The 72089-nt window shown below is 39.8% G+C and overlaps 1 pseudogene; it reads right to left on the bottom strand.

Annotated features, from left to right (window-relative positions):
- Nucleotides 1-17005: 17005 nt before the first annotated feature.
- LOC124974455 (phosphatidylinositol 3,4,5-trisphosphate-dependent Rac exchanger 1 protein-like) lies at nucleotides 17006-49978 on the bottom strand (annotated as a pseudogene).
- Between the last annotated feature and the right edge of the window lie 22111 nt (nucleotides 49979-72089).

Below are 72089 nucleotides of genomic sequence, written 5' to 3' on the forward strand. Positions count from 1 at the left end.
GTGGAGAATCCCACCAAACCAATCAGTCAATGCAGAAAAGAAGGACCATGTGCCATGCATGTTGGTAAAGTTCAGTGCTGATCTGACACTGAGACCTCACCACTGCTTAGGAACATCACACAGAGGAAGTTACACCCCAAAAGGAACCACACCTAAGAGGGGATCCTTCTAAATGCATGCAAAATTTCAACCTATTAACACACACAACATGAGAAAACAATAAGAACCCTCCAACATTTTTATAGTTCCCCAAAAACTGCATCCAAGGACCATTTTTTTTTATAACATCCACTAAGGAAATGAACTTGAAGATTACTGATTATACCCTAAGCACAAAGGTCCCATTCTAGATGGTTGCTATTTGGTTAAAAGTTAGATGTGAGATCATTTGAGACTATTATCTGCCTCAACATAGACAATGATTTCAAGGGATGATGGAAGGTTTAACCTTGGCATTAATGACTGGTCCTGTGAAATTAAAATTTTGCACCATTGGGAATAACCATTTTTGGACATAAATGAGATCAGTGGCAATCACAATTATGTATGTTCATAATTTTAACTCTTTATTCATAAATCTTATAGTTAATATTTCATCAGTGAGGTTTTACCAAGGAAAACACAAAAAATATTCAGAAAAAATGTTTCAATTACTAGAATAAAACTCACGTTTAGGTTGCCATGATTTCCAATGTTATTTTTATACTCATTAGATTGCATTAGATCTAAATATTAATTTATGACATTTAGATTCCTAAAGAGTTTTGCAAAAGGTCATTTCATTTGAACTAATTTACATTCTGGATGTGAGAAAAACAGGATGAAACCATGAATTCAAATTCCCATGTTTACATACCTGTGACTGCTTATTTTCAGTGCCAATATAAGCCTTTCCTCCTCTTCCTCTAATGTTACATCTAACAGTAGTCTGTTGACAAATGGATAGTTTACTTAAGTTCCTTAATACTCCTGGAAAGAGTAACAGTCTATCAAATTAAAAACTAGTAATAGGCTTTATACTAGATCATCATTTACTTTAGAAACTATCTTATTGTGCTGTGTGGGTTTTGTGTGTTCTTGTGTGTGTATATATGTGTGTGTGTGTGTGTGTGTGTGTGTGTGTGTATTCATGTTTTATGATTTTATCAGGGACTTGTGTAACCTTAGCAATTACTCTATCAATGAGTGGTATTGCCAAACCTATTGTACTTTGAGACAGAGCCATTCTAAATTGTTCAGGGTGTCATCAATCATGTCATTCACCCATCTCAGCCTCCTAAGAAGCTATGTTTATGTGTGACCAACTATACCCAGCAAATATTTACTACTCTATGTATGCTTTTCCGTTTGAGAACTTCAAAACTCAACAGGAAAAAACTACATGTCAACAGGTTTAATGCATAAAAATAACTCAAAGAATTATCCCTCTATAAAAATTGAGTTCCCAGTAATAAATTTTTAAAAATACCTACAAAATATCCAAATTCACAGTTTGCTATTCTCTCTTCATAATAATAACTTTTCAACATGCTCTGTTCATCAATATTGTTTTCCTAATGTCTGACACTTCTTACTCCTTTGTCAATGAATACCTTCATATCTAAAATGGTTTTTTTTACTATTATGACAAATTGATTTTCTTCTTTGAGAAGGCAAACTATTTGTTCAGTCCTTCAGGACTATGATTATCCTTCCTGATATAGTATTTTCCTCCCTTGGGGATACCTTAGTAATAAAGCAACTATTCTACTTAAGACCTAACACATTGACCTGTAAAAATCTTCTGTACAAGTCTAATCCCTTTGCTCCCAGATTGCTGGGGATATATATATATATATATATATATATATATATATATATATCACTAAGGTTATATATATATAACCATAGTGTCAACAGTTCTAATTATTTGAACCAATAACTGAATAAGTTTTTGGTAAGAAGTAGTTGAGAAAAAAGGTGTCTTTTCTGGAGGTTGGTATGAAGAGAGGCTTAAGGAGTGAGATTATCAGCCAGATTATCAGAGGATTAAGGAGTGAGGCAGAAAATGGTAACAACAGGGAAGGCTGTAGCATGACACAGAGAAAAGCGCCAAATGGACCTGTATTTGTATGACCATATAGGGATGGGTGAGGAGTAATGACAGAGAAAGGCACAGGCAGGAAAAGGGATAGAGGCTGATGGATGCATATGCAGTGTAGCTAGACCAACATCAATGCTGTGGGTGGTAGACATGAAGGACCTTTGTGAGAATACAGATAAACAATGAGAAGGCAACAGCCCATTGTGACATTCATGAAGGCCTGAATGAAAGGAGTGTTTCCATAAATACAGAGGATAGACAATTTTCAGTGACCTGTATAGAATGAAGTTTAATTAAATGAATAAAGTTTAAGAACCTGGGCCAGCTGAAATGCTTCCTCTTTTTTCCTTTCAATCCTTTCCAGAGTTACCTAGCTCATTTCCCCTTCCTGTTACCTATTCAAAAGCAATTTCAAGAGCTTTGGTCTTGGATCATTCCTACTACAATTTCTTCCTATTCAGTAGTTGTATCTTAAAATACATGTAATTGGTACCAGATATATAACCCAGGAGACCTATATGACTGATCCTCATCCTCAGCTTCATTTACTTACTTACTTTCTGACTTATTTATTTATTTATTTATTTATGAGATAACTTCTTGCTAAATTGCTATGGCTTCACTCTTGCTGAGTCTGGCCTAGAACCTGTGATCCTCCTGTACCAGTCTCTGGGTTCACTGTGATTTCAGTTGTGTCATTGTACTTGGTTGGCTAGGAATATAATTTTTGTATCTTCCTTGTTTTCATCATTTTCCTTTCCCCAGAGATATGCTCAGAATAAAAAAAAATTGTGCTTTCACTGGATCTGGTTATAGCTACTCTTCTACCAGTTCCTCTAACATAACTTGCCTATTTGAAATCCTCATATTTTGTTCCCCAAATTGTAGGTGTATTAGTATTCATAATCTTTCAGTGAATATTTTATCAGGGTATACTTTACTGATCCTTTCATAATAGTCCTACCTTTTTTTCATTTTCAGATTATATTATTCTGCACCATATTTACTTTTCTAGGAAGAAACTTTCATTTAGCAATAAATTACATACATCTATGGTGGATCATATGTGTTTATATTTATTTGTAGCAAACAAAATATAGCACTGTATGATGTGGCATGCATTTCTTAATTACTTTCCAAAGTTGATAAATAAAAGAATTGTTGGAAAATTTTACTCTGTCTCTCAGACCAGTGTTGTTACTGGAAACTCAAAATTTTTTCTAAAGCTGTGCTCTTCCACTTTCTAATGTTTGAGTTTACCTCCCTTCACAATGTACACCCACTTCTTTTGCTTTATTTTGTTGTCTGTAATATTTAATTTTCTTAATCTTTGTTCTCTCTTCTTCTCTCCCCTTTTTTATTTATGAACTTTCCTCTGATATAAGCTATGGGAAACCATCTTTATTTAGCAGAATCAGACTAGACTGAGCCATGGAATGCAGAAACATGATTTCTAGAAACTAACAGGCACAAAGGTTTGTCCCAGATTGCCAGGAATCATGTGGTGCTGCATGCCAGTGGTTCCCTGACTCCTTCTGGAATATCTCCCCAAAGAGAATGGATTACCTAGCTCCACTCTATCCTGATGATCACAGAACAAGCTCCTCCATGTCTTAACCCCCTTTACCTGTGTATTAAAAATAAAAGAGAGTTGGGTGAGTAGTTGTTGTTGTTAGAGGCCAGAGATGGAATGGCCAGACCTGTCATGCCCCTCTCATTTAAAAAGAGTATTGGCTCTTGTGTGTTTCTTGAGTACATAAGTTTTTGGGAAATAGACTGAAAAATAGCCAACATCCTCCTCCAGCAGTTAACTCTTTCCTCATCCATGTGGGACATGACAGAGAGGATCTTCACACTAAGCAGATCCTGAAATGGAATTCAATTCCTTTGTTGACATTCTCAATTTAATCTGTTACTGAAACTTAATAAGATATTCCACCTACTACCATTTCACTCTTTTTCCTTTCTATATATTTATTGTATTTAATTCTTTAACTACTAGAATCTACTAGTACCCATGTTTTAAATAAACATTATAGCCAATGTTATTTTATAACATGTGGTACTTACCTTCTGTAGGTCCTGTTATGCCATGTTTTTTTCTTTGATATGCATCACCAGATAAATGGTCAATGCATTTCTGAGGAAGACTCAGAGAGATGCCCTGGCAAAATTAATATCAATAATGAGGTGCATAAGTGTTTATTAATCACTAAGGTGACACCCAATTTTCCAGTTTTGAAATAAATTAAACTTAAAAACTAGAGAATTACACATTGATAGCTGACACATTTATATCATAAGCTTGCATATTCTCTGCAAATAAAGTAAATTTTACCTTCTCTTCTTCAGCTGGTAAGGGTTCCATAACACTTCCTGGTAGGCAAAGATGAAAGTTTTTCACATTAAAGTCTCCAGATGAAGCATTGGCCTGTTTGGGATAGAATGGAGAAGAAACAAGTAGAAATATAGTTGCTACACAGAAACCTCCCCAAGCTGGCATATTGTACAACTAGAAGTTGTGGAAACAAGTGTCGACATTTTAATGACATCAGGAAGGAGAAAACCATATACTCCTCTTGGTCAAGCATTTTTAAGTGTCTTCCATGTTTTTGCTTATCATTTATGTTTTTATCTTTCTATTTCATAGCTCTTTTTATTGTTTTATTGGTTTTCTTTGCACTTGCTTTCTTGTATCTCATCTGTATCTGCTCAATATTCCATTTGTAATATTCATCCTCATTCTGCATCTTTTTCCCCTCCACCACTTACTTTTCAGTACCAGGGATTGAACTAAAGGGTGCTCAACCACTGAGCCACATCCCCAGCCCTTTTACATTTTATTTACAGAGTCTCACTGATTGTTTATGGCCTCACTAAGTTGCTGAGGTGGTTTTAGACTCATGGTTGTTCTGTCCCAGCATTTGGAGCCTTTGTGATAACAGGTGTGCACCACAATTTCCAGCCCACATTTGCCTATATATTTTAATATTAATTTTGGAATCACTAGTAGCTAAAGTGTTGTTCATTGTACATTATCACTCATCACTTCTCATTGTTATTAACATTACAGAGATCATTTTAATGTTTTATAAGTTAAACATGTGCTTTGCTTCTAAGATTTTGCTAATACTGGTATTTATTCTTTATTCTTAAAGAAGTTTGGATGAGTGAGTGATCCTGGAACTTTTGTCACACTGAGTTAGGACTTTGACAATGAAATATAAACCATGATCAGGTTATATCAAAAGAGAAATTGGTTCAATAATATGACCACAACTAAGAAGGGAAAAGAACTCTATTTAAATTCATGCAGAAATTTATGCATATTAACACAGAAAACATGAGAGAGCAAGGCAATAAGAAACCACCAAAAGCTACTAGTTCCCTGAAAACTTAATCCACAGACATTTTTGTGGAAGATATGCTATACAAAAATTCAAATATTTGGTTGCAAATAATTGAGGAACTAAGAGAAATAAGAAATAAGTTAAAGAACTCAATACAGATTTTGAAAGAACATTCCAACAAGGAAATTGAGTTCCTGAAGAAACTCCAAAAATGATAAATTCACTAACTCAAATAAATATCTGAATGGGAAGTATCATCAAAATACTGTATCAAGCAGAAGGAAGAATGTTAAATCTTGATGATGTGGATGAAGTAGACTTTCATATAATAATAAAAGTGAAAGACATTAAACAAAAATATACAAGGGTACTGAGACAAGTTTAAAAGATCCAATGTAAGACTCATATCTTGAGGAAGGAATGGAGATACAGTCCAATTTCATAGAAAACTTATTCAGTGAGCATATAACTAAAGAGTTCCTTACTTGTGTGAACAATGTACATCCAGGCACAGGATGCATTTTGAAGCCCAAATAAATGTGGCCTATACAGAATCTGTCCATGTTATACTTCAGTGAAAATGCCAAAAATTAAGATAAAATCATTGTTTGTATAAATTCAGGAAAGAAGCATCAAGTCACTTATAAAGAATGATATATCTGCATAACACTAAAGGCCTGCAGCACATTTCAAGTGATAAAACAGAATTATGGCCAACCTTGCTTGCTATCTGTGCCAATGTTATTTTTTAGAATCAAAGCATAAATAAAGACCAAGACAAGTATAAACTGAAATAGTTTATGACAAGTAAGTAAACATTGTGGAAGATACACAGAGAAATCTGATGTGAAAAAAAGAAACACAAAATTAATGATGATGAGAGCATAGGAAGTAATACATTTTACTAGAATAATAGATAAGCAGTTGAGAATTAATAGTGAATTCAATATTAGAAAGCAACACACACCTCACTATTTTAACACTGCATGCAAAATGTCTTAATTCTTAATTCTCCACTTAAAACATATAGCCTAAAATACACCCAAATGTATATTGTCAGCAAGAAACACTGCTGACTTCCAACAATGTTCACATACTAGTACTGGAAGGATGAAAAACAATATTCCATGCAAATGAAAGCCAAAGGAAAGAAAGGGTTTTTATTCTCATACTTGATGAATTCAAGCAACAATTATCCACAGGTGACAAAGAAGGTAACTACATATTGATAATGGGAAAAACCAAAAAAGAAAATAAATGGCTGTAAATAATTATGCTTGAATGATAGTGCACCCAGTTTTATATAATAAACACTACTCATCCTCAGGGACAGATAGGCTCCAATGATGTAAGAGCAGGTGACTTTAATACAACATAATTACTGAGAAGGTCACCTGAATAAAATATCAATAAAGTTTCTCAAATTTAACTCAGAATGACTTAACAGTTGTCTACAGAACATTTCATCTGATAACAGAAGAATACACCTAGTTTTCAGTAGCACAAGGAACTTTATATCAAGTGTTAGAATACAAAATAAGGTTTAGTAAATGAAGAAACAAAATAAAGACAAGCAAAATCAATCATGAGACTCATAACATTACAATGGAAGGATATTAGAAAACAACACACAACACATGGTCCTGGGAAAACCATGTATCCATATGAAGATGAATAAAATTTGATCCCTATCTCTTACCCTTTACATAGGTCAACTGAAAGTGGATCAAAGACCTAGGAATTATTCTAGTAATGCTGCAACTGCTACAAGAAAATTAAAGTTGAATATTTCAACATGTTTGCATGGGCATCATTTTCCTTAAAAAGACTCCTAAAGCATGATAAATAAAACCAAGAATCAGGAGTTGGGATGGCATCAAATTAAAAAGCTTCTACACACCAATGGAAACAATTAATAATGTAAGAAGTCAGCCTACAGAATGGGGGAAGATTGTTGCCACTTTATTCTCAAATATGGGATTAACATCCAGAATAAGTAAAAATTTTACAACACTTATCTCCAAGAAACAAATGACCCAAGAAATAAATGGACAAAAGAACTACAGAGATATTTCTTTAAAAAAGAAATGCAAATGACAATAAGTATATGAAAAAAATGTTCAACATGTCTAGCAGAAAGGGAAATACAAATCAAAAGTACATTGAAACTTTACTTCAGTTTGAGTGTCAACTATTAATAAATGTTAACAGGGATGCAAGGAAAAGGTTCACTCATCTGTTGTTGATGAAACTGCAAATTAGCACCATCACCCTGGAAAGCATTATAGAGAAACTTCAAAACAATGGTAATGGGACCACTGTATGATCCAGTTATCTCAGTTACTGATACATAGTCAAAAGATCTAAAATAAACATATATATTGGAAGAAACATAATGTATATAGCAGCACAATTCAACAAGACAGGCAATGTAATCAGTCTAGGTACCAATCAGCAGATTAATAAACAAACTATATATATATATATATATATACATATATATATATATATACACACATACACACACACATATACATATATGTATATAAGGCACATATATGTGTGTGTGTGTATATATATATATTAATTTTTAAAAATATTTTTATTTGGTTTTTTGTTTTTTTTAATTGTAAACAAATGGGATACATGTTGTTTCTCTGTTTGTACATGGCATAAAGGCATACCATTTGTGTAATCATACATTTACATAGGGTAATGTTGTTTGATTCATTCTGTTATTTTTTCCCTTCCCCCCACCCCTCCCACCCCTCTTTTCCCTCTCTACAGTCCTTCCTTCCTCCATTCTTGACCCCCCCAACCCTAACTCTAACCCTAACACTAACTCCTTCCACCTCCCATTATGTGTCATCATCCACTTATTAGCGAGATCATTCTTCCTTTGGTTTTTTGAGATTGGCTTATCTCACTTAGCATGATATTCTCCAATTTCATCCATTTGCCTGCAAATGCCATAATTTTATCATTCTTTATGGCTGAGTAATATTCCATTTTTATTTGTAGATGAACACAATATCTTATTTTTTTAATGTGGTGCTGAGGATCAAACCTAGTTTCTCACAAGTGCCAGGCAATACTCTATAACCAAGCTACTATCCCAGCCCCTAAAATAATGTTTTGCTAGGTCACAAATGAGAATGAAATCATGACATTTGCTGGTAAATGAATGAAACAGGAAAATATATCATGCTAAGTAAAATAGACAAGAGACTTAGAAAGTAAAATGTTTCCATAATTTGAAGAATATTTTCTGTCATTTGAAGAAGCTAGACAAAAATAAAGAGTAAAAATGGGAAATTTATGAATAATAAAAGAGAACAGATGAGTAGAGGGAATGAATTAAGGCTGGATAGAGGAGGGAATGCAAAGAGAGCAAAGGTAGAATGAATCTGAACAAACTTTCCTGTGTACACATGTGAGAATACCACTGTGACTTGGACCTTTCTGTATATCCATAAAGCACAAATTAAGACAACTATAAACAAACAGAAGAATGATTTGTAGAGTAGAGGAAGGTAACTTCAGGAGGGAGGATGGAAGGAAATGGGAAAGTATTGGGTACTTAATTGGAGAAAGTTTTATTTCATGCTTTATAATAATGTCAAAATAAACCCTGATCTTATGTACAAAAATAATGAAGTAAGAAAAAGAATAAACTGCAATAAAAATCTACAAAAACTGTATGAGCACTTGGAAAATGAACAATACATTTGCATGTTCAATGGATCACTGATGAAGTTGGGGTAAATTTTTAAAAACCTCTGAATGAAATCAGAATAGAAATACAGCATCCCAGAATCTATGGGATACAATAAAAATAGTTCTTTCTTTCCAGCATTTTATTTTCTATTCTGATTTCATTCAGAAGTTCATAAAAATGACTCTCTACATTTAAAAATCAGAGAGATTTCAAATAGAAAACCTAACGTTGCAACCCAAGGTATTAGAAAAATAATAAATCTATTTGAACAAGTTGAATAAAAGAAATATTAATTATCAGTTTAAACTATAAAATAGATGGGCTGGGGAGATAGCTTAACTGGTAGAGTGCTCGCCTCGCAAGCACAAGACCCTGGGATCAATCCCCAGTACCTCAAAAAAACAAAATAAAACAAACAAACAAACAAAAAAACTATAAAATAGAAAATAAAGAAAAAATACAAAGTATTAAAGGATCAGATTTTGTTTGTGAAAAGAGAATCAAAATTGATAAACCCCTAACCAAGGTAATTAAAGGAAAGAAAAAGAAGAAACAAATAAATAAACCTAGAAACCAAAAGAGAAATATTACAACAAACATCACTGGAATCTAGCACACTACTAGGAATTATATGGAAAACTTATTTTTCAATAAATGGGAACATCTAGAAAAACATTATGAAGACAAACATGGTAAAAAATGGAAATCCTACAATATATGTATGAAATAGTTGATATGAATCTAACCAACTCAAAATATGAATCAAAGGAATGCAAAAATTCAACCTAATAACAGGCAATTATAGTGAAGCAGTAATAAAAAGCCTCCAGGACCAGAGGTGAACACAAGGCTGAATTTTATCAAATATTCAAAGAAGAACTGATACCAGTGACCTGCCATTATATGTAAGAGAGAAGGAAAGACACTTCTAAAGTAATTCTACAAAGTCAGTGTTACCCGGAATGAAAAGGAAAATAAGAACACTACAAGGAAAGAAAACTACAGTCCAATATCATTGAGGGTGGCAGTCTAAAAATCTTTATAAAATACTTGAAAAATATACTGAACATCACATTAAAAACAACAAACACTTGGGGCTGGGGAGATAGCTCAGTCGGTAGAGTGCTTGCCTTGTAAGCACAAGGCCCTGGGTTTGATCCCCAGCACCCCCCCAAAAAAAAAAAAAAAAAAAACACTGCCGGAAAAGTGGTGTATTTTACACTCCCAGAAATTCAGGAGGTTGTGTCAGGTGATTTGTAGTTTCAGTCAACCTGGACAATTTAGAGACTTGGGCTCAAAATGAACAACAAAAGGAACTGGAGGTGTGACCAGTTATAGAGTACACCTTGGATAAGTCTCTTGGGTCACACACACACACACACACACACACACATACACCATACACCCTGAGCCAGCTGGTTTTATTCAAGGAATGCAAGAATAGTTTAATATATGAAAACTAATAAAACTAATACACCAGATAAAGAATCAAGGACAAAATCATAAGATAATTTCAATACCTGGAGGAAAAGTCTTTGACAATATTCAATGACCCTTCATTACAAAGCCCTGAGGAACTAGAAAGAGGAGGAACTTACCATAACATACCAAAGACTAAGTATAACTTTCCCTTCATAAATGAATTCTTTCTATTTATATTAATCAAGTCATACTTTTGGATCGCATTTTGATTCTTTTTTTATATGATGACTTGCCACAGAATTGACTACTCCCACCATATTCTACAAATGTTGCTTTCCTTCTTATTAGGACTGCGATACCTTAAACTTATATCTAGGTTGTTTGGCATCATTATGTGCAGATGAGAGATAATATGTAAGAACAATAAAGAAAATATATTTTTTTAATTTTACCTTTGGATCAACTAATGTGAAGAGAAAATGTGGATTGCTCTTTATGCTGCAACATTCTACAAGAGTGGTTTCAACCACCTTTTTCTTTTTATGATAGCTTTACAGTTGTTTTTGTCAGGTAATGTTCTGATTTCTGGTTCCCTAGTGTCAGTGTCTGCTTCTGTAATAATAAAAGCAAAGTAGAGAGTATTTGCAAATGCTCCATAATTTCAAATCAATGAGCAACTCAGCAGTAGGTATTCTTCATAGTTTACTGTCTTTCCTTGATTCATTGGAAGTTTGATGTGATTCTCCTTCTTCTGTGGGGACATTCTAAGAAGAAAAAAATATTTATATTTAGATGTAAATGCACCAAATATGAAAAATTATTATAATAGTTTCCTTTACTGCAGGATACAAGTGAAAGAGAACACATTTCTTAGCCTTTCCAATATCAAATCAAACTTCAATTCTTCAACTTACTAAGCTATATCTTCTTAAGGGGGTGAGAATGATTAGAGATAAGAGGGAGATCTGAAATGTTGCTCCCCTTACCTCTAAGATAATTGCACAAACACTGATATTCATAAAACTATTTTATTAATCCAAATTACCTAGGATGAATTATAGTCATCTGTAGTTATAGTGCTTTTAAAAAATTAGAAATTTAAATGGGATTTTTTGAATGAGCTTTTGTGACTTACATTGGCACAAATTATCTCATGAGGTGAAAGCATGAGACCTGAGCTTTAAGAGTACCTTATAAATAAAATCAGTTGAAATCACAAAGATTCTACACTCTGTCCATTCTATCTGTCAAATAGCTAATGATAAATGTAAATATAAATGTTGATTCATCCAAGAAAGAGAAAAAGAATGCCACAATCTTGTGAGGGCAGTGAATGGAAACCACACACAGTTACTAAAATAAAAGATTTACAAAATAATCAAGGAATGGTAACTTAGATGACCATGGATGAATGGTAACTTAGATGAACTTAGAACAGACATTGGAGAGATGTTTTCTGCAAGAAAATATTGAGTTTTGGAGTAAATCATTTAAAAAAATAAGCAAATATTTATTTTAAGTCCAAATATATTCTTCATGATTAGAGGATGATTAGAGAATATTCTGGTTCCTACTTTCTTATTTATGACATATCTCTAACTTGATTGCTTCTTTTAATGGCACCAATTCAAGATAACTCACCTAAATTTATATATCCCAGACATCAAAAGTGAATACAAATTTAAAGCATAATATTTAGAATTCAGTAGAATTAACTGGTGGTCATTTCATGCATGTTATTTAGAACACTTCATTATATAGCAAACTTTTTCTACAAATTTATTCATGTTCAAAAAATTAAGAAGTTTTTACATTTGAAACCTTACTGTAGCTGCTCCAGAAAATATGGAAATATATTTATTAACTTTGAAAATCTCATTAAAAATTGAAAGGTATAAAGTGAATAGTTACATAACTAAGCAAGTAACTTTTAAAATTTGGGCTCTCACAAAGTGACATAAGGGCTTGGACACTTTTAGACACTATGATACAAAAAACTATGAAACTAACATCATCATATGGTTATTGAGAGTCTCTGCTTCTAGAACTGGTTGTTATTTTGCACAAGACATCAGTATTCAATTAAATGAAGAGTTTTAAATATACTGTTAGTGGAAAGAGCTAGAAACCATGGTCAAATCCTTTATAAATGCAAATATTTAATAATTTTATTATATTTTTATACCTTTATTTATTTATTTAGTTTTATGTTACAGTGAAGATTGAACCCAGTGCCTCACATAGACTAGGCAAGTGCTGTACAATTGAGTTACAACTGCAGCCCCTAATCCATAAATTAATATACATACTCTAATTTTCTATGTTTCTACAATTTCTAATATTACTTTAATGTAAAAATGGGGCCAAGAATAGAAATAATGAAAAAGTTCTCCTAGAAATGTATGGTAGTAAAATATAAAGGGTCCAAAAAAAAAAAAAAACTGCAATGTGCTTTACTTATTTCAAATTAAAGGCATGAGGGAAATCCCATGATTCTACAGAAAATAACTTGAGCATGAATGTTAAAAATCATGTAAGTATGATTTAAATTTCACACTAATGTAAACCTAACAAAAAATCCTTGAACAAAAAAATTCGTATTACTTCCACAATGAGAAATGTTTTCCTAATACAGTTTTACTGTCATATGTACTTTCCAGTCCAGTTTCCTCCAGTCCCCCATGCTAAAATACTCAATGTAACACTGGCATTTATACATGTTAAAAAATATCAATGTAATTCTCTTAAATTTTTTTTCTGAGCCAATTTGCAAAAAGTATATCAGGGAAACCATTGCTAAGTTTCAAGTATTAACACCTCAAAACTCAATATTAACAGCAAGAAAATTAATTGCATAAAAGATCACTTTAACTTTAAATGAGATTGATAGTAGAGCTCATCCAATATAAAACAGGCACCATCAGGATCAGATTCAGTGGGATGACTTTAGAGCAAAAATGTATAATAAAGTGGGTAGGTAGCTTTTTCTCAATAAACTGGCAAAAATTAGAATTCACCTATATGAAATGCTATTTCTTGACTGATTTGATTAAAATATAAGCTGTTTTATAAAACTCTTCCTCAACTTTTTCAAACTCTAAAATAGTTAATGAACATACCCATTTTGTTGGTAGACCTTTAAATAATTAATTTATTTCTCTATGTGTGAAGCTGAGAATCTAAATCAGTGCCTCACATGTCAGGCAAGTGCTGCACACTGAGCCACAACCCAGCCCCTCAATGAACACACTCTTAATGCCATTTCAGAATGACAGTCACTATATTGGCAGAACTTGAGAACAGTTAATTCTTAGAAACTGTCTGTCTTGAAGGCTGAACTTGAAATCCAATTAATAGCAATATCAGAACTTAAATTATACTCCAGAGCTCCAGACATGTTATTGGCACCAAAACATATAGAAAGACAAATGGTACGGAATAGAAGATGTATAGACAAAGCCACATAAATACAGTCATCTCATACTTGACAAAGTCACCATAAACACACATTGAAGAAAAGATAGCATTTTCAACAAATGGTGCTAGAAAACAGGAAATCTATATGCAGTAGGTTGAAATCTATCCCCTATATCTCACCCTGAACAAAATTCAACTCAAATTGGCATTAGACCAGAAATATTGCATCTACTAGAAGAAAATGTAGGACAAACTCTCCATCACGTCAGATTAGAAACCAATTTTCTCAACAGGACTTCTAAGGTACAGGAAATAAAATCATGAATCAATAAATGGGATGGTATCAAACTGAAAACCTTCATTACAGCAAAGGAAACAATCAAGAACAAGAAGAGACAGCCCACAGAGGGGAGGAAATCTTTTACATCTGCATCTCAGATACAGCATTAATCTCCAGGATATACAAAGAACTCAAAACACTTAACACCAAACAACCCCAAATAACCCAAACAGTAAATGGGCCTCATAACTGAACAGACACTTCACAGAAGAAATGTGATCAGTAAATATATGGAAAAATGTCCAATATCACTAGAAATTAGAGAAATGAAATTAATACTACACTGAAATTTCCTCTCACTGCAGTCAGAAAGGCAATTATAAAGCCTACAGTAACAACAGATGTTGGTAAGGATGTGGGGGAAAAGTTACACTCATACATTACTGGTGGGCCTGAAAATTGGTGTAGCCCATTAGCAGAATGGAGATTCCTCAAAAAACTAGGAATGGATCCATCATTTGACACAATTATCCCACTCTCAGCATATACACAGAATACTTAAAATGGGCTTACTACAGTGATATGGCCACATTAATTTTACAGCAGTTCACTTCATAATACCTAAGCTATGAAACTAACCTCAATGCCTTTCAACAGATGCATTGATAAAGAAAATGTGGTACATATATACAATGGACTATTATTCAGTCAAAAAGAAGAAACAAATTATGGCATTTGCCAGTAAATGGATGGAACTGGAGACTATCTTGCTAAGTGAAATAAGCCAATTCCCCGAATCCTAAAGCTACATGTTCTAATAGTGGATGCTGACTCAATAAAGGCAGAGTGACGGAGGAGAGTAGGTTCACTAGATTAGACAGAGTGGAGTGAGGGAAAGGAGGGAGAATAGGGATGGGAATGACCATAGAGTGAATCAGACCTAATTTTTCTATGTTCATATATGAAAGCAAAACCAGTCTAACTCCACATCATGTACAACCACAAATATAGAAAGAGATAGTCTATGAATGTATGATATGTGAAAATGCATTCTACTCTCATGATAGCTAAGAACAACCAAAAATAGGCATATGACCACAATATAATCCAAATATTTCACTCCTTCTTTTTCTCCTGAAAGATCTAAAATTTCCATATTATGGCAACACTGCCACAACAATATCTACAGTAACAAATTCATGATAGCTCAGTCTCAGATCACGCTCCCTCCACCCCAGGACACATGAACCTGAGACCCCTCAGAGGACAAAGGACTTCCCCAAGGGAGGCGGACTTCCCCTTGGGCAGCTATGTTACCCAGGGAGCCTTACCTGAGGGTGGTTGTAGGCTGCATTACCCCAGGGGCAGCGGTGTTAGTGGAAGGCAGCTACCTTTCCCAGAGGGCAGCCTTTCCTGAGGGCAGGGTGGCGGTCTGACAACAGCAGCACGTGTCCAGGCAATATGTCTCTGCCAGCACTGAAGCAGCCAGACACCTACACAGGACACGATGAAGAGGCTTCCAGAACAATGGCACACGTGGAGTAGGCAGGTCTGGACCTGTGCTGTGCATCTGACTGTCCAGCCCTGCCTGTCTCAGCTGCGGGAGAGCTGGGCATGTGAATAAATCACAGGCAGTCGGGGCATGCCCCCAAGTGGCTCCACCCACTTTGGACTCCCTGCATGTGTCTGAGTCCTAAACCACACAAGGTCTGCCTTAGGGACCTGAGACGCCCATGGGGAAGAGATCCCTCGAGAGCAAAGTGCTGACTCCAGCCCTCCTGCCTTTTCTGGGCACTGAGGAGCACATGGTCATGGCGTGGTCCAGTGAGAGTCACTGCAGAGTTCCTGGGGTTGCAGACACCTCCAATTCCCCACTGCACCCCAGAGATGGGATCTCACTGCTGGGTCTGCAGCAGGACAGGTAGCCAGCAGCACAAGAGGGGTCATGATGGTAGAGGCAGGAGTGCCAGGCATAGGTAACCACCCAGGGGAAACCGAGCCTCCAGGTGACTCAGGTTGGAGCTGGGCCTGGTTTCAAAACCCAGCTCTGCCATCTCCTAGCTGTGTGACCTTGAACAAGATACTTAACTACCCTGGGCCTGAGCACCCTCACCTGACAACTGGGGATAACAGCAGGACCTTGCTCACAGCACTCCTGTTTGGGTCAAATGGGGCCCCAGGGGTTAACAGATGGACCCAGGGTCTGGGGCAGGGAAACCACACAAAAAAATTAGAAAAAGAGGCTAAGAGAGCACTTGTGGAGACTCTCAAGGTACAAATGAGGTTTGCAAGGGGGTCTGCAAGGGCAGCCTTGTCCTGACCACATGCTGGTGCTACAGGAGACATGGCCACTGGGGAAGCGGACAAAGCGTGTGTAGGAATAACCCACTACTTTTGCATACTTGGACTACTTCAAAACAAAATGTTACTTAAAGCTTGTGGGCAGATTTTGATGAAGAACTGGGCATGGGTGGAAAGTGGAGACTGGCTGAAATGAGCCCAGGTCCCAGGGATGCAGAGCAGATGAACACAACAGGGAGATGCCCCAAGACTCACCTCAGGGTCTGCCAGTGCCCTTTTCAGGCCTCCCCTGAAGGGGGCCCTTGTGAGGGTACAGACTGGGCCAGGTTTTGTGCTCCCAAAGCAGAGTCCTCAAAAGCAGAGCAGGGCCTGATGCAGCACTAGTGATCTGCCAGGGTCGTTGGTCCCCTGGAGGAGGAAGAGCAGGGGGGCACTCACTGTGGTGCACCCTGGGACATCTGATCCTTGACTCAGAGGTTTTTGGCCAGAATCTCCACTCTGGGGCCCTGGAAGGAAAGAGCCGTCAGGCCTGGGGTCCCTGGAGGGGCTCGGGACACACAGGGACACCTGGCTGGGTGTTGCAGTGCTCCAGAAGCTGAAACCCTTGACCCCCAGGCAGGCCAGGTCTGGGCTGAGGGTGTCCGGTCCCAGGTGGCCTCACCTTACAAAGAGCGCATGCAACTGCCCTCAGCCCAGCCTGATGAGCTGTATCATGCACTTGGGCAGCAGCCTATGGCTCCATGCCAGGATAGCTGCCTGCTTCAGGGACATGCTCAAGGTGCTCCTGTGGAGGGGTGGAGAGGGTATGGGACAGCAGCCACCCCCGCCAGGCCTCATCTCCCCTTCTATGGCTGTGTGGGCCACCCACCCTGTGTCCTCTCTGGGCTCACATTCCCCACCTCCCTGCTCCTCCCCACCAGCCCCTCCTGGCAGCCTCCACCCCTGGGCCTGTCCCTGCAGGAGTCTGCACCCAGGACAGCAGCACCTCCAAGCAGGGCCCTGCTTTCTGTCAGCTGAGTTGGGTGACTCCTGAGGCCTGGCCCCTGCTCAGCAGCCTGGGCACAGTCCCATGACTCAGGCTGTTAGAACCCAGCTCTGCACCAGTCCTTGGACTCCAAGCCACCCTGCACCCTTCTCCCTGCAGCTCTGACAGATGAGTTGACTTCTGGACACCCCAGTCTCCCTGACTAGAGTCAGGAGTGGAGCAGCATTGACAGGGGACCAGAAAGAGGCTGTCCTGTGCACTGTGAGATGTCGAGCACCAGCCCCCACCAACTAGATGTCACAGTCCCTGGCTGTGATGACCACAAATGTCTCCAGACATGGCCAACATCCCCTGGGGAGCAAAACTGCCCCTGGCTGAGGACTCTTCTGCACCAGTCCACAGCAGGGGACACAATGCTGGAGGCATAGACACCAGAGTCCCCGGCATGCAGGAGTGCACCCCCCACTCAAGAAGACATGACTGGATGTCTGTTCATCAGACCCATCGATGCCAGGTACCAGTCCACTGGGCACAGCAGAGAAGAGTGTCCCCACCCTCACAGATGGCCCACGCCAGGGTGGCAGAGCCTGTTGGAGCAAGTGGCATAAGTGGCAGGCATAAGGACACTTGGCTGAGCAGGGCTCCCAGAAAAGGAGCTGTCTTTCTCTGGGGCCAGCAGCTGGGCAGAGGACAGAGGAGGAGTGTCCAGGGAGGCTGGAGGCAGTTCTGCCCTGCAGGTGAGCCATCCCACTTGCAGCAGGGTTGGAGGCTCAGAGCTCAATCTCCCTCACACCCTCTGGCCCAGGACCCAGGAAGTCCACAGCCCTCATGCCCACAGACTGCCACAGATGGTCCAGATTAAAGATGACCTGGGGTCCAGAGCAGGGAGGCCCTGCCCAGGCCCAGCAAGCCAGGAGGTCTAGGACATGGATGCAGCCTTCCCACATCCTGTCCCTGCTCCCCAGACCCTGGCACGGCCCACCTCTGTATGCCCATGCTGCACATGGTGATCTGGCCAGCCCCCAGGTGGTAGCAGAACTTGGAGGAGACGGGGATGAGGCCAGCACCCAAGCTCCTGCTGGTGCCAGGCTTGGGGTGCACAAAGGATGAGTGGCAGAGCTCATCCAGGGCATTTATAGGGTAGATAAGCTGCAAGCATGGGACAGACACCCGGGATGCTTGGGTGCAGCCAAGGGCAAGTGCCATTCCATACACCTGCTCAAGAACAATCTGTGGCTCCCTATTACCCTGCAGTTGGCACTCGATGTTCACCATGTATTTCAGGTGTCACCTTCCAGCCTGCTCTATTCACCTGCCAGTGTGTCCCTGACTAAGCACCAACAGGCCATGCCCTTCAAACCCTTAGGAGGAGGAGTCTTCCCCATCCCTGCTTCCCCAACCATGTGTGGTGGTAAAGGTGGTGGCTCCTCCTTCCTGTGCCCTGTGAGATCCTGCTGGCCACATTAGAGTCCCAAAGCACATTCCCACCACCTCTCTCACAGCAGCCAAAGCACCAAGGTCAGCACGCCAGCCCAGGGTGAGACCTGCCTCAACCCTGGAAGACCACAATGCACTGAGCAGGAGGAGCCAAGGTCAGTTGGACCCAAGGGGCAGCCACACCCAGTGCAGGCCAAGCACAGTGAGTGGGAAGAAGCCCCAAAGCAGATCTCACATCTCTCTACTTCTCAAAAAAGCTGGAAGTCTCCATTTCTTTAAGACCTTTCAATTTCTAAGGGCTAGAAAAAAATGAGAGGGAAGAAACCAGAGCAGGGCCTGACCATGCCTGCCATCGGGTCTGTGGCTGCCTGCAGGGGTCCCAGCCCCAGAGAAACTTGCAATGACCATGGTGCATAGAAGAGAAAGAGGCCACAGTGAGCATGAACCAGTTTGGGAACTCCCAGGACCATAGGACATGGCCAGCAGGGTGTCTGGAGGAAATCCCACCAGTAGAGTCCTGACCATGGCAGTCCTCCAGGTCAAGCTTGGAGCTGGGAACACACCTGGTTGATCTTCTTGGCAGTGGTGCTGGCATCTGTGGGCAGGTTCGATGGCTCCAGGTAAAATGTCCAGAGTGAGAAAGACGGGTTGAAGGGGGCCCCATCCCCAGCTCCCAGCTGGGCAGACTGGCCTCCCCACTCCAGGTAGAATCAGAAGCAGCCTGACAGCCCCACCCAGCCCTCCACCTGGCCTGCTTCTCCTCTCCTCTTGGAGCCCTGTCCGTACCTGGTGCTGGATGCTGCTCTGTACTCACTGGCTCCAAGTCTGTCCCCCTCTACCACAGGGGTTGTCCGACTGTAAAGCCCCAGGCTCTGGGAACCAGGTGGTCTCAAGGACACTTCTCAGCTGGGCTGTGGAATGCAGTACAAGCCACAGACAGAAAACAGCAGCGAGCCACCCCCGTGCGGATAGGTCTTTATTCACAGCATGGGTGGGCTGGTCTCGGCAGTTCCTGCCCCAGAAGAGAACAGACTCCCACGCATGGGGACAGTGTGTGTCCCACATAAGGTCATGATGAACCTGACCTGGGCAAACAAGTGAATGACCAGAATCCATGTTTAAAACATTCCACAAACAGCACAGAAGAGACTAATGGCCTTGTCCATCCAGAAGGGCGCTAAGATGTTCTTGTCCAGCAAATGGATAGAAGCCTCTCTCTCCCATTTCCAAATGACAAAACCAGCCCTGGAGAGGATAAAGTCCCTCCAACCATCCTTTGTCATCTAGGCAGGACTCAGGAGGGGCCATGGGCAAGCTGCTGGGGACATGGGAGTTACTCCCACAGACCTGTGCTCCCTCCTGACAAAATCTGTTCCCTCCACTTTTCACTGTGGGGATTGTGAATGGGATGAGGCCAAGGGTACTATTCCCCTCTCTCAAGGCCCAAGAAGCCCAGGGCCCCATCTCTGCTCCTGCCCCCATGCAGAGTGGACCAGCAGCTTGACTCAGCAGAGAGGACCTGCTTTGAAGCCAGACTATTGGCCGTGTGACCTTGGGCATGTTGTGTATGCTCCTGGGCCACAGCCTCCCCATCTGTAGAATGGGTTAGCATGACCTACAGTGCACACTGCCATCAGACTCTCATGCAGACAAGGTGCTCCAGAAAAAGTGTCTGGCCTGCTCCTCACACTGAGGGTCTGCCTGCCACCTGTTGTGATGGCTTTCTGAATCCTGCCCCCAACATAGGCCCAAGGAAACAGCTGATCTTGTGGTAATACTGCTGGACATTCTCCAGGGACTGGGTGTTGATCTCCTGCAGCAAATCCTCTGCTGACTGTCTGCCTGGAGGAGGAGGCCCTTCCACATTCTCCAGAGCTGTGGAGGAGAGAGGGAGGACAGGGCTGGGTCCCAAGGGCTCGGTGGCCTTGGCTTGGTCCCCATGGTCCCCCACAGCCTGCAACTCACCTTTCATGAAAAGCACAACATGCATTCGGAGGCTGGCCCTGCTCTCCAGGCAGGAGGGCAGCTTGGAGAAGTGGTAGCTGTTGAGGTAGAAGACCACCTTCAGTGCCTGCTGGCTGCCCTCTATGTGGTAGATGTTGGTGTCTCAAGGGGCCTCAGAGCCCCACACCCTCTGTCACAGCAGCTTTAGATCTCCCTTCCTCTGTTGCAAGAGTGGCACCCTGGCACCTCCCTGCCCTCCCCACTCCAGAGGGATAGCCTCAGACCTCCCTGCCCTTTGACCCTGCTCCAGAGGGATAGCCTCAGAACCCCTCTTCCAAGCCTCAGGATGGCACCCTGGTACTCCCATGTACACTAATGCCAGAGTAGCATCCTGTGACCACATGTTCCCTCCTGCCTAGAGGGGCAGTCTCAGACTTCCCATTCCACAGGGTAGCCTCAGACAGCCTCACACTCTGCAGCAGCCTGTGACCTCCCTCTTGGACAACTTCAACAGATGTTGTTCTTGGCCCTGACACTGACTGCCCAGCAGAGGGCCAGCAGTATGTCATCAGAGCCCTCCATGGTGCTCTGGTCACCCCTTGTCTGGTAGCTCAGGGTCCTACCTGGCAAAAGTTGCCCTCAAACAGCACCTGCATCTTATTCACCATATGAGGAAGAGCTTAAGGCAGGGAGGATAAAATGAAGTGGTTGGAGCCCCTACTGCATCACTAGTTGATTGGGGTTCTCCTGAGCCCAGCCCAGCCCCAGACAGGCAGGCACTGCAGTCAGCTCAAACTGGCCCCCAGAAGCTGACTCCCATGCAGCAGTCTGCATTTCTGGCAGGGCCACACTGCCCCAAGGAGGCAAAAGTGGGTCCTTGAGGGAGGGCAGACCTCACAGAGCCAGACACAGAACACATGGACACACAGGCTGCAGCAGTGCAGCAATTTCAAGGGGGTGTGATAGTGAGGAAAAATGTCTCAGGGGCTTTTCATAGAGTGAAATGAAAGGAAGGGGAATTGCTGATCTAGAGCGTGGCCCTCTGTCTCATGAGCACTGCAGTCCTGGAGATGGCTTGTGACATAGACACCCCAGTTCCACTCCAGAGTTTCTGAGGTAGGAGGTCTGGGGTGTATTCTGAGAATCAGTCTTTCTGGAAAGTTCCCAGGACCCAAGCACAGCAGCAGAGCTCTGGAAGCAAGCACAGGGTTCTCAGCCTTGGCTGGAGTTCACCTGGACAGCTCCCCAGGGACCCCAGAACATAGGGACCCTCTGCCCAGGCCCCATGCCACAGCAGCCAGCAACTGGGATCTGCATCTGGGATGCCACCAGCTGACTCCAGGTTAGACCCATGGGGAGTGTGGGACCATGGCTGTGCTGCCTCCAATGTGGCCCAAATCCTGTCCCTGAGTACTGAGTGCTCACTGCTATGAACATGTGCATGGTGGGTGTTGGGTAATGGGTGGTCAGATGGATTGGGGGGACAGAACAATGGGACAAAGGACTAAGGAACATCAGTCAATTATGCCATTAGTCCTTAATCTGAATTCTTCAGTATAAAGAAGGAAGACTCCAGGGTGGAATTTTAATGAGAAGTGCTGTGGACCTCTTATAAGACCTGGTGAAGACAGCTAGGTTGATGAGAGAGAACCCCTCTTTTTCCACTCAATTTGGAGCATGAGGTTTGATGTGTTGGATTCACGTTTGCCTTGGGCAGCTGATCTGCACACAGGAGACCAGGGCAACAAGCAGCCCCTTCAGCCTCAGTGTAGCAACTCCTACTGTGGGGGTGGGAGAAGTCACTCACTGGTCACACAGTTCTTGTCCAGCTGCTTAAAGTAGAAGGTGACACTCTTCAGCTTTGACAGGGTCACCCAGATGTCCTCCAGCATGGCCCGTTCCTCCTCCTGCAAGAAGATACAGTGAAGGGACGTCAGGTACCAGGCTTTCACCTCACAGTGCTGGGATCTGAATCTAGGCATTGGGCTACACTGGGGCCTCCTGAGCACCAGGCCCAGGTGTGCTCTGGCTCACCCCACAGCTTTTCCTGTGGCCCCTATGGGTCAGAACTTGCCTCTGCTCTGATTTGCTGAGTGACCTGGTAAAGCCACCTCCTCCCTACCCAGACAATGGTTACTGACTTAACCATTCCCATCAACCTTCTGTACTACTCCAGGAGATTATAACACCTGATTTCTCTTTCCTCTCATCTGTAGTCACAACCAGGGCCAAGTCCTGACAGGTAGACCATGCTCCACATACCACCCAACTTCCCAGCCCCCACCCCACAGGGGCACTGTCCACATCCCAGAAGAACACCACAGCTCCCCCTCATCCTCCCCCAAACAACCCATCTCTCCCTGGACTGTTACCTTTTTAAATTGAACCCAAATCCCATTTCTCACCTGCCCCCAAGTCTGTAAACTTCCTCTGCCTCATAATAAAGCCCCAGTCCTACAGACAGGGCCTGCGAACCTCTTCTCCCAACTGCCTCACTGCTCCGGAGGCATGCTGCCTTTGCTGGGGACCTGAGCACATGCCGCTCCCTCTACCCTGTGCTGTACCTCTGATCATCCACCTGACTAGCTCAAATGTCACCTCTTCAACACAACCAGCTCTGACCCTCAGTCCCCAAGCAACTCCATGCACAGTCTTCCACTCTTCCTGCCATTTTCCCTCCTTCCTCCATCCATTCTTCTCAGTTTCCCCAGTTGGAAGGTGAGCTGCAGACCCCAGCAGGCAGCACCCGGCACCCCCCGACATCAAAGACCAAATGGATGGGGCAGTCTCTGGCTCTGAGAAGACATTGAGGACTGGTGTCCCTGCTACCTTTTGTGTTCAGTGAGTGCAGACCTCTTGCCAGCAGAGCGCCTGTGTGTGGCTTCGGCCAGCAGAGGGCGTTCTGAGGGCACACTTCCCACACAACAGCCAGTGGCTGGGCCTAGCTAGCACAGAGCCAACCTGCAAGACAGGTATTTGTCCTGGGGACTGTGGTAGGACACTAAGGAGTGTCCCTGGCCTCTGCACACCAGGTGCCAGTAACACTACTCCCAGATCCCTCAGCTGCCATGACTAAAAATGTCTCCAGATGCAGCCAGTGTCCCCTGCCTAGCTTGATCACCACTGATCTATGGCTCGTGGTCTGTTTCTCTCCCACCAGGAGATAAGATCCCCAAGTACAGGGGCTGCTTTGATCACTGGTAGACCTCAGTTCCCTAACAGCGGTACACAGTAGGTGCTCAATTAATAAATGTTGTGTAAACACACTAGGTAATAGGGACACTGGCAAAGGGACCTCCCACCTGCCTGGCTCACTGACCACTGCAAGCAGGGACTGGGAGTGCAGCAGGACCCCAGTGGCAGCCACCTACTCCAGCCACTTGTTGGCTCGTTGCTGCTCTCCACATATTCGCCATTGTCATTGTAGCAGTAACTGAGGGCTGCCAGCAGCTGCTTGGAGAAGGTGCACAAGGTGGCCACCAGGGCCTGTGCAGCTGCAGCTTGGTGTCTGTGGTGGGGACAGGCCGCCGGGCAACACTGGTTGCAGGCTGCCAGATTTGGGCCCTGGCCCCCCACAGAGCCCATAGGGCAAACAGGCCAAAATTCACTTGGGGTCAAAAACCAGGTCCACAAAACTCCCCTCCACCAGCAAGCCAGGTGGCCCCAAACCCAGACCCAAGCATCTGTCCAAGGGTCAGACCTGTGGGTTCCCCACAGCACCCCTAGACCCCTGGTACTCTCTGGGGCACAGCACTTCTCTGCCTGGTGGGCTATATGCCCATGGTGCTGCTCTACCACTGAGCACCACCCATGAACAACTGCCTGTCCACCCTCAGAACTGTGCCCTCCTCTTGCCTCCCCACCCTCACTGGTCCTGCCTCTTTGCCCTGCCCACTTGAGGCACCTAGGTAACAGGGACTCATCTGCTGAGAGGAATTGCTCTCAACTTCTGGCCACTGAGTGTAGGGGTCTATTTTGACCTGGACCCTCACTTGACTGAAAATTTCTGGGAAGACGGGAGGTCTTCTCCCAGGGTTCCCCACCCCATCTGCAGCCCTGGCTCCACTATCTGCTGGGGCTACAGTCATACTGACAAAGAGCCTCCCCACCCTTCATCCTCTATCCTGCATCCTTGTCAACAGTCACCCAGGTAGCAGGTGGCTCAAAACAGGGCTCCCAGTTCCAGGGTCCTGAGACTTGTCCCTTGGACATGAGGGTAGAGTCATTCCTGGAGGGGTAGGAGGCCAAAATATTGCTTTCCCCAGTGCAGATCCTGATGGGCCAAGGAAAATTCATCTTGGCCACAGAAGAGGCCTCAGGGGCTGTCCTCATGGACACCCAGAACCAGGAGGGCCTTGCTGGTACACCATGGCATGTGCACTCACCTGTGCATTTCAGCAAGGCCAGGAGCAGCTGGATCTTCCCATCTGGAAAAGGGGGACAAGAGGGAGGACACTAAGTAGGGCTGGCAGGGGACAGTGGAGCTGGCCCAGTACATGTGCCTGACGCTCACAGAAGAACAGTGCTAAGATTGCACTTTGGAGGTTTTTACTGAAGACTGGTGCAGGTCCCCATCCAGCAGGGACTACAACCAACACTTCCATGTCTGGAGCCAGAGCCCCTACAGACATGCACACACACATTTGTGATACACCCACTCACCAGCAGACTTCGAGTGCACACAAGTGCTCACATGTGCTGAAGCTTATGTATCCTGAACTGCACGGCTGCCCTGGGGAGAAGGCCATTGCTCCTCTGGCCACCAGCCAGACAGGTGCCTCTCCTTCAAAGGCACCCTGGGGCCAGAAAAGCCTTCAAAGGAAAGTCTAAATGGCCTCTATGTCACTTGAGGTACTGTCTTCCCTAGGCCAGAGGGAGGTCTGGTCAGTTGTGGTGAAAGCCAGAACAGGCATGGCACTAAGTCCTGATGGGTACAGACTGGTTTATCCTCATGACTGCACGGGGCCAGAAGGAACCCTGGGGCTGCACATGGGCAGACATGGAGGCTGGAGAAATCAAGGGTGTTCCGAGGTCACATGACCAAAGATGCATGACCTGGGATTCAAGCCCTGGCCCTCTGATCACAAAGCCCACATCCTTTACCAATCACAGTTTTGTAAACAGGACAGCTCAGGGTCAACAGAAATTTCAGCTTAGAGGCAGCTACTCCCTGAGGGTCAGGCCCTTGAGCCATTACCTCTAACTCTCCTGGTCCAATGTCCCCTGTCCTGGGTACTTCCAACCCAGGAAACCTAGACTCAAATGCCATTGAGGACCAGAGCAGTGACATCAGAGGTGTGGCACAGACACCAGGCTGCGGGAACTGGAGAGCTCCCAAGAAGGGAGATGCCACTCATCTCCTGCCCCACATGAGCACAGAACAGGTGGCCTCTGCCACCTCAAGCAGCCAGGAGACACCAATTCCCAAGAAAACCTGAGTGGGCACCAGCACTCCCTGTTCTGATGCTGCAGCATCAGATCCGTTGGTGGCCCCACCTGCCAGCTGTGACCTCAAGGGTAAACAAAAGGACTGAACCAAGCCCCTTTGGAAGCTGTGAAGAACAGTTTACCCTCTGACTTATGAGAAAGGATCAGCATGATCAGCGACCAGCATCAGCAACACCCTGGGCAAAGGGCACACAGCCCAGGCCTGCCAGAGCAGGTCACTCAGCTGAGAAAGTGTACCTACTCTTCTTGCCCTTCCCTGAACATGCAGGGAAGGGGCATGGAGATGGAACCTGACAGGACCCTGCTGCATTCAAGTCCCAGGCAAAGGCCACAACCCCCACCACGACCCTCCTTGCCTGCTGACCTTCCACATATCTCTGGATTTTATCCACCAGGGTCTTGATGGAGCTGTGGAGGTTCCAGGGGTCCTCCTGGATGCTGATCTGGATCAAGCTCCATCCATGGACCATACACTCTTCTTTCTGTTTGAACTCTAGGGCAGGAAAGGGAAGGGACAGAGGTTGCTTTGGAGAACAGTGGCACAAAGGCCCATGCCCCATCACCAGATTGCAAAGTTCATAACCCTAGATCCAGTGAGTCAGTAGGACTCTAGGATATAATCTAGGCTTCAGAGGATAAGTATATGGTAAGTGTGCTATGATATCAATGTTCCATTCCCATTGCAGACATCACTAATCAATCTCAGCACCCTTCCTGCTGGTCTGAGGCCATGATCCACACCTACAGCCAATACACTGCAGACAGCACAAATCAATTTTGGCAGTCTTTGCTCCCAGATCTGGACATTGTAGCTACAGAATACTTCTCAGTTACTAGGTCCTTATGCCACAACCAACTGAGCTGGCACATGAGTTGTGACCTAGTTCTAACCCTTTCCTATATAGAGGAGGAAGCCCAACACAGTGACTTCCCTAAAGTCACACAGGGTAGTGGGAGAACTGGAATTGAATGTGGGCTCAACAGGGCCAAAGGCCAGGCAGACACAGGCCCATGTTCTCTTGACCTCTTCCCTGGTTTCTGAGGTATGTGTGGTTTGGGACCCTCCCTGCTTTTCTTCCTGAGGTTCACCCCTGGATGGGGGTACTGACATAGCAGAGGGACAGCTGAGCAGGAACTGACTCCTGCCTGGAGGCAACTGCTGTCTGCATTCCCATCTACTGCACACCACTGGGAGCCCCCGAGGCCAGCAGTGTCCATCCATCTCAGGGCCATCAGCACCCAGCACCAGGCCTGGCATGAGCTGGCTCTGGGGAGCTATTTACTGGCTGCAGAGCTGCATGGATGGACTGGCAGTTGGGGGATGGAAGGGTGGACAGAGAGCAGGAGAGTGAGCAAGTGGGAGGAAAAGCAGGAGGACATAGAAATTCCAGTTCTCATCACAATCATTGCAAGAAGAAAGTCTCAGCTTGGTGCTGTTATGGCCTTAGCTGTCCACTCACAGAGCCCTCTTCTGAAGAGGCCCCAGGCAGGTAACAGTACACAACCACAGTACAATGACAGTGTTGCTGTTTCCTTTAAGTTGTTCATTATGGTTTTCATCTTAATTTATGGCCTACTACACTGTTTCTTCATATATGGGGAGGATAAGACAAAATTCTTTAGAAATTATGTTTCCAAAAGGAAGATACCTTTCTAAAATTTACTTATTCATTCATTTAGGTACTGGAGAATTGGACCAGAGACACTTCACCTTTGAGCTACATGCATCCCAGTCCTTTTTTTATTTATTTACATTTTCATTTCTTTGAGACAGGGTTTTGCTAAATTACCAAGGCTGATCTCAGAATATTGACAGCCCTGCCTCAGCCTCCTGAGTCACCAGGATTACAGGCATACACCACTGCACCCAGCAAAAGATATGTTAAAAAAAGTAAAATTGCATCAATATTAAACTAGGCAGCAAATGTACATGGTCTGCAAGCATGAGATGGAGCAGACCCTGTGGTGTGACTCAATGGGGGAGTGTGCTCCAGGCCTGTCCATGTGTCCCCAGTGAGCATTACCAGAGGGTTCAGAGACCAGCCCCAGGCCACCAACTGTGCTTTGCAGCACCTGCACCTTCTACCACAAATTGTTTCATTTTTACGATGCTTAAAAATATTTTTTAAAAAATGAGAGACATCATCTGATTCTAAGCAAAAGCAGCCGTGGCTGGATCTGGCCCACAGGCAGGAATCTGCTGGCCTGGACTAGTCAGGGCCATCAAACTGGAGTGCGTGTCCCTGGCGTCCATCCTGCTGCCCCCATAGTGACCCTCACCTTGGAGGCTGTGCTCCATGGGGAAATGCTTGGTCTCCTCAAATGCCCTTCCCATCACTGGTCCCTTGAGCAGCACCTTGATGGTGTCTACCTGGAGACAGAAGCCCCACAAGTGTGACCCTGCACCAAGCCTGCTCAGCCCACCACCAGGGGGCTGCAAAGACCCAGGGACCCGCCCAGGGAGAAGACCACCTGGTTGAAGAAGTGCTCCAAGCAGCCATGAAGCTTGTCTTTCTTGTCCCACGGGATGTGCATGTCTCAGGGCAGTTCATCCTGGCTGGAGGAAGAGCAGCCACTGTTGGTTGTTGCTGCACACCGTGCTCCTCCAAACCCACAGGGGACATGCAGCCTGCCAAGCCCAGGTCCCCGCTGAGTCACTGGGAAAATCCCTGGACCTCTCTGAGCCTCTGTTTCTTCATCAGAAAACTGGGCAGGAGGCACTAACACCCTACAATCTCAGTCTATCCTCTTCTTTGGTCAGTCTTCCCTCTACCAAGTCTCATTTTCTGTCTTCCTTTGTTCTCTGGAAATTATAGCCTTCTTATCAAGGGAAATATTCTACCCTTTTCTGGAATACTGAACCCACATTCTTGCTATGAGTGAAATCAAGTTTCTTTGTTCTTTGACTGTTTTGCCAGTCACACAAGGGTTCTTTCAGTCAGCAACTTTCTTTCCTTGAAAACCATATCAAGTTATACAAATTCTTTGTATTACCAGAAGGTATAATGTCATAGGGTGACATTTAGGTTCCACCACAGATTGGTATAACCTGCTTTTATGGGTTCATTTTTTATTAGTCTTTACTACACATCAAGTCTTCCAGAAGCACTGGATAACTTATGCAGTAAGAAACAATATAGCAGATATCCTTGTACCCAGAGATTTTGTTTCTGATGTTCTCTTCTTAGTATACCCTCCCTTTACTTTCTGTTTATATGGACAAACTTATGAATATTTTCTCTCTCCTTTATTAGTATATTGAAAGCTCTTTAAATAATCCTGTTTATTTACCTTTCTATTCCAAGGCTAGACCAATGTCTAGCACATAGGTGATATCTAATAAATGTCACTTCTAGTGAATACACTATGTTCTTCAAGCAAATGAAGTTCTGAATACTGTAGTAGAAACTTCAGAAGATCTCAGCTTATCAAGTGCCTTGACCAATTTCTCTTCATGTTAAAAGGCTGAACTTGTCTGAAGTCCAATATGGCAACCATATCTCTTTATTCTTGTAACATTATACCAAAATGTGCAGGGCAAGTCAGGATTTCAGAAAGTCAGGATTACACAAATGCAATATACCTTACTCCTGAGAGTAGACCTTGAAAGGCCCTTTACCACAGAGGTTAATTTAGGCTCTCTTCATTCCCACATTGTCTTGGGACTCTGGGAAAATAAACTTTAATTCCTCAGTGTTCTTTAACAACATTGTTTAGTAAACATTTACTGATCTCTTAGTATATATGATCTCCTAAGTGCATAAAAAACAGAAAAACAGATAATCCCTATTTTCATGGAACTCAAAGTCATAGAAGAAAGACAGAGAAGAAACAAACATTTAATGTGTTCATTCACTCCACAGATATTTACTGCATCCTAAGCAGATGATCTAGTAACAATGTAGAGGAACTACTATGGGAACAGTGGGCAAAAATACCCAATTCTCCCATGGCTATATACTAAAAGAAAAAGTAAATATTGATGTACGAGTTGGAAAATTACCAATATTTATATAAAGTTAGGGGAAAATGACTGTAAATTGAGTTCTGGGTATTACAAGTAATTGAGAATGTTGGGAAATAATGTTATATGAATTAAGAAAAATGAAGCCAGGGGTTTTCATAGAGGTGATATCAAGAAAGTTCTTCGCTGCCATGCAAGTTTATTTTTTTAATTTGTGCTATAGAGAATCACTGAAAGATTTTAACTGGGAGAGGAGAACTCAAATCAGATTTGCAATTTAGAATACATGTTAGAGGGAGTAAAATGGGAAAGTCAGTCCAAGTAAAACCTCATGAAGCCTTTAAACCAAAGTAAAGGCAATCTAAATGAATAGGAGAAAAACTTGAATGAAACTTCATAGGTACATTTAAAAGGATTTGGTGGAACAATACATGTTGGGGATAAGAGAGAAAATAATCTGCCCAGGTTCTGTGGCCATTAATGTAAACTAGAAAAATAAAAGAGGGAGCAAGATTTGGAGGGAGATAAGAAATATGATACAATGTATCTAAACAAGATAATACTGAAAGTTAATGAATTCAAAGAGAACTGCATCACAGAATGTTGTAAATATCTTTGTCCATCAAATCTTAACAGATTTTTGTTATTGTTGCTTATGAACTGACTGCCTTTCACCACCAAGAAATAGATCTCCACCCCCTCCTCCTCCATAAAGTTTCAAGCTAATAAATGCAAGATTTGCTTGCATTTATTTACTTCCTCTAACATGTATTCTAAATTGCAAATCTGATTTGAGTTCTCTCCCAGATAAAATCCTTCAGTTGTTCTCTATAGTCTATATTAAATACAAATTTCTTGCATGGCAGCCAAGAACTTTCTTGATATCACTTCTATGAATATCCTATAAGAAGTAATTGGAAATAAGCTCTCAAATATATCTCTTGAGCATCCTAAAAGATCGGTGATTAATTTCAAAGGAAACGTTCCCATGCTTCCTTATTGATTTATAAGTAATAATTACTGTAACTAAAATGAGAAAACACATCAAAAAACACAGTAAGCTCTGAGTATTAAATTTCTGTTTTCTGTTTCAGGAGGAGCATATCAGGACAGTTACTGGAGTGTGCCCAGAAAAGGGCAACTAGAATTGCAGAGAACATGAAACCTATTATATAAGGAAACTGTGCTGGTTAGCCCGATAACAAGAAGACTTAAAGTAGTTATGACATGTGCTTTTCACATATTTTAAGACCTGTTAGGTGTTATAATTCAATTCTGTGGCTCCAGAAGGAAGAGCTACTTCCATGATGCAAGTAGAATAGAAGTAGATATGGGGGTCAGTACAAAAAAATAATGTTCCAGCAATTACAGCAGTCAATTGTATTATCTCCTTAGAAGGTAATGAGATCTCTAAGACCAGAGACTTTTTTCTGTTTCAAATCTACTCAATCTGCTGTATTTTTTTAATGTAAAAAAATGGGATACATGTTGTTTCTCTGTTTGTACATGGAGTAAAGGTGTATCATTTGTGTAATCATAAATTTACATAGGGTAATGTTGTTTGATTCATTCTGTTATTTTTTCCCTACCCCACCCCTCTTTTCCCTCTATACAATCCTTCCTCCATTCTTGCCCCCCTCCCTAACCCTAACTCTAACCCTAACACTAACCCCTCCCTCCCCCCATTATGTGTCATCATCCACTTATCAGCGAGATCATTCGTCCTTTAGTTTTTTGAGATTGGCTTATCTCACTTAGCATGATATTCTCCAATTTCATCCATTTGCCTGCAAATGCCATAATTTTATCATTTTTGATGGATGAGTAATATTCCATTGTATAAATATACCACAGTTTCTTTATCCATTTATCAACTGAAGGGCATCTAGGTTGGTTCCACAATCTGGCTATTGTGAATTGAGCAGCAATGAACATTGATGTGGCTGTATCTCTGTAGTATGCTGATTTTAAGTCCTTTGGGTATAGGCCAAGGAGTGGGATAGCTGGGTCAAATGGTGGTTCCATTCCAAGTTTTCTAAGGAATCTCCACACTGCTTTCCAGAGTGGATGCACTAATTTGCAGCCCCACCAGCAATGTATGAGTGTACCTTTCTCCCCACATCCTCGCCAACACCTTTTGTTGCTTGTATTCTTGATATTTGCCATTCTAATTGGGGCGAGATGGAATCTTAGGGTGGTTTTGATTTGCATTTCTCTTATTACTAGACATGTTGAACATTTTTTTCATATGTTTGTTGATTTCTTGTAAATCTTCTTCTGTGAAGTGTCTGTTCATTTCCTTAGCCCATTTGTTGATTGGGTTATTTGCATTCTTGGTGTAGAGTTTTTTGAGTTCTTTATAGATTCTGGAGATTAGTGCTGTATCTGAAGTATGATTGGCAAAGATTTTCTCCCACTCTGTAGGCTCTTTCTTCGCTTTGCTGAGAGAAAGCTTTTTAGTTTGAATCTATCCCAGTTATTGATTCTTGCTTTTATTTCTTGTGCTATGGGAGTCCTGTTGAGGAATTCTGGTCCTAAACCGACAGGTTGAAGATCTGGACCTACTTTTTCTTCTATAATCTGCAGGGTCTCTAAGGCGGAATGAGATGATAATTTGATATTGCATTATGGAAAGAAGGATCGGAATGAGTAAGACACATTCCCATTCTGAAATTCTACATTTCAGAATTTTATAGAGTAACACTTTAGGATTGTAGCTTATATTTTCTACATGGCATAGTGCCTTCATATCTGGTCATAATGCTATATATCTGAGCAAAATGTTAATTGTTTGAGCTAGAGTTGTTTATATGGACTTAAATGTAATTCTGCATTTGTCTAGACAGGTGCTTGGTATTAAATCCTAGTACAGCAATTATTTGTACATTAATGCTTTAATTTATTTGTCATAATTGGGTATTATGAGTTACTCTTGGCCTTACCCCCCACACAAACTCCTATCTAATAAAAGAGGTTATATGGTGAGGCTTGTCTTCAGTAGGACTTTAGCATAAAATGTGATTGAGAGTTTGTATTACTTCCTTTACTCTCTGTTGTATAAAATACCTTTGTTATTAAGATACTTTTGTAAATTCATTTCTCCATTCCCCTCCCTTTTTTTAGATGATATTTTATTACATTGCTCAGGCTGAATGAACCCCTGGTCTCAAATTATCCTCCAACTTCAGACTCCCAAGTGCTGGGATTGCAGGTTGTGTCACAACATCCAACTTGCCTTTTGTCCTTGTATCTCATTTTTCATGGGCTTTTAAGACCACTTGTCATTTCCTTGTGTCCATATTTCATTTACCAATGCAAAGACTATGTTAGGGAGGAGGCGGGTATTTGTTGGAAGGTAGAGTACATTAAGCATGTTAAGAAAAAGCAGAATAGAGTAAGCTACACATATTGACACAGGTGAATATTCTTTATCTAAAATGCTTAGGACCAGAGCTGTTTTGAATTTCATGTGTTTTCAGAGTTTGAAATATTTGCATATACATAATGGCCTATCTTGGAGACAGAAACCAAATTTAAAAATGAAATTTATTTATTTTTCATATGTACCTTACACAACATAGCCACAAGGTAATTTTATACAATAGTTTTAGTGTGCTTGTTTTTTGACTGTGAGCTATCACATGAGGTCATGTGCTGAATTTTCTACTTGTGGCATCTTGTCAGTGTTCAAAGAGTATTGGGGTTTGAAACATTTCAGATTTCTGTTTTTTCAATTAGGTATGTTCAACTTATTAAATTTTGATGGTGGCAGGATCAAGCAATCAAGTAAACTGTAATCTCTTTGAGTACATAAAATTATCCTATGTTTCTTTGAATTCCCCATAACACAGTAATTGTTAATAGGATCACTGTTTTTACTGAGGTAATTTGCACCTAAGTTTTAAATTTTGTCTTTAGGGCTAAAGAAATTGCCTTCACAAAGTGAAATTATGGAAGATATAATTAAAACTCAAGAGGAAATTGCAAAAAGGTGAGAAATTCTCCCAGGATGATGTATGGTAAACTTTTCTATTTATTTCTTAATATAAACAGTAGTTTACTACATTTCAGTTTTCTCTTGTTAATTTGAGAATTCTGATTAAAAAAGGACCAATAGTTTACACAACTGAATGGGGAAATAATACTAAAATTTTCAATGTGGATGAGAAAGGAGAGAAAACTCAAGAAAAGGGTATAAAGACTATGTTTATGACTTAAAAGAACAGTTAGGTAGGAAAAAAAACTCATGGAGAAAAAAATTAGCTATGCTATTTTAGGAGGAATTACTTGAAGTGGTAATAGAGCTGCCAAAGGAAGGAGGAGTATGTTGAATCTGTTAAGTAGATTTACAAATCTGAAGTGACTGCTTTGCTGGCTATCATCATGTGGATAGCACATGCAAGTTACAGTGGCTCAGGGCATAAAAAGTCCATGTGATTTGGTAAGGTAATAACATCAGCAGGCTGCTTAGTGCTTTGGTGAACACAGTGATTCAGAGGTCTGAACTTGAGCTCAATCCCAGGGTTGTTTTTATTTGGAAAAAGTGAAAATTGATTGTTGAAGGTCCCAGAATGGTGGTTTTCTGCAACTGACAATACTAGCATAACTCCCCTATCTTGGAGGAAGAGAAAGTAATTTTTTATTTAATTTTCTTATCCTTACCAGGTGCTGTCCTATTTTCTTCCCCTCTTTCATTGCCAAAGTATCTAAAGATTCTACATCCTATGCTCTCAGGCCTCTGTGTTTGCTCCCCAGAGTCCCTGTACTTTAAACTTGACTCCTTACTCCTGACACTGTTCCCTTAAAGTCATCAATTACCAGGTTCCAATGTCTCACTACTAAGCTTGGTATTTTTAAATATTTTCCCTTGGAGTCCCTTCTTTCCCTTCTTTTCTGGCACTAAACTCTTTTATTTGGACTTTTCTTCTCTTTCCTTTGAATTATTCTTGTCCCACCACCTTCTGACTATAAGCAGTCCCCAAAGATATAGTTTAAACTTTATTAAGTGTTGACAGCTACCTTCAACATTTCATGTACTTGGAGCTTATTTAATCCTCATAACAATCCTGCAAGCCTGGAACTAGTGAGTCCTTTTGTGAAACCTTCATTAAAACTCCAGCTTTTGACGTACTTCTATAAGATAAATACTTGCATGCATACAAACACTTGAGTTAGTATCATCTCCAGAAAGCTCTCAAATTCTTTCCTATTTCATCTCTTCAAGACTCCAGCCTCATTTTGATAAAGTAGTACTTGACCATCTATCAGTTCCTTCGGAATTCCATCTCAAGAATTTTCCTAAAATTTATTTTCTAATCATTTTTTCCTGTCCTTGTTTTTGGATCCCTCCATTAGCTTAATTTGACTTTCCTCTTATTTCCTTTGCATTCTGTTGTTCTTTCCTTTCATTATAGAAAGTAGCAAGTGAAAGTCTCCTACTCACCCTTCTTCCACATCTTTTACTGTTCACCACATTTTCCCATGAAAAAGTCTTTTTAGCACTCCAAATCTGCACTTGGTACAATCATTCCATCTGATCCCATCTTGAGGGCCACTTACTTTTTTTAGGATAAGTCACCCTCCCTCATCCTTTCAGGATTCCAAGTTAACATTTTCCCTGGAAAGCCTGATCTGTGGAAACCCACCACCCCACCACCACTGCCCTCATAATATAATTGAGAATCTCATGTTTGAGGATTTTTCAGTGAGTTCCCTCTTTCTCATCAGAGTCTTCTGAATCTGGAATGCTGTCCATTCTTGTTTTTTACCAATTTAGGCAATGACCATAAATATTCTTTGACCCATTCATGCTTTATTATTTCATTTTGGTGCTGTTCCCTGATTTTTAATACTTTTCTTTGTTCTCATTTCATCTACATCTTTCACATCCTTCAAGGGCCCATTATAGCACTCATTTAAGTGCCCTTTTTTACATTTCTATTTAGCAGTCAAACCCACAATATTTAGCAAACCCTTGAGTTCTGTTTTATGTGTACCTATCTTATCTCTTACTAGTAGATTTGTAAAATCTTTAAGAATAGTGACAAATATCACCTTTTTCAACTATTTACTACAGCTCATAGTCCAATGTAAAATCAATACCAGCACTAAAAAAATCACTGATTGATTATCTAATTGATTGCCTTCTTGATAGACCACGGCTTCTATCTTCTCTACTTTTAGGTATGTGGAGAGTCAACACCATACCATTCAGGGAGACTACATTGATAGCATGGAAGAGATTGCTGATTTGGTGGGAGCCAGGTATAATCTACTGTCTCTGGCCTTCACTGGCCCCAAGCAGGCATTATAGTTATTTTTTGGATCCTATACTTCAGTCCAGTTTTATCTACAGTCCCTGGAAAGGGGGATGGGGCTCAAAAAACCATCTTAACCACAGATGATCATATCAGGAAGCCTATGAATACAGGAGTAATTGAAAAGAGTAATTCCATAGCTTCAAAAAAGACAATGGGCAGGTTTATGCTAGCCGTTATTTTCTTTGCAGTGATTATGGCTTATTTTTAGATGTCCCATTGTCAATGCCCTGGCTTTCATTGGGAAGATCAATCAAGAGATGAATTCCAAAACTAACAAGATGGAACAACTTCCATCTTTATATTTCCCAGAAATTACTTTTGTTTCTCTTTCAGAAGCATTGATTCTCTTTCTGCTTTTTTCTACAATGAAATCATGGATTTTCATTTGTGTTGATTCATCCCCCCTTATTCTTTTAATCTGTCCCCCTTTCCTTCCAATAATTCCTAGACTGTGAGCTCAGGGACTCCTTTAGTCATTTTTATATTATGTCCTTAGGCATGTTGATTATCAAATATTATGGTGGGAACCTGAAATCAGCATCTCTAAAAAATGGCTAACTCCATGCAATTCTTCTGATAGGATTTGATTTTCTATTAAAAGGTCAATTTTTCCTTGTTTTTAGAATTATAACTAAGTATATGTTTTCTGAGAGATAAGAGAAATAATGGTCTTAAAATAGTTGTCTATGGTAAGACATTTTGTTTCACTTATTATTTAATAATGTACCTGATAACTGGTCTATTTGCTCCTCTCCCTAAGAAACATGTCTCTATTTTATTAATAAAAAAATTACTTTCAACTTTCTTTTATTTATTTATTTATTTATTTTTTGTGGTACTGGGGATCAAACCCAGGGCCTCGTGCTTGCAGGACAAGCACTCTACCAACTGAGCTATCTCTCCAGCCCACTTTCAACTTTCTAAGCTCATAGGTTGTTTCAATAATTTAGCATCAATCCATGGGTTCTACTTGGTTAAGACAATTGTGATTTTTTTTAAGTAGCTGTACTAGCTTTTTTGAGCTCTTAGTTCCCAGCTTGAATCTAATCAGATTTTTACTTTAGCAAATAAGTAGTTGCCAACTATTGTAATGTGAACTACAAATGTGTTTTGTCTCCTCCTACTCTAATTTTTCCCATTCCTTCAATTATAATTTAAGTAATAAGAATTCAAAGAGGTTATGTCTAAAATGTAGGAATATTTTTCTAATACCTCTTTTTCTTATGTCATACAATGTAGTTCTCAAAAATAGCAAAGAAATAGAAAGCAGGAACTTGGGTTCACATCCAGTGCTGCTGCTGATTCTTTTTTTCTCATCTGTTGAAGTTTTGCTCTGTTCTTGTTCATGAGAAATTGTCAGCTGTCAAACACAATGAACTCCATAGGGAATGGTGCTGAAAGTGCCAATCAAATAAATGTATGTTCATTAATAGATGTTGTGCAATATGTTTATAAGTTTGGAATGCTGCCAATTTCTTAACTACAGGATAAATTTGAACAACTGAAAGGACATCCAACAAATACAAATGTACATAGGAGAATTAGAAATGTGAGAGCTAAAACTTCTTAATCACATAAATATTTGGACAGCTGCCTATCATTGCACCTTTTTGAGAACTAGAGTACTGAAAGTTGATATTATTTCTTAGGTCTTTTTCCTTCTCTAATATTTATGATACAGGGATTTGTCATCTATTAAAGTAAAAGTAGTATTTTTTGATCTGCAGATTACTCTTGTTCAAAGTAAATTGAAGGTCTCTTCTTAAATTTTCTCCTTTAATATTATAAACTTGCCTCTCTTTTAGAATGTAAATGTATTGAATTAATAATCCTCCAATAATTCCTAATTATCACTAATAACACCCCAGTTTCCTCTTTAAAGTGTTTGTTTTTAAATTGATTTGATAAAAATTGATTTGATTTCTGTTATGCAAGGCTACCGAAAAAGAAATCATTGCCTGTTTTCTCAACCAAGCTGAATGCAAGATGTGAATAGGATATTGCACTCAAAACAACTCAAGATGCAAAGCCTTAGTTATTGATGCATATGTAGTAATATTCTACTTACATATTTTCTATTTTTAATAAGATCATATACATGTATATATATATATATTTATGTAAAATTTTTCCAAATATATTAAATCTGATTACCAAAGAAAAATGCATTCTTGTAATGACAGAGACAAAAAAAGCTCAAAACAGGAAGTGAATAAGCATATGTCAGAGGGACATAGGAGTCATCATATAGTGAAAAATTTGAACAATAAAATAAATAGTCTACTATTAGAACATAAGACATTAAAATACTTGAGTCCATACTGATATAAATAAATGATTAAATAAATAAATGAATAAATTAATAAATGATATGGAACAGACAACTCTCCCATACAAAAGAATTCTGAATTTATATAGATACTTTCTTCTCAAGGAGATGGAGCACAATTTTCTACTTCTTAAATGGGCTGCATAGATTAACTTCCTCCCAAAAATTACAGCATGGAAAGGGTAAAAAGTGAATTTGACAAATTCACTTCAGCAAGGTGATCATGATTAACATCAAATGATAAGTCATACTGAAAATATGTACTCTTGAAATGATATGACAAGAAGGTCACTTTGCTTCTGTGGTATTCCTCCCCTGAACCAAAACCCAGTTTAACCATGAGAAAAGTATCAACCATCTCAAATTGAGGAAAATTCTACAAACTGCCTGACTAACTCAAAATTTTCAAGATCATCAAAAACAAGGATTTTTTAGCAACTGTCACAGTGTAGAGGAGTCTAAGGAGATTTGTCATCTAAATGTAATGAGTATTCTGGAATGAAGAGGATCAATTTTAAAAATAGGTGAATATAAATAAAGTAGGCATTTTGATTAATAATAATGTGTCAATGTTGGTTTATAAGTTGTGGCAAAAGTACCATAATAATGTGTCAACAATAAGGGAAACTAGGTGTGGTATATCCAAGAACTCTGAAATATTTTGCAAACTTTCTTAAATCAAAAACTATTTTGAAATTAAAAAATACTTTAAAAAATGTATTTATATGATTCAGGATTTGACCCACAGCTACAGTCTAGTGCAATTTGCTTAGAGGAATAACGTTAACTATACATTCATTTATATTACAATGTGTTTACCTGATTACTCTCAAATTAAGTTGATCTAATAAAATATAATCTAACTTACCATAGCAAATTTTGCCTCCTTTGCTAAGTATTGACTGTAATTTTATAGACTGAGAAATGGTGATACAAAGCCAAAGACAATTTCTTCAATTCACTTAGATAAGATTTCTTGCATCTGAGAATATGAAACCAGCAGTCTCCACAAATGAAATTTACATTAAGGGCAACTGAAGCCAGAATTAAGGAGAGGTAGTTAGTGTAGAAATAGGAAATCGGGTCAATTCGAGGAAATGAAGCCATAAAGCCATCTGCCTCTGGAAGTTGGAGACTGCCCCTGGAAGAATGGGGTGTCAAAGATCTCCGGAGCCCATTGATTACCAAATTTACCTGCCTTTATCAAGGACTGCAAGCAAGGAGCTGCTAATTAATGCCCCCTGGGCCCTTGCCTGCCTGAATCACCTTGGCCCTCCCCCTGCCCATGGCTTCTCACTTAATGCAAAACCAGGCCTACTCACGTAGGCAGGAAATGGAGAACAAAAGAGACTTTAACCTGTAAAAGATATAGGGTGCACTCACTTCTCGGGACTTTAGAACATCAGCCATGGCCCCCTTCTTCCTGCCGGGAGAAGTCTGTATTATTACCTTTAAATAAAACCTGCTTAATATGCTTGCCTTGGCGTGCTTCTCTAGTGTTCAATCTTCAACATTAGAAGGAGCAGAACTCGTCACCGGTAAACTGCGGTATCACAACTACATACATAACTAAGGTAATATTACTTAATAATTGGCCTGCCTTGTTACTCTGGCTAATAGTAATGCAGTAATAAACATTATCTAGATTACCTTCTTGTAAGTTCACAAAATGCATGATTTTCCATGTTTCTGTATATTCTTTTGTTGTACTTTCAGTAAATTTTTCAGCTAAATAATACCTCCATTATCTTCAAGATTCAATTCATCTCTTTTCTCTTCCCTAAACCCCAATATGAAATACTCGGCTCCTTTGTGCTTTTACCACACCTGTTCAATATCCTTACCAAACTATGTGGTAACATTTCTCTCACATGGTTCCTCTTTGAATTGGTAAACTCTTGGGAGGCAGAGACTTTGCAAATCAATTTATGTATTCTTAGTGCCTGGAACACAGTGAAGCATTCATGGATTAATTAATTGAATGAATACATATAACATGGGAGATAAAAATATGATCAAGTTTTTAAAGACTTAAATAGTGAACAACACTTTGAGAAAACATTAAGGAGATCAGGGGTGCTTAACACTTTGAAATGTCTGTGGGGCAAACATGTTCTTTCAGAAGATATTTTGGAATAGATCACTGATCTGAGTCAGTATCTAATATTCTATTGTGGTTTGAAACACAAGTGTCTGTCTGTAATTTATTTACTCAATCAAATAGGTCTTTTAAAAAGTCAGGATCAACATAAAAAGCAAATTGGGGTATATGTCTTCTTCATTCCTCATGCTGCCTAGAGTTTCTCATGACTGTTTCTCCTTACTTTCTCAAATCCTCCTGGTCCTTTGAAGTACTGGTCACCACCTCTCCTTGTTGTAGTTATTTCAGACCCATTTACTCCCCTTAATCCTGTAAATATTTTAGTATCCAGCTTTGTGCCTATCTCTGTAAGCATAACTACTCCTGCAGTTGACTTTAGTATTTAGGTAATAACTTTCATCAATCCAACATATTAGTTAGGATTAGGTTTGGCTATATATAATAGAAAAACCCCAAAGATGTAAACAAGATTGAAGCTTATTTTCCTCTCATATGAAAAAGTCCAGAGGTAGACAGACCTGATATATAACATCTTCATAGTTCCTTTTTCTGCTGTACTATTCTCAGCTACCTCACATTCCAAGGTGACTGCTGGATTTCAGCCATTCTTGGAACAGCCACATAGAAGGGAAGAGAAATATAAGGGCACACCCTTTATTTTAAGGAGATTTAACAGAAGTTCCATATAGAATTTCCATTTAACTCTCACTGAAAGAGTGTAATTACATATCTAGCTACCAGGGAAGCTAAGAAATGTGTCTTTATACAGAAAGGCAACATACCAAGGTTGTTGAAAAGGAAGAGGAAATGAATGTTGAAGTGGACCTGTAACACTCTCTGTCACCTCATTTTTCAGTCTGTGACCTTTTCCAATGACTTTTTGATCCATCTCACCTACCTACACCTATGGTCATATCTAAGACAGTGCTAATAACTGCAACATCACTGAAATCTCAATGTCAAACATCCTACTCTCCAAACCAACTCTTACCTACTAAGCTGATTCCCTCTGGTATTAATGCCATTAGCCAACAATTCTTTGACTCCACTGGGCCCTCCATCCATCTGCTCTTCATTTCCCAGTCCATCAGTTTTAAAATCCACCACCCAGCTTTATAATCCCACCCTGCTATGGACTCTCAACTCCTCTGTTGCCCTTCTCCATACTTGCTTGGATAAACTTTACCTTTGGTATATGCCTGCACCCAAACAACTAAATATGGTAAGACAAAAATATCACTATGGTGGAGTGTTAAAGGCCCACTTCAACATTCACTTCCTTTTCCTTTTCAATAACCTTGGTATGTTGCCTTTCTGTATAGAGACAAATTTCTTAGGTTCATCTGGTAGCATGATATGTGATTATATGCTTCCAGTGAGAGTTAAATGGAAATTCTATATGGAACTTCTGTTAAATATCCTTAAAATAAAGGGTGTGCCCTTATATTTCTCTTCCCTTCTATGTGGCTGTTCAAAGAATGGCTGAAATCCAGCAGTTACCTTGTCTTAAATTCATAACCACCAAACATACCTAGACCTTCGGTACAATCTGCCATCACACATAGGTTTTCTAGTCAATTCTTTATCCTACTATTTTATTTTATTTATTTTATTTTTTTATTGTAAACAAATGGCATACATGCTGTTTCTCTATATGTACATGGAGTCAAGGCATACCCTTTCTGTAATCATAAATTTACATAGGGCAATGTTTGATTCATTCTGTTTTTTTCCCTTTCCCCCACCCCTCCCATCCCTCTTTTTCCTCTATACAGTCCTTCCTCCCTCCATTCTTACCACCCTCCTTATTCCTAAACCTAAACCTAATCCTAACCTAACGCTAATCCCTCCCATCCCCCATTATATGTCCTCATCTGCTTATCAGTGAGATCATTCGTCCTAGTTTTCTGAGATTGGCTTATCTCACTTAGCATGATATTCTCCACTTTCATCCATTTGCCTGCAAATGCCATAATTTTATCATTCTTCATGGCGGAATAATATTCCATTATATATATATGCCACAGTTTCTTTAACCATTCATCAACTGAAGAGCATCTAGGTTGGTTCCACAATCTGGCTATGGTGAATTGAGCAGAAATGAACATTGATGTAGCTGTATCTCTGCAGAATGCTGATTTTAAGTCCTTTGGGTACAGGCCAAGGAGTGGGATAACTGGGTCAAATGGTGGTTCCATTCCAAGCTTTCTGAGGAATCTCCATACTGCTTTCAAGAGTGGCTGCACTAATTTGCAGCCCCACCAGCAATGTATGAGTGTACATTTTCCCCCACATTCTCTCCAACACCTATAGTTGCTTGTGTTCTTGATAATCGTCATTCTAATTGGGGTGAGGTGGAATCTTAGGGTAGCTTTGATTTGCATTTCCCTTATTACTAGAGATGTTGAACATTTTTTCATATATCTGTTGATTGCTTGTAGATCTTCTGTGAAGTGTCTGTTCATTTCCTTAGCCCATTTGTTGATTGGATTATTTGTATTCTTGGTGTAGAGTTTTTTGAGTTCTTTATATATTCTGGAAATTAGTGCTCTATCTGAAGTATGAGAGGCAAAGATATTCTCCCACTCTGTAGGCTCTCTCTTCCCATTACTGATAGTTTTCTCTGCTGAGAGAAAAGCTTTTTAGTTTGAATCTATCCCAGTTGTTGATTCTTGCTTTTATTTCTTGTGCTATGGGAGTCCTGTTAAGGAAGTCTGATCATAAAACAACAAGTTGAAGATTTGGACCAACATTTTCTTCTATAAGATGCAGGGTCTCTGGTCTGATTCCAAGGTCCTTGAACGACTTTGAGTTGAGTTTTGTGCAGGGTGAGAATAGGGGTTTAATTTCATTCTGTTGCATATGGTTTTCCAGTTTTCCCAGCACCATTTATTGAAGAGGCTATCTTTTCTCCATTGCATATTTTTGGCCCCTTTGTCTAGTATGAGAAAATTATATTTATTTGGGTTTGTGTCCATGTCCTCTATTCTGTACCATTGATCTACCTGTCTATTTTGGTACCAATACCATTCTGTTTTTGTTACTATTGCTTTATAATAGAGTTGAAGATCTGGTATTGCGATACCCCCTGCTTCACTCTTTCTACTGAGAATTGCTTTAGCTATTCTGGATTTTTTATTCTTCCAGATGAATTTCATAATTGCTTGCTCTATTTCTGTAAGGTACATCACTGGGATTTTACTTGGAATTGCATTGAATCTGTATAGCACTTTAGGTAGTATGGCCATTTTGACAATATTATTTCTTCCTATCCAAGTACATGGGAGATCTTTCCATCTTCTGAGGTTTTCTTTAATTTCTTTCTTTAGTGTTCTGTTGTTCTCATTGTAGAGGTCTTTCACCTCTTTTGTGAGATTGATTCCCAAGGATTTTATTTTTTCGATGCTATTGTGAATGGAATAGTTTTCCTAATTTCTCTTTCTGAAGATTCATCACATATATATAAAAATGCATTGGATTTATGAGCATTTATCTTGTAACTTGCTACTTTACTGAATTCACTTATGAGTTCTAAAAGTTTTCTGGTGGAATTTCCAGGTTCCTGTAAATATATAATCATGTCATCAGCGAACAGGGCTAGTTTTAATTCTACTTTTCCAATTCATATCCCTTTAATTTCTTTGATTTGTCTAATTGCTCTGGCTAGAGTTTCAAGGACGATGTTGAATAGAAGTGGTGAGAGAGGGCATCCCTGCCTTGTTCCAGGTTTTAGGGGGAATCCTATTCAGTTTTTCATCATTTAAAATGATATTGGCCATGGGCTTAGTGTCGATGGCCTTTAAAATGTTAAGGAATGTTCCCAATACCCCAATTTTTTCTAGTATTTTGAGCATGAAGGGATGCTCTGTTTTATCGATTGCTTTTTCTGCATCTATCAAAATAATCACTGTGATTCTTAACTTTAAGTCTGTTGATGTGGTGAATGACATTTATTGATTTCCAGATGTTGAACCAACCTTGCATCCCTGGGATAAAACCCACTTGATCGTGGTGCACTATCTTCTTAATATATTTTTGTATGCAATTTGCTAAAATTTTGTTGAGAATTTTTGTGTCAATGTTCATGAACGATATTGGTCTGAAATTTTCTTTCCTCGATGTGTCTCTGTCTGGTTTAGGTATCAGGGTGATATTGTCTTCATAGAATGAGTTTGGGAGGGTTCCCTCCTCTTCTATTTCATGGAATACTTTGAGGAGTATTGGAATGAACTCTTCTTTAAAGGTTTTGTGGAACTCGGCTGAGAACCCATCTGGTCCCAGACTTTCCTTTGTTGGTAGGCTTTTGATGACCTCTTCTATTTCATTGCTTGAAATTTGTTTATTTAAGTTGCGTATATCCTCCTCGTTCAGTTTAGGTAATTCATATGTCTCTAGAAACTTGTTGATGTCTTTGAGGTTTTCTGTTTTGTTGGAATATAGATTTTCAAAATAACTTCTAATTATGTTTTGTATTTCACTTGTGTCTATTGTGATATTTCCTTGTTCATTCCAAATTTTAGTAATTTGAGTTTTCTCACTCTTTCTCTTTGATAGTGTGGATAAGAGTTTATCAATTTTGTTTATTTTTTCAAAGAACCAACTATTTATTTTGTTAATTTTTCTGATTGTTTCTTTTGTTTCAATTTCATTGATATCGGCTCTGATTTTAACTATTTCCTGTCTTCTACTACTTTTGGTGTTGGTCTCCTCTTCTTTTTCTAGGAATTTGAGCTGTAGTGTTAAGTCATTTATTTGTTGATTTCTACTTCTTTTGTTGAATGTGCCCCATGAAATAAATCTTCCTCTAATTACTGCTTTCATAGTGTCCAAGAGATTTTGATATGATGTGTCTTTGTTTTCATTTACTTCTAAGAACTTTTTATTTCCCTCCTGATGTCTTCTGTTATCCATTCATCATATAATAGTGTATTATTTAATCTCCAGGTATTGGAGAAGTTTCTGTTTTTTATTCTGTCATTTTTTTCTAATTTCAATCCATTATGATCTGATAGAGTACAAGGTAGTATCTCTATCTTCTTGTATTTGCTAACAGTAGCTTTGTGGCATAAAATATGGTCTATTTTAGAGAAGGATCCATGTGCTGCTGAGAAGAAAGTGTATTCATTCTTTGTTGGATGGTATATTTTATATATGTCCATCAAGTCTAAATTGTTGATTGTGTTATTGAGATCTATGGTTACTTTATTCAATTTTTGTTTGGAAGTTCTATCCAGTGGTGAGAGAGGTTTGTTAAAATTGCCTAGTATTACTGTGTTGTGTTCTATTTGATTTCTAGAGTTGAGAAGGATTTGTTTGACATACATGAATGAGCCAATGTTGGGGGCATAGATATTTATGATTTTTATGTCTCATTGATTTATGCTTCCCTTAAGCAGTATGTAATGTCCTTCTTTATCCCTTCTGACTAGTTTTGGCTTGAAGTCCACATTATCTGAAATGAGGATGGATACTCCAGCTTTTTTGTTGTGTCCGTGTGTGTGGTATGATTTTTCCCATCCTTTCACCTTTAGTATACGTGTATCTCTTTCTATGAGATGAATCTCTTGCAGGCAGCATATTGTTGGATTTTTCTTTTTAATCCAATTTGCCATTCTATGTCTTTTGATTGATGAGTTCAGGCCAATAACATTGAGGATTTTTATTGTGATATGATTTGTATCCCCAGTCATTTGACTCATTTTTGTTTTTTGACATGATTTGGTTTCTCCTTTATTTGGCTATTCCTTTAGGCAAGTTCCTCCCGTTGCTGATTTGCATTGTTGTTTTTCATCTCTTCCTCATGGAATATTTTGCTGAGAATGTTCTGTAATGCCGGCTTTCTTTTTGTAAATTCCTTTAGCTTTTGTTTATCATGGAAGGATCTCATTTCATCATCAAATCTGAAAGTAAGTTTTGCTGCATATAAGATTCTTGGTTGGCATCCATTTTCTTTCAGGGTTTGAAAAATGTTGTTCCAGGCCCTTCTAGCTTTTAGGATCTGGTTTGAAAAATCTGCTGATATTCTTATTGGTTTCCCTCTGAATGTAATTTGATTCTTTTTTCTCACAACCTTTAAAATTCTGATTTAATTTTGTATGTTAGGTATCTTCATAATAATGTGTCTTGGTGTGGGTCTGTTTGAATTTTGTATATTTGGAGTCCTATAAGTCTCTTGTACTTGGTTTTCCATTTCATTCCTCAGATTTGGGAAATTTTCTGATATTATTTTATTGAATAAATTGTTCATTCCTTTGGTTTTTTTCTCTAAGCCTTCCACAATCCCAATAATTCTTAAATTTGGCCTTTTCATGTTATCACGTAATTCTTGTAGATTCTGTTCATGATTTCTTAGCATCTTCTCTGGTCAACTTTGTTTTCAAGATTAAATATTTTTCTTCAATGTCTGAGGTTCTGTCTTCCAGGTGTTCTATCCTATTGGTTATACTTTCTATGGAGTTTTTAACTTGGTTTCTTGTTTCCTTCATTTCAAGGATTTCTCTTCTTTTTTTTTCAGTATCTCTAACTCTTTATTGAAATGATCTCTTGCTTCCTGTATTTGCTCTTTTAACTGTTGATTCATGTGATCATTTAATGCCTGCATTTGCTCTTTCATCTCCTCCTTCAATGCCTGCATTTGCTCTTTCATCTCCTCATTTGCTTCCCTGATTGTTTTGATTATGTAGTTTCTGAAGTCCCTTTCTGACATTTCTTCTGCTGTGCTGTCATTGGGTTTTATTGATATAGTATCTAGGTTTGTTTGGTACATTTTCTTCCCTTGTTTTCTCATATTGCTCAGATGTCAGTGGGATTCTGAGATATTGCAGATTTCCTCTATTGGCTTATAGTGTCCCTGTAGATTTCCAGTGTATCAACTCCCAGCCTTCAGTAGCCTGAATTCTTAGAGGAACTTGATAATGCAGTGTTTCCGAAGAAAGCTGCTCCTAGCCAGCTACTCTTTCCAGGGCTTGGAGTTGGCTCTGTGCAGAAAGGCTGTCACTGGATGGTCTGCTCCGAGAAGCTAGCCTTGAAAGGTGCCTCCCACCGGAGGGAGCTGGGCTGCTTGGGGAAGTCCCTGACTGCCCTGTCCTGGTCCCTGATGGTGCCTGAGGGCCAGAGCTCACTGCTGGTGGGACTTGGAGCTAATTCGTGCAGAAAGACCCTCACTTGGTGGCCTGCTCCAAGAAGCTGGCTGTGTGGGTGGAGCCCACTGCCATAGTGAGCAGGGCTACCTGGGGAAGACTCTAGCTGCCCTGCCCTGCTCTGATAAGCCACCCCTATCTGAGCCTGCCACCTAGGCTGAGCTTTGCCCGGTGGGGGAGACTCACCCCATGGCTCTATTTTAGTCCGAGTCTCTCAATGCCTCCCCTTCTTAAATCCTGGGTTCTGGAGTGACTGGAGATGCAGTCACCCTCTAGTCCGCCATCTTGGATCCTATCCTACTATTTTAATTGATTACTTCACACCTCCTACCTGTTCAAATATCAAATACTTGTCTCCTCTCCTCAGTCAGCTAATCACCTTGGTGCTTTTCTTCCTCTAAGAGAACACAAGCAGGGTTCAGAATATAGCTCAATTGGTAGAGTGCTTGCCTCACATACACATAAATCCTGGGTTCAATCCCCAGTCAGTCCCAGGGGAAAGACAAAGGAATTGGAGGTGAGAGGAAAAAAGTAAGGATAACATAAAGGAGGTACTCAGGCAGTCAAAAATTTGGAGGGGTGAGCAAGCAGGTGTGGTAAATTTGCACTTCTTCCCTTAAACTGTTTTTGATCAACAGCAAGAAGATGAGTTCATAAAGAAACTGAGCAAAGAATGGGGGTGCAGTGTATGTTAAGTAGATTCTTCAACTTCATAATACAAGAGTGTACTTTACAACAAACAGTGCCGCTCACTCAGAAAACATGGCCTGTGTGAATTGGAGTTTCCCAGCTTTGGCTGCCTTCCCCATCACTACTCCTAAGTGGCGTATCTTGTTAGAAATGTAATGAGCAGTGTTCCTGTACTCTTCACTCAGCAAATGTTCACTGAAAGCTTACTCTGTACATGGTGAGTGTAGAATATAAAAAGGGATCAAATCTGGATCTATGCTGTTATCAGCTGTCAAAGCAGTGATTCTCACACTTTAAAATATGCTTTTTAAAATGTAGATTCTGATTCTTTAGATGAGGATGGGACTTTGGATCCTGCTTAGATTCTAACAAGCTCCCAGGTGATACATGAATGCTGCTGGTCTGTATATATAACGCATATTGAGTAATAAAATTTTCTCATAGGGAATGATAAGTCCCATTATCATAAATCTTGGAATACTCCCAACCCTAGAATCGTCTGTGACCTTTTTATGCATTTTGTGTGCCTTCTAATGTTTTTGTTATTGCCATTTCTCTTGGAGTTTATTTCTTCTGGAGTGAATCATTGCAAAAATGTTATTTCTTAGCTTATAAGATCATTGTCCTTCTTCTAACAATTCACTAGTTTGTCAGGGTCTATCTACTATTAGACACTACATCTTGAATTATTCCCCAGGACCCCAATTCAGGTTGACTAGTCCTTCCTGTGGCTCTGCACAGTTTCAGCCTCTAGACTTGACCTTTACTTCCCTCTGCCTGGAAATGAAGTCCATGTTATTATTCCTCTCCCGGTCACTGCTCATGGAGATGCAGCTCATAAAATGTTTCAGCACACCTGAGGGCGCTGTGAGGCGGTGTAGAGAAAGCTGCACCCATTCTGCGGCACTGAGTCCCAGTGCATTCTGCAAGCTGTTCCCTCGCCAGGCAGCGCAGGGTCCTCCAGCTCAGGAGCTTCAGGTGTGGTATCCCCGTCGTGCTATCCCTGCCCAGTGCCCCCACGAGGTGCTGGAGGCTGTCTGTGCCCACCATAGAGGCTGCCCTTAGAGGGGCGGGAGGGCTGGGGAGCTATGGTAGCTGGCAGCAGGATCGTGCAGGGGCGGCCCGCACGACGGGTCTTGTAGCCATTTTAGGAGGAAACCCAGATACCTGGCCCAGCGTGTGGCTTCAATTTCAATAACTTTATTGCTGACCTTGCCCACGGGAGGGCCCTCGAACCCATGGTCCCCGGAAGAGGGAGCGCATCGCTGGAGGGGATGGGGTGTGCTATTGTGGGGGAGTCCCGAAGGCGGGTTTCCAGAGTGGGGATGGCCGGAGACCCGGGGGCTTGCCAAGTCCCTGTAGGCTGGGAGGTTGGGGACTACAGGGCATGGTTTCCTGTGGTGGGGATTCCCTTCACGCATCCCCAAGGAGCACAGGCAGGGCCCAGGTGCCCCGTATGCAGCTGCTGGGGTGTTCCCCGCCTGGTGTAGCTCTCCACACCAGGTGGCCCCCGACTTGAGCTGCAGCCATGGGAAACACCACCAGCAACCAGGTTTCCCAGGAGCGTCCTGGCACCAAGGCTGCATGCGGAGGGTGACGGCACCCATTCCCTGGGCAAGGAGCACAAGATCATAGTGGGAAGCACCTACAACCCTGGCGTCTTCAGCCTGCCCAACTCCAAGGTACTGGTCTCTGTACCCCTGACCGTGGTGGTGCAGCTGCTGCTTGGCTTCAGGACTCCTCCTCCTTTCCTTGGCTCCTTTTCATCACACTAAAATGAATTAAAAATGAATTAAGGGAATTTTCTTTTTAATTAAAGGGATATTCTGGGGAGGGAGGTGTTCTATCATAAATTCTTCTTGTGGTGCTGCCTAAATATAAGGCAGACGTGGAGTTCTTCTTTTCTTGGTGTTTTGACCAAGCCATGAGTCACATTTTTAGCGCAAATACCATATACACCTACCCCACCCTCACCATCCTTGGTTCTTCTAACAATTTATAGGTTGTAAGCTCTGGTAGGAAACTTGAGGGAGTAGGTTGTTTGAGCCACTGGCCCTAGATCAGTTGCTTACATTTTTCTTGAAATGACTAAGTGAATATTTTTCTGGAGCTTTGTTTGTTTGGATTCTTTTTGGTCTTTTAGGAACTCTGCACTTTTCCCCTTTGGCATGGCTGTGAGCAGCCACTACTTGTTAACTAGAATACTTGTGCCTAGTCTTGAAAATCAATAAAGTGCATCATTTAGTTGACTGTTCAGTTTCCGTCCTTTATTTTGTAGTTGTGGTGACACAAGCTGTGCTTTCAGACCAGCTTCTCAAGTGGGAGAGCCAGTGATTCCCAGATAACTCCACTGTGCAGTAGTCCTTCCTTAGCCTAAAAGCAACAATTCATTGCTTCCTTGAAAACCTTGCTTTCAATTGAAGTAGTTACAGGAAGAGGTCAATTGTGTTCCCCCCCCCCCAAGAGAAAAGACAGATGGAGCTGACAATAATGTGATTACCATCCTAATGTTTCTAATAACCTAGAAGTGTCAGTATAAATACATTTAATTCTTTCTGATAGGCTGAAATAGAAAAATGGAGGGTTTGAGGCAATTGGGGGATATGTTTGAGGCTTTAGAGAGAAATTAGTTTTATTTGCCACAGCAGTAGTACATGGAAATTGGATGCTATGGTTTATTTTTTTGGATCCCAATTGAGAACATCATCATAGAGGGAGATAAAAGAGTGGTTGAAAGGGGCATTTCATGGGGCTTTTTCTCCATTCCTTTCTTTCCTCTCCCACTTCAGAACTTCTTCCTCATCATGTGGTCTGTCCACCCAGACATCTGTATTTCCTTCTTTAAAGCTTTCCCAAGGTGATCGACCTCATTGTATTTTTACCCCTTTTCCTACATCAATGACTCAAGATTTAAGCACATTGTATTTGTCACACCATGATTGATGTCATTGGTGTCCTGAATTAAAGTCAAATTGTTCTGTGTGAATTGGGGCCTATTCTGGATCATTCTTTCCATCATTCCAATCTTGCCTTTTGGAAAACAAGAAAATGGTTCATATAATTCTTAAGGTCCCATCCAAATCTAAGGGGTTTTGACCTACTCTTTTCTTCCCTCAGTATTTTACTAAAACCTCTTAAAACTATAATTTTAATGTTGTTTTCTTTCTTTTACCAGTGGTTCTGCTATTTTACTTAAAGAAATCAACCTTTTTTCTGGTCAGCTGCGTTCATTCCTACCACAGAAATGTCATGTCATAAGAGAAAGGGCTTTGCTTGAAATGTTGGAGCATGAGTTGTTTGTGGCTTTCAGATTCTAAATGAAAAATCCTAAGTTGTAGAACAATTTATAAAAACAGTGGCAGTGGGACTTCCATTGGATGCCAACCTTTTTCAGCAGCCTTATTCAATGGTTCTCAATCTTATTTATGTATTGGAATCACCTGAGGTTTGTTTAAATAATTTATGGAAAATGTGAATTATTTACAAAGTAGGAAGAACAGTATAATGAACTCTGTTTACCTTTCACCAAGTTTAGAGATTGATCAAAGCATGAATGTACGTATATCATCCATACCCTAATCAACTATTCTTCCACCAATTTTTTTAAGCAAATTACCAATGTTACAACAAATTATGATGTACCTCAAAAGGTGAGGTTTTTCTCTATTTTAACATAATCACAGTCTTATCTGGGATGATTTTAAAAGTAGATTCCCAGATTCTATTTCTGAATCAGAATCTTAGGTTATTCTTAGGCATATGCAAAAATTCCTGTCTAATGCCACCATTCAGATAGAATGCATTGCTTTTTGAATATGGATACTAGGTTTTCTCTTATACTAATTCCTTGTAATATTGTAAAATCCTCTTCAGTTTTTTTTTTCAGATTTTTCCTTTCTTTTAGTTAATTAAGTAATTAATCTTTGCTTCTGGGGCTGTAACCCAAGGCCTCACACATTCTAGGCAAGTGCTCTACCACTGAGCTATATCCTCAGACCTTGGATTTTATTTTAGATTATATGCCTGGTTTCTCAGACTGTAGTTTTGAGGAATAGTGAGAGACAGTATGAAAAGTAGGCTTTTCCATTCCCCACCACCACCACACACAAATAAATCATAAGTAAATATGCTAGTCACTTTTTTAATGCACTTTATTTTGTTCGGTAATATCTTTACTTAACACTGTACAGAACTTTTTAACTGTTACCAGTTTAAGCCAGTTTAAGGCAGGGCTTAGCAAATATTTTTGGTAAAGAACCACATGGTAAATATTTCAGACTATGTGAATAACACAGTCTTTCACAACTGCTTCCACAGTGGCATGAAAACAGTTGTAGATAATAGCATACAAATAGTGCAGCTATTTTTCAGTAAAAACTTTATAAAAGCACCTGGCTTACCAGCTGCAGTTTGCCAACTACTGGTCTAAAGGGATGGTAATAAAAAAAAAAAAAACTGAGGAGTTAATATTTTTCATAATCCTGAAAAACTTATTTGATTATATAATGTTTTTGTTAAAGGAAACTGTGTTTTTGTCTTTCAATGTTTGAGGTGCCAAAATTTGCATTCCTATACCTCAAATAGAATAAACCTGGCATAGTTGAGCAAGAAAGATTTCATAACCACTTTTTTGTTCTAGTACTGCCTCTCACTAGCTAGGCCAAGTTCTCTACCACTAAGCGACATTCCCAGCCCACTATTTCTCCATTTTATAAAATCAATGATCTGGTTTTTTAATTTTAATTAATTAACTGATTAATCTGTGGTTCTGGGGCTTGAACCCAGGGACTTGCATAGGTTCAGTGCTCTGGCATGGAGCTACTTCCCCAGACCTTCAATATTAAATTTTTAATGTCCCGTCTTTGTGTAACTTATTAGCTAAAATAGAGTTTATAATTTTTTCTTGAAGTTTGGTATCTGTATCTTTTTTTACAGCTGATAATTGAGAGCTGTTTATAATTGCTTGTGAAATATATATACGTGATTTAATCTTTAAAAATATAGCCATCTTTTGTTTTCATTTTTTTCTCTCTCTTAAGAGGTACTCAGAACCGTGTTATAATTGCCTGCCTATGAATTAAACTGGCAGTAGGGTGTAGGGTTTTCTTTCTTTTTTTTTCTTTTTTTAAGGGAAACCTTGAGGCTCTGAAAGGGTAAGTAATATATGCAAACTCAAAAGTTAGACTATGACTTATGCAGCACTTGAGCATAAGCCTTTTGACCATTTTTGGTTCAAGATGAGTTCTTTTTCTGTGGTTTGTAAAAATCTGATTTATTCTAATTTTAAGGCTTATTTCCTTAGCTGAAGCCTAGCACCCCTCTCTACCCTAAGAAGGAGAATGATCTTTTTAAGAATTCTTGGGTCACAATTTATTCTAAGGATAACCTGTTCCTTCTTATAGCTCCCTGGTAACAAAGAGTTTGTATCATGGCAGCAGGATTTGTATGACTCCATAAAGTGCACCCAGCAGTCCCAGCCTACTGTTATCCACTAGTCTGAAGGAGGCAAGGAGGTTTTCATTTCTGGTTCTTTCAACAACTGGAGCACCAAGATCCTACTGATTAAGAGGTGAAGATAAGTGTCTTCACTGAGGCTGAGGGGTCCAGGAATAGAACCTGACCTGATATCCTATCTAATAAGAGTGAAGAGACTGGAATTCCCATCTCCACTCACTAGGTGATTTCTTTGGAATATGTCCTTTTCTGTGACCACTGAGTATCTATGGCATTGTTTTTGAGCCTCATCATGAGTCAGATGCTTTACCACTTAAAATATCATTACCTCAAAGGAATTTATAATAGCTTTGTGGGTGTGTTCTTTAAGGTGGTGTTGCACAGGTCTTTTCTATGCTTGGAGGAAGCCTGTAACTGACAGAATCTGTTGCTCTGACTTCAGCACTAACACAAAACACATTGTAAAGTTTGAGGTGGTAGTGTTATGTGGTACTTGTAGAGCAATGATGAATTAACTGATTATTAGAATGGCCCAGATAACCAGATGGTATTTTTCCAGTAATGGCTCACCAAAATATGGAAAGTACCTTAAGGACTGCTATATCCCAAATCTGTTAACATACTTATATTTGTGAGTGATCTGTTCTGCTAGAGTAAAATAGTTATACCAAGATGAACCATTTTGGGAGACCATTGACTATTTTTTTCTAGGCATTGGTTTAAGAACCAAAGTTGGGGGCTGGGGAGATAGCTCAGTTGGTATAGTGGTTGCCTTGCAAGCCCAAGGCCCTGGGTTTGATCTCCAGCACTGCAAAAAAAAAAAAAGAAAAAAGAAAAAAAGAAAAAAGAAGAAAAAGAAAAAAGAACCAAAGTTTTTGGAAGACTTGGCAAAAATATGTCCAAGATGATATAGATGAAGAGATTGGATTTGGATTTATACATTATTTATTATACAAGAGACAGAGTGTCTTAGAAATAATGGGAAGTCATTGGTATAATACTGTAATTACCACTTGTTTTTCTATATTGTATCTATTAAAGGAACTTGACTGACATTCTGTTTTCTTCTACAGCCTTAATGACTTCATTTCCACCTCAGATCTCTCTGAGGAGAAAGCAAAAATACAAGTTTTTTTGCAGATGACTGTGGGTTAATGATCCATCAGAGGTAAGGCTTTGATCTCCAAAGGTCACCATGACTTAGCAACCTCATTTTAACTATCATTGCTCTCTGAATTGATGATAGCGGTTCCCTTACCTTAAAGGATTCATCACGATAAAAGATGGAGATGCTGAGTGTGATCATTTGCAACCTTTAGTAGATGCAGAGAGGTTGGGTGGAAGAGAGGAATTTGAAAGGGAATTCAAGAATATTTTTCTGCTTATTGTTTCTGCCTGTGGTTACCAGTCAGCTTGGCACAATTAACAATTTGATCCATGTCAACAAATCTGATTTTGAGGTGTTTAATGCTTTAAAACTAGATTCTATGGAAAACTCTGAGACATCTTGTCAATGTAATTTTATAATATTTTCTCTCTTTTGCCTTGTCTTTCTTGTAACCCAGGAGTGGTTTTTAAATTTCCTTCCTGAAAGTGGTCTTTTAATTTTGTGTTTTATTTCCATTTCTTCTCAGGAATCTTCTGAATCCTGCATATATGTGCACATATTTTTTATATAAACATTTATATCCCCTTCTTTACACCAAAAAGATCTCAGTCTAGTGTACTTTAACTTTTTAACCCAGTATCTACACTAAGACATTTATTTTGCATTGCAACCCAATACACACATACACAGATATACAGAAGTGTAATATGTGGTGTAATGTTTGCCTTTATTCCCTGTGATGTATTCTTTTCTGTTTTTTAAAAAATATTTATTTATTTATTTATTTTAGTATTAAAATTGAACTCAGAGACCCTCTACAAACTGAGTCACAACCACAACCCCTTTTATTTTGAAACATGGTGTCACTAAATTGCTGTGGCTGGCCTTGAACTTGAGATTCTCCTGCCTCAGCCTTTTGGGTCACTGGGATTAGAGACCCATGCCACAGAACATGGCTGCTATTGTAATTTTTATAGCCCATTGGTGGGCTACAGCCTATTATTTGAAAACTCTTTGTAGTAATATTACAAGTTTTCCATTGACCTTTGGTGGTATCACCCAGCATAGACTAGATGTGCCTTGTTTGTCTTATTAAGCTGCCTCAACTTAATCTGCCAGTTTGATAAATTGGTTGGCAGTTGTGTAGTTTTATGAGACCCTACAAGTATAGTAGTCCTTGGGGAAAAGTAGCTTAAAAACCAAAAACCACACACACAATAGCATGCAATTCTTTTGCATAAAATCAAAATTTTATAAGTTTTTGAGTTAAAACAATCCCTGGTAGGGAAAAAGACTTCTATTTTCTTTTGTTTCTTTTTCTTTTTTTTTCTTTCCTTGCAGTGCTGAGGATTGAACCCAGGACCTTGTGCTTACAAGGCCACTCTACTAGCTGAACTATATCCCCAGCCCCCTTTTTTTTTCTATAATATTATATTTTCCAAGACCTTCATCTCTACTTAATTAAGTATGTCAATAAGGCAAATATTCTCCAAACCCCATTTATAATTACTGTTTTGCTACTTTATAGTAAGAGCTATGCCTATCTAAGGAATTGTGTGCTGTATTTACAGAGTATTCTTCTCTCTTTGAGTTCAAAGCCTGCCTCTGCTACTAAGTAGTTTACCCTTGTGGACAAGGCTCTCAATTCTTTTGATTCTATATTCCTTAACAGTAAAAACAGCATTTGGACTCAGTGTTTCTCAGCAATCACAAGTCCTGAGGTGAAACATATTAATAATCTCAGGGCATAAGAGTGACATGTAGTTTCTAAAATTACATAGTATAATGCTTATTTAGGAATTTTGGATAATAATGTTTTCATTATATAAGCTCTCAAAGTTAAGCTAGACATTCTTCTTGACTGCTGGGCAGTGATTTAAGAGGGTTTAAAGATACATAATTAAAATATGAGGTCACTGGTAACTACATTTTTGCATTATATAATACTGGTAAAGCAACCAATGAATAGTAGTCAATCATAACTAGGGCTGGAGAGATAGCTCAGTTGGTAGAGTGCTTGCCTTGCAAGCACAAGGCCCTGGGTTCATTCCCCAGCACTGCAGGAAAAAAAAATTATAACTATACATAGAGAAGACCAGTATACTTTTGATATTTCTCACTTTCTTCTTTCACCTAATTTCCCAATCCATTGAGGTAAGCCTTAGAATACATTTTTATTAGGTTTTAATTTGCACTAAGTTTAGTTGAGCCAGATACTTAACAAATTTGTATTTTTTTGGATGATGATGAAGAAGATGATGATGATGATGATAAGAAAATTTAAAAGAACTATTTTGTGTACTTCCCAGAAGTGTTTTTTGTATCACATGACATAATAACTGGATGTGTGTAAGATATGGTATAATATCACTGTATTTATTAATTTTGCTTTTGTTTCACATATGTTTAACTGAAATCAGCTCTTTAAATGAAATATTATAATCTTCCACTGGAGAATATAAAACATTTTTTAAAAATCTTTAAACAAAATCAGTTTTCTTCATTTTTAAAATTTTCTTCTAGGATGCATTATTTCTACTTTTGAAGTATGATTTATATACCATAAAATTCATCCTTTTAAATTATACAGTTTCATAAGTTTTAGTATATTCAGAGTTGTGTTACATTACCACTAATTCCAGAGCATTTTTGTCATCACCAAAAGAAATCCTGTACCCATTTGCAGTCACTTTCCATTCCTTCCTCTGTCATACTCCTATCAACCACAAGTCTACTTTTTGTCTTTATACATTTGCCTATTCATGGTGTTTTTTGTGTGACTCTCACTTAGCTTAATGTTTTCAGGGTTCATCCATATTGAAACATGTATCTATTTATGACACAATAATATTCCATGGTATGCACATACCATTTTGCTAATTTGCTATTTATAAGCATTTGTATTGTTTCTGTCTTTTGGTACTGTAAACATTAACATACAAGTTTTTATGTGGGCACATATTGTATCTTGGATATATACCTAGGAATGTAATTGTTGGGTCATGTGGTAACTTTATATTTAACTCTTTGAAGAAGTACCAAACTGTTTTCCAATGTGGCTATGCTATTGTAGATTCCCACTGGCAATGGGAATACTGTAGTTTGAAAGTTCTACCTTCTCTATCTTTGCCAGTACTCATTAGTTTGTCATTTTACTTATTGCCATCCTAGTGAGTATAAAATGGCATATTATTATAGTTTTGATTTGCATTTTCCTAATGGCTATTGCATATCTCTTGTTCTTACTGCTGCATTCATTATAGTATCAGTAATCTTAGAATTTGTAATTGTTATCTGTTGCTTGAGTGGGGGAAAAAAGGAAACCTAAATTTTTTACATTGTTTGAAAATTTACAAGTACTCTTCACATCTCTTTGGTTTCCTCAATAACATTGAAAATAGGGAAGGATTCTTTTTATTTTTATGGATGAGGAAACCGACTGTGGTAAAGGCATTTTCCAAGGTTGTATGTAAAGTTGATACAACTTTCCTGAGCTAAAGTATATGACCCCTCTTCCCTTCATGGAATCTTGTTGCTGTGTTGGGCAACTTTTTTCTTGTACTACTTGACACTTGTAGACCCAACAGGCTAAAAGTTATGATTCATGACTTCTGTATTTAATATTAGTGGCCATGTATTTTTCTATGCATGGTCCTAATTTTTATACATTTCCTCTTATTTGTGGAAATATATTTTAGATGTTTCCAGCTCACCCCCTGGTCCTTATGATCAAGAAAAGTATATATTTTTATTTGAAGAGAGATTCAAATCCCCACCCATCCTTCCTCCTCACCTACTCCAAGTTATTATTAACAAGGACACTAATAGTTCTGTAAGTATCTTGATACTTTTGCAAGGTCTTGGGAAGTGTAGGATCAATTTGGTCAAAATTTAGTAACCCTGGAGGTTGGGATTATTATAAAGGTATATTGAGATTACAAATCATATACATAGGAATAGCACTCTAGACTCCTTTTACCAAGGATGTGTTGTTAGCTTATTCAGGAACTAAAATCAGAACTTATTGTTGTCTCTTTTCCTGAAAAATTCAGGATCACAGTGTATTCTAGAACCAATTTCTGAGATTTCTATTCCAACATGAGATAAGGAATATTTATGATTTGGGGATATACAAAATAATTACAATTTTTGTTTGCATATAATTGACTTCTGTATTCATTCTCATTGATTTTCACTAAGATTACTTTTGCCATTTAATGCAAATATTCCATAGTTGTTGTAGTTAAGATTTTTGTTTTAGCTTTATTAAGATTAGCAGTTCTTGATGGTTAAGAAGAACTTACTTTTTAGCCAGTGAGTCATTTGTTTTTAACTTCAGTACCTGTGTCTGTGTTCTGACTAACTGACTTGTCCAGTGATTGAATGGTCTATTTTGTTTCCCAGTTTCTTTTTGGGTGGCTAGAACCTTTATACCATCTTATTATTTGAGTTCATAGCAGTAAGACATCATTTGCAGAAAGTTATATTTAGTTTCTAGTTCAAAGAATGCTTAAATGTGATAGTAAGACTTCTTCCTCACGTTTCAAATGTGAAATTGAGCTACTTTCAGGTGCCATTCTTGTATATACCCAAATGCTTGCTTCTCTCCTGTACAGTAGGTAAAGAAGAAATGTAACCAGACTTGCTCTGTCCCCTCTTAACTTTAGAGTACTCCTTGCTTTCTCTGCTATTTTAGAATCTGGGATGAAAATTTATGTTCTGTTCTATCTTGTCATGTCTAGGGTTAGACTGTTAGAATAAAGTTATATATCTCTGTGACTCCCAAACTAAGTTGATTGTCATCAGAATGACCTGAGAAAGTTTGTGAGCATACATATTCAGTGGCTCCATCTCCAAAGATTTCAAATAAGAGCATCAAGATCCAGTCACATCCCAACCCTTTTTGTGTTATTTTTATTTTGAGACAGGGCTTCACTAAGTTGCTGAGACTGTCTTTGAATTGTGATCCTTCTGCCTCAGCCTCCCAATTCACTGAGATTATAGCCATGCACCACCATGTATGGCACAGTGCTTTTATTTCTTAGATGTGTATAGTTAGATTAGGGAAATCACTGGTAGACCCGACTGTAATAGATTATATAGTAATATAGAAAATTTAAAAATATATTGTTGAATTTCACTTTTACAATTACCTTGTGAGCTATTATTTTTACCCCTGGTTTTATAGATAAAGTAAGGCTCAGAGAAGGTCAAATTACCAGTAATTAACAGACAGGACTGAGATTCAGTCTCCTTATCCTAATTCCATGTTATATCCTCTGCATCATCATGCCAGGTTTATCAAATAGGTCTTTCTTTCACCTGCTTCTTATTTCTACAAAATTTTTGCTGGGATTGTGTGTGCTGGTGTGTTTTACTGGGGATCAAATCCAGGGCATGTGCATGCTAGGCAAGCACCCTACCCCTGAGCTCCAGCCCAGCATTTTTATTTAATTTTGAGACAGGATCTTGCAAAATTGCCTAGTCTGACCTCGAACTTGTCTTAGCCTCCTGAGTAACTATTATTACAGGCATACAACACCATGCCCAACTGAAGTTGAATTTTTACCCACTTGCTGTCATATTTAGGCTTTGTGTCAGCATACTCTGGTCAAAGTGCTAACCTGAGATGCATTCATTATGAATAATACAGTATGGGGGAAAATTTAGGAAAATATATTGGGTTCTAAATTGGATTGACTTGGGTTCTTTGACTACTGAAAAAAAAATGACACCATCATTCCATCAAGGCCAAACTTGAATTGGCCTGTGCTTTCTAAAGCATCTTTTTTCTGGTATACTTGACTTGTGGTCTTTTGCTTTATCCCTTCTAAACCCACCCCACCTCTACTGCAGTGACAAGGACAAATAACAGAGGTGGTTCAGGGACATCTTGAATCTCTCTTCCCCTTTCCCTCTGGCCTCTGTGGTAACCATCCAGCAGCACATATGCAGTTTTGGAGTGTCACCTGCCTTTGCCTACCATCCCCTGGCACTTAAATTGACTGAAGATGAACTGCTTCATGTTTTCTGTCCAGTTAGCACTTTTCACACACTCATTCATATTCTTAAAGAAGCTCCTGTCTTGAGTTTTACTTTTGTTAGAAATCAGAAGGCATAAGGCAATATGCTATGTATTTTAAGACTACAAGTAGTTTTTCACATACTTCTCTACTACTTGGGATCTAATTTCCCTTCACTGCTGCTTCCAAAGCCCTTAATAGTGACAGTTTTTGAAAAGATGAAGTAAAGATATTGGGTATCTGAAGGAGTCAAGATTAGTGCAGGCCTGTGTACCTGGATCTTAAGAGGGGAAATTCTGACTTCCATTCCCATTGATAACTCAGAACTGTGACCCTGCAGGTCTTCTTGTTTTCAGGAATTTCTGTTATCAATTACAAAATTGAAATTCTGGGTCAATATTACAAGTTGGGTATTAGAACTAAATAGTGGCATGGGTGCTGTCCTTAAAAGGGCCTTAGAAAATAAGAGAAAGGGAATTTGGACAGGTGAAGGACATTTTAAATACACAAATGTTTAGAAATGATTGTGATAACATGAAGGTGGTGTTTCTCTCCCCCTTTAGCAGAGTTGTATTCTGTAGATTGTCTGGGAGAGTGATTTACAGTTAGAGTATCTGAAGATGAAATAAAAGGAATTGACAATCCAGAGATCCACCAGATCAAGAACTAGTCTAGGCTCAGAGAATTCTGAGGGTAACATCTTATTTTCAGATGTAGCAGAGAATTGTGGTAGCAACTACAACAAGATGAACTAAAAATTCAGGGGAAAAGGTAGAACCATCCAAGGTGAACTGAGATCAATAGTCATTTTATCCTCTGGGGCCATTTGCTGATTATGGGTCTGGACTGTGTATGACCTTTGTCTAGTCAGAGGATATCTGATAAGGTAATAAATCTCCTAGCAGTATGAGCTAATAGAGGGTGAGTTGGAAACTTGAGGGGCTTCAGACGTGCAGCCGGTTATCCCCCAAAGGACACTTACTATATGGGAATTGTAAAGAGAAACCACAAAAGATTATAAGAAGTGGAATAAAATCTCTTAAAGTTGTATGATGCTAAGGTCATAAAGACTAACTAAATCAAGAGGATGCAACTGAAGCACATGTTTCCAAAACATTTTCCAAGTATTAAAGTAAGGTAGAGTATTATAACTAAAGAGCTTCCCAAAATGTTTTTGAAGAAGCAAACTGAATACCAGAAGAAAACTCAAGGATACCTGTCCCGACCCGCGGGACATCAACGCAGGACGGCAAACCTAAGAGAGAAGGAATGAAGGGACAAGAGACACAAGGAGTGACAGCAAGACAGGAATTCTGATCAAGCTGCAAATTTTTATTGTTCTCAAGGGTATTTATGCTGAGGGAATGAGGGGTATGATGAGACACAGGCTGGTTGGCTGTGTTTTTCTTTTGGGCTCCTGATAAGGTGCAAGTTCACGCCAGCGGGCCATAGGCAGAACTATCAGCCAGGAGTGGGGACGGGGAGCGCTCGGGGAATCCATCAGTCTTCAGCTGCAGGGTGTTTGTGCAGGGGAGGCAACTGAAAATGCTCCCTGGGCTGCTGCTTATCATAAAGGTCAGAACGTCCCCAGAATGAGAACTTCTTCTTGGTCCCTGACATTTCCCCCTTTCTTATATAAAATTATTGACCACATTCTGAGAGCCATATTTTAAAGGGGTGATAGAGGCTATGTGGCAAGGCAGGGGCATGACTTGCCCAAACAGGTACAGAACTGGAGTGACAATCCCTCAGGAACTGTGCCTGTTTTAGGTTGTCCGTGACAAAGCAACATCCTTACCCGTCATTGGATAATGAGGCTCTAGCCCTCATTTCCTGTCTTAGGTTGGTATGAGCTCTCATGAATCTTACCCGTCATTGACTGTCCAGTTCAGCTCACAGGGGTGATGGACTTTTAAGATCACCATCGCAATCCATCATCTCCAGTTGATGGTAATGAACCTGAATAGGTTTCGCCAGTATAGCCTCAATATGAGCTCTAAGAAAATCCATAATCTTGTTGAATATCAAAGGACCTATAGATACGATAAGCAGCAAGCAAAGGAGGGGATCTTAGCATGGTCCTCAAATCCTTCATGGCTGTGGGAGAGCAGTGAACAGGCAGCCATTATCCAGAGAAGCAATGGTGTGCAGTCACAGGGTTTGCCATTCAGGGGATTTTTCGCATAGATTGTCAGCTGCATCTATAAGAGAGGAAGATTCATCCTCAGGGGGAAGGTTTCCGTCCCTCGGTTGTGGTAAATCATTGACCTGTTTGACCAGGCATTCTGGTAACCATCTTGGGGCTGCTTGTTCTTGATCTAAAATGCAAGCTGAGCCTCATCCCCAAATGAGGATGGGATCTGGGCCTTTCCATTTATTTGTTAAAGGATCACGCCACATAACAGATGGGCGAGCAGAATTAGAAGAGGGATGCCAATGTCTGTCTGTGGCTGAATGTCCTTCATTGTCTAGGGTAAGAAAGTTAAGAGCAAATAATGCATGATTAAGGCGATCCCTGGGAGTGGTAAATGCAAGGGAAGAGGCCTTAAGGCGGGTAAGCCAGGTTTTTAAGGTGAGGTGTGCACGTTCCACAATGCCTTGACCTTGAGGGTTATATGGAATTCCAGTAGTATGAGAGATTTGAAGAGTGGCACAAAATTGATTGAACTTGGTACTAGTATATGCAGGGCCATTATCTGTCTTAATATGTGCTGGCTTTCCCATTATGGAAAAGGCTGAGACAAGATGAGAAAGGACATCCTTGGTAGCTTCTCCGGAATGCGGTGATGCAAAAATAAAACCACTAAAGGTATCTATGGAAACATGTATGTACTTTGTTTTCCCAAATTCAGGAAAGTGAGTAACATCCATCTGCCAAATCTGATTGGACAGTAATCCTCGAGGATTAACACCCAGATGTTGAATAGGAAGGGAGACAACACAAGCAGGACATGCTTTTACAATTTCCCTTGCTTGTTGCCTAGTAATTTTACAAAGTAACCGAAGGCTCAGAGAATTTAAGTGGTGAAGGTTATGTAAATCTGTGACTTCTTGGATGGATCCAATAAGAACTGGGAAAAGGGAGAGAGTGGCTGCATCAGTCTGAGCATTACCCCGTGATAGGGGACCGGTAAGATCAGAATGTGCTCTAATGTGTCCTAAGAAAAATGGATGTTTTTTAGCCTGAATTAGTTGTTGAAGCTGGTTAAACAAAAAGGCTGCATTGGAGGAAGCCTTAATGGTGGGTGAAATCTCCAATAGGGGCACAGAATGGGCAATGTAAGCACTGTCTGTATAAATATTAACAGGTTTATCAAAAAATGTCATAAAGACTTGTGTTATAGCAAACAGTTCTACAAGCTGTGCTGATGGATAAGCAGTGTCAAAGGTGGTGGGCTGATTATCAACAACAAAGGCTGAACGGCCGTTGCTTGAGCCATCTGTAAAAACAGTAAGGGCTTGTGGAATAGCAGCCTTCCGAGTAACCCAAGGAAAAATAAATGGATGTAATTGAGCAAAATGCAAAAGGGGATCATTGGGAAGGTGGTTATCAATTGTTCCCAAGAAGCCTGATAGGGCAATACCCCATTCATTCCTTGTCTGTAGTAAAAATTGGGTTTGATTCTTAGTGTATGGAATCAGAATGCTATCAGGGTCTTTGCCAAAATGTTGTCGAGAAAGCAAGCGACCTTTAATAATGATAGAAGCTAACTGAGCAGGATAGACAGCAATAACTTTAGAGGATGTTTCGGGCAAATGAACCCAAAGCAAGGGGCAACCTTTATTTTTAAAATGTAGATCCCGCTGCCAGAATAGTCCCGTGGGTGTGTGAGGGGTGTGTAATATAACCAAAACCAAAGGAAGGTTATAAGATATTTGTGTAACAAATTGTTGAGCAATGGCTTCTGTGACTTGAATTAATGCTTGCTGCGCCTCAGGAGTAAGCTCTCGAGGAGAGGAAGGGTCAGAATCTCCCCTTAAAATATTATTAAGAGGCAAAAGCACATAGGTGGGTAGTTTTAAATATGGTCTTAGCCATTGGATATCCCCTAGTAATTTTTGGAAATCGTTAAGAGTGTGGAGATGGTCCACATGCAATTGTATATTAGGGATTTGAATTTGATTAGTTTGAAGTTTGAGGCCCAAGTAGGTGTAGGGGTCCTGTGTCTGAACCTTATCAGGGGCTATCCGAAGTCCCAAGGAAGTGAGGGCCTTACAGAGATCCAAATAACAATTGTTAAGATCATAGGTATTAGGTGCAGCGATTAACAAATCATCCATATAATGTAATATATAAACTTGTGGCCACCGCTCTCTCACAGGGTCTACCGCTTGAGCAACATATTTTTGGCAAAGACTAGGGCTGTTAGTCACACCTTAGGGAAGGACCTTCCATTGAAATCTTTGCATAGGGCCCTGAAAATTGATGCGGGGGAGTCTGAAAGCAAAATAGGGTCTGTCATCAGGATGTAAAGGAATAGTAAAAAAGCAATCTTTTAAGTTAATGACCATTTTATAATAGTCCCTAGGAATAGCTACCGGTGAAGGGATGCCTGGCTGTAGTGTCCCCATCGGGCGCATAACCTTATTGATAGCGCGCAAATTCTGTAAAAGGCACCATTTGCCTGATTTCTTCTTCTTTTTTTTTTTCTTTTTTTTTATTATTATTATTTTTTACGTTTACAGAGGGTAATGATGTTTATTTTTTTCCCTTACCCCCACCCCCCCACCCCTCTTTTCCCTCTATACAGTCCTTCTTTCCTTCATTCTTACCGCTCTCCTTAGCCTAACTCTAAACCTAACCCTAAAGCTAATGCTAACCCCTCCCACCCCCCATTATATGTCCTCATCCGCTTATCAGCGAGATCATTCGTCCTTTAGTTTTTTGAGATTGGCTTATCTCACTTAGCATGATATTCTCCAATTTCGACCATTTGCCTACAAATGCCATAATTTTATCATTCTGCATTGTGGAGTAATATTCCATTGTAAAAATATGCCACAGTTTCTTTATCCATTCATCAACTGAAGGGCATCTAGGTTGGTTCCACAATCTGGCTATGGTGAATTGAGCAGCAATGAACATTGATGTGGCTGTATCTCTGTAGTATGCTGATTTTAAGTCCTTTGGGTATAGGCCAAGGAGTGGGATAGCTGGGTCAAATGGTGTTTCCATTCCAAGCTTTCTGAGGAATCTCCACACTGCTTTCCAGAGTGGCTGTACTAATTTGCAACCCCACCAGCAATGTATGAGTGTTCCTTTTTAACCACATCCTCGCCAACACCTATTGTTGCTTGTTTTCTTGATAATCGCCATTCTAATTGGGGTGAGATGAAATCTTAGGGTAGTTTTGATTTGCATTTCCCTTATTACTAGGGATGTTGAACATTTTTTCATATATCTGTTGATTACTTGTACATCTTCTTCTGTGAAGTGTCTGTTCATTTCCTTAGCCCATTTGTTGATTGGATTATTTGTATTCTTCGTGTAGAGTTTTTTGAGTTCTTTATACATTCTGGAAATTAGCGCTCTATCTGAGGTATGGTTGGCAAAAATATTCTCCCACTCTGTAGGCTCTCTCTTCACATTTCTGATAGTTTCCTTTGCTGAGAGAAAGCTTTTCAGTTTGAATCTATCCCAGTTGTTGATTCTTGCTTTTATTTCTTGTGCTATGGGAGTCCTGCTAAGGAAGTCTGATCCTAAGCCAACAAGTTGAAGATTTGGACCTACTTTTTCTTCTATGAGATGCAGGTCTCTGCTCTGATTCCGAGGTCCTTGATCCATTTTGAGTTGAGTTTTGTGTAGGGTGAGAGATAGGGGTTTAATTTCATTCTATTGCATATGGTTTTCCAGTTTTCCCAGCATCATTTGTTGAAGAGGCATTTTTTCTCAATTGCATATTTTTGGAACCTTTGTCTAGTATGAGAAAATTGTATTTATTTGGGTTTGTGTCCGTGTCCTCTATTCTGTACCATTGATCTACCTGTCTATTTTGGTACCAATACCATGCCGTTTTTGTTACTATTGCTTTGTAGTAGAGTTGAAGATCTGGTATTGCAATACCCCCTGCTTCGCTCTTGCTACTGAGGATTGCTTTAGCTATTCTAGGTTTTTTATTCTTCCAGATGAATTTCATAATTGCTTGCTCTATTTCTGCAAGGTACATCATTGGGATTTTAATTGGAATTGCATTGAATCTGTATAGCACTTTAGGTAGTATAGCCATTTTGATGATATTAATTCTGCCTATCCAGGAACATGGGAGATCTTTCCATCTTCTGAGGTTTTCTTTAATTTCTTTCTTTAGTGTTCTGTAGTTCTCATTGTAGAGGTCTTTCACCTCTTTTGTGAGATTGATTCCCAAGTATTTTATTTTTTTGATGCTATTGTGAATGGGGTAGTTTTCCTAATTTCTCTTTCTGAAGATTCATCACTTATGCATGAAAATGCATTGGATTTATGAGCATTGATCTTGTAACCTGCTACTTTACTGAATTCACTTATGAGTTCTAAAAGTTTTCTGGTGGAATTTCCAGGTTCCTGTAAATATATAATCATGTCATCAGCGAACAGGGATAGTTTGAGTTCTTCTTTTCCTATTCGTATCCCTTTAATTTCTTTGGTTTGTCTGATTGCTCTGGCTAGAGTCTCAAGGACGATGTTGAATAGAAGCGGTGAAAGAGGGCATCCCTGCCTTGTTCCAGTTTTTAGGGAGAACGCTTTCAGTTTTTCACCATTTAGAATGATATTAGCCATGGGCTTAGCGTAGATGGCCTTTATAATGTTTAGGAATGTTCCCACTACCCCAATTTTTTCTAGTGTTTTGAGCATGAAGTGATGCTGTATTTTATCGAATGCTTTTTCTCCATCTATTGAAATAATCATGTGATTCTTAACTTTAAGTCTGTTGATATGGTGAATGACATTTATTGATTTCCGAATGTTGAACCAACCTTGCATCCCTGGGATAAAACCCATTTGATCGTGGTGCACTATCTTTTTAATATATATTTGTATGCGATTTGCTAAAATTTTGTTGAGAATTTTTGCGTCGATGTTCATTAAGGATATTGGTCTGAAATTTTCTTTCCTTGATGTGTCTCTGTCTGGTTTAGGAATCAGGGTGATATTGGCTTCATAGAACGAGTTTGGGAGGGTTCCCTCCTCTTCTATTTCATGGAATAGTTTGAGGAGTATTGGAATGAGCTCTTCTTTAAAGGTTTTGTAGAACTCAGCTGAGAACCCATCTGGTCCTGGACTTTTCTTTGTTGGTAGGCTTTTGATGACCTCTTCTATTTCATTGCTTGAAATTGGTTTATTTAAGTTGTGTATGTCCTCCTCGTTCAGTTTAGGTAGTACATATGTCTCTAGAAATTTGTTGATGTCTTCGAGGTTTTCTGTTTTGTTGGAGTATAGATTTTTGAAATAGCATCTAATTATGTTTTGTATTTCACTCGTGTCTGTTGTGATGTTTCCTTCTTCATTCCGAATTTTAGTAATTTGAGTTTTCTCCCTCTTTCTCTTTGTTAGTGTGGCTAAGGGTTTATCAATTTTATTTATTTTTTCAAAGAACCAACTATTTATTTTGTTAATTTTTCCAATTGTTTCTTTTGTTTCGATTTCGTTGATTTCGGCTCTGATTTTAACTATTTCCTGTCTTCTACTACTTTTGGTATTGGTCTGCTCTTCTTTTTCTAGCGCTTTGAGCTGTAGTGTTAAGCCGTTTATTTGTTGATTTCTACTTCTTTTTTAGAATGCACCCCATGAAATAAATCTTCCTCTAAGTACTGCTTTCATAGTGTCCCAGAGATTTTGATATGATGTGTCTTTGTTCTCATTTACTTCTAAGAGTTTTTTTATTTCCCTCCTGATGTCTTCTGTTATCCATTCATCATATAATAGTGTTTTATTTAATCTCCAGGTATTGGAGAAGTTTCTGTTTTTTATTCTGTCATTTATTTCTAATTTCAATCCATTATGATCTGATAGAGTACAAGGTAGTATCTCTATCTTCTTGTATTTGCTAACAGTAGCTTTGTGGCATAAAATATGGTCTATTTTAGAGAAGGATCCATGTGCTGCTAAGAAGAAAGTGTATTCGTTCTTTGTTGGATGGTATATTCTATATATGTCCGTTAAGTCTAAATTGCTGATTGTGTTGTTGAGATCTATAGTTTCTTTATTCAATTTTTGTTTGAACGATCTATCCAGTGGTGAAAGAGGTGTGTTAAAATCGCCTAGTATTATTGTGTTGTGGTCTATTTGATTTCTGGAATTGAGAAGGATTTGTTTGATGTACATGGATGAGCCAATGTTCAGGGCATAGATATTTATGATTGTTATGTCTTGCTGATTTATGCTTCCCTTAAGCAGCATGTAATGTCCTTCTTTATCCCTTCTGACTAGTTTTGGTTTGAAGTCCGCATTATCTGAGATGAGGATGGATACTCCAGCTTTTTTGCTGTGTCCGTGTGCATGGTATGTTTTTCCCCATCCTTTCACCTTTAGTCTATGTGTGTCTCTTTCTATGAGATGAGTCTCTTGCAGGCAGCATATTGTTGGATTTTTCTTTTTAATCCAATCTGCCAGTCTGTGTCTTTTGATTGATGAATTCAGGCGTTTAACATTCATGGTTATTATTGTGATATGATTTGTATTCCCAGTCAATTGACTCATATTTGTTTTTGACATGATTTGGTTTCTCCTTTATTTGGCTATTCCTTTAGGCTAGCGCCTCCTATTGCTGATTTGCATCGTTGTTTTTCATCTCTTCCTCATGGAATATTTTGCTGAGAATGTTCTGTAATGCTGGCTTTCTTTTTGTAAATTCCTTTAGCTTTTGTTTATCATGGAAGAATCTTATTTCATCGTCAAATTTGAAGGTAAGTTTTGCTGGGTATAAGATTCTTGGTTGGCATCCGTTTTCTTTCAGGGCTTGGTATATGTTGTTCCAGGCCCTTCTAGCTTTTAGGGTCTGGATTGAAAAATCTGCTGATATTCTTATTGGTTTCCCTCTGAATGTAATTTGATTCTTTTCTCTCGCGGCCTTTAAAATTCTGTCTTTATTTTGTATGTTAGGTATTTTCATAATAATGTGCCTTGGTGTGGGTCTGTTGTAATTTTGTATGTTTGGAGTTCTATAAGCCTGTTGTATTTGGTTTTCCATTTCATTCTTCAGATTTGGGAAATTTTCTGTTATTATTTCATTGAATAGATTGTTCATTCCTTTGGTTTGGTTCTCTAAGCCTTCCTCAATCCCAATAATTCTCAAATTTGGCCTTTTCATGATATCCCATAGTTCTTGGAGATTCTGTTCATGATTTCCTACCATCTTTTCTGTTTGGCCAACTTTGCTTTCAAAATTAAATAATTTGTCTTCAATGTCTGAGGTTCTGTCTTCCAGGTGTTCTATTCTATTGGTTATGCTTTCTATGGAGTTTTTAACTTGGTTTATTGTTTCCTTCATTTCAAGGATTTCAGTTTGTTTTTTTTTTCAGTATCTCTAACTCTTTATTGAAATGATCTCTTGCTTCCTGTATTTGGTCTTTTAACTGTTGATTGGTGCGATCATTTAATGCCTGCATTTGCTCTTTCATCTCCTCCTTCAATGCCTGCATTTGCTCTTTCATCTCCTCATTAGCTTCCCTGATCATTTTAATTACGTACATTCTGAACTCCCTTTCTGACATTTCTTCTGCTGTGCTGTCATTGGGTTTTATTGATGTAGTATCTAGGTTTGTTTGGGACATTTTCTTCCCTTGTTTTCTCATATTGGTCAGTTGTCAGTGGGACCCTGAGATATTGCAGTTTTCCGCTATTGGCTTATAGTGTCCGGTAGATTTCCAGTGTATCACCTCCCAGCTTTCAGTAGCCTGATGTCTTGGAGGAATCTGATAAAGCAGCGCATCTGAAGAAAACTGCCCCTAGCCCCCTACTGGTTCCACGGTTTGGAACTGGCTCTGTGCGGAAATGCTCTCACTGTGGGCCTGCACCGTGCAGCTGGCCGTGTGGGAGGAGCCCACTGCCGGAGTGTGGAAGGCTACCTTGGGAAGACTCTAGCTGCCCTGGCCGGCTCCAATAAGCCACCTCTATCTGGGCCTGCCACCCAGGCCGACCTTTACCCAGTGGGCAGACTCACCCGTGGCTCTATTTCAGTCCGAGTCTCTCAATGCCTCCCCTTCTTAACTCCTGGGTTCTGGAGCAACTGGGGGTGCAGTCTCCCTCTAGGCCGCCATCTTGGATCGCCCCGTGAAGAGAGCCTGCAGCCGGAGTGGGCAGAGCCACCTGAAGAGTTCTTGGCTTCCCTGCCCTGATCCCAGAGGCTGCTTGCAGATCGAAGCTCTCCGTTGGTTCTGGGGCTTGTGGCTGGTTCTATGTAAAAAGACTCTCACTGGGCAGTCAGCTCCGAGAAGCTAGCCTTGAATGGCACCTCCCACCACAGGGTTCCAGGCTACTTGGGGAAGTCTCTGACTGTCCTATCCTGGTCCCTGAATCTGCTTGCATGCCGGAGTACGCTGTGCTCCACTGGCTCCAGGACTCGGAGCTTGTTCTGGTCAGAAATGCTCTCACTAGCGG

Source organism: Sciurus carolinensis, unplaced genomic scaffold (genome assembly GCF_902686445.1).
Source record: "Sciurus carolinensis unplaced genomic scaffold, mSciCar1.2, whole genome shotgun sequence".
NCBI classification, from domain to species: Eukaryota; Metazoa; Chordata; class Mammalia; order Rodentia; family Sciuridae; genus Sciurus; species Sciurus carolinensis.